At 41.2% G+C, this 72,089-nt stretch overlaps 2 protein-coding genes across 2 annotated transcripts; one reads left to right on the top strand and one right to left on the bottom strand.

Moving 5' to 3' along the window:
- Nucleotides 1-28,413: 28,413 nt before the first annotated feature.
- Nucleotides 28,414-48,266, bottom strand: LOC134633482 (alpha-N-acetylgalactosaminide alpha-2,6-sialyltransferase 1-like). Its single transcript, XM_063482317.1, has 8 exons — nt 48,162-48,266; nt 47,552-47,714; nt 44,677-44,839; nt 44,099-44,237; nt 43,908-44,011; nt 32,551-32,634; nt 31,746-31,845; nt 28,414-28,605 (listed from the first exon to the last, which is right to left on the bottom strand). Exons 1-8 carry the CDS (start codon nt 48,264-48,266, stop codon nt 28,414-28,416), a joined length of 1,050 nt encoding a protein of 349 aa, XP_063338387.1.
- A 10,098-nt stretch (nt 48,267-58,364) lies between these two features.
- LOC134633481 (alpha-N-acetylgalactosaminide alpha-2,6-sialyltransferase 1-like) lies at nt 58,365-68,881 on the top strand. The gene is made up of 9 exons (XM_063482316.1): nt 58,365-58,387; nt 59,991-60,261; nt 60,482-60,644; nt 61,509-61,671; nt 63,915-64,044; nt 64,134-64,237; nt 65,310-65,393; nt 66,810-66,909; nt 68,678-68,881. Exons 1-9 carry the CDS (start codon nt 58,365-58,367, stop codon nt 68,879-68,881), a joined length of 1,242 nt encoding a protein of 413 aa, XP_063338386.1.
- The last annotated feature ends 3,208 nt before the right edge of the window (nt 68,882-72,089 follow it).

Here is a 72,089-nt window from a genome sequence, read left to right as displayed (position 1 = left end):
ATCCCTTCCCCTGGCTTTAGACTGGAGCCCCTGTCTATTAAGCTTTTCAACCTTATTGTCACACCCCTCTTCCGGTCGGGCGATTCTCTGCGATCCTCCGCTTCTTTCTTCAGCCTTCTAGATGGACTACTAGTCGGCCCGTAGCATGGGTAAAAGGATTATTATGCCTTTTTGCTGGTACCCGTGTTAGGTGGAGATAAGCTTTTTTCCACCAAGCTCTCGTCTGCTGCTGCACACTGTGACCAGTGGTACCCGTCCACCTGGGCAGTTTCCACTTTCGCTTGATGACCCTCAGCCACACCGCTTTTGCGTCTCGGACCAACCTGTCCACAGCGTGTGCTCCAGCTGCAACCTGTTGTGTGAAACCTGAGACAAGAGCTTTTAGTTCTTTCCAATATTCTGAATGAATTCTGTTACTCTTTGTGCTTCTTTCTGCCGGGACCGCTGTCCAGGGCGCTGGAAACTGTCTTCCCGTCAGCAGCTCGTATGGCGTGAAACCTGTGGATTGGTTAACAGAACGTCTTATGATCATTAACCCTTTAAAGCCGGTCGGAGCGGGCACGCTCCGTTTTGCATAACTATTTTTAAATCCCTGTAGAACCGGAACCAGGTAAGCTAGCGCAATAATTTTTTTTGCATATTAAACCGGAGGAGTTGTACTTACATCTTATGGCATCAGCTTGTCCTAGGTCACGGTTTCCTTCCAGATATAGCTTTGCAAAAATTGCATAAAAAGCGCTTGCAGGAACAAAAACATAATATTCCAGAAACAGGCTTTGCCGATCTGATCAGCTGTTCGTAACACTTCCTACATTGAAATAGACGTCAGTGCGAACTATCGCATGTCCGCCATTATCTCCCTGAAACCGGAAGTGATGTCATTTTCGCAGAAAATGTAGTTTTTACTTGTAGGCCTTATAAGCCTTTACTGGTGTTTTTAAAAGTCATGTTTGACTTTATGATCTTCTGAATAGTTTCTAGGATGCTTAGCACTCAAATTGCACTGCTTTAAATAGTTTATTTTTATGCACATGCTGTTTTCTCTGCAAATTTGCATTATAGGATTGTTTTTCGTTTTTTCTGCAGTATATAAAAATTCGTGTATCTCAAAAATAAAACTATGAAGACACTCAAACTAAATTTCCCGGTGTTGTAAACTATTTTTTGCAACTTTTTTGTATTTAAAGTTTTGAGGGATAAACCTCTTAAATTTCTCTAAGTAGAAATATATGTAAAAATAAAAACAAAAACGATTTTTAATTTTTTTTTAGTTTATTGCACTTTTTTCAATTTATGTAGTTACTATGGACTTAATGCATACATATTATTAAAATTTGGGCTATAACAGTTGTATTGATGTATAGTGTTGCAAAATCAGTTTTACCCTGGTTCTTTTGATTCCTCGGGCATCCAGAGACGGCACCGGAACTCAGTAGTTATTTCACAAAACTTTTATTCATCTTTATTCATCTTCATTTAAGCATGCATTCTTCTAGAAGGGAAGACGTGCAAGGCCGGTGTCCCTCTGCAGATCTTCACTCCTTTGTTAGTTACAGCCAGCTTTATAGAAGTGACCCCATCATAAAACCCCCATGGTGTGCTGCAAACTCTGTGTCTGTGTGTATGCACGAGCATGAGGTCCTGTGTGTGCGTGTACCCGTGTGTCTATGTGAGTGCACGTGAGTGAGTGTGCATCTAAGTGTGGGTGTGTCGTAACAGTCAAAGCAGTGTCTCTGTGTACGTGACTTCCTGGGGGTCATAAAAGTAATCTCCTCACCCAAGCTACACCAAATTCTTCTACACAACATAGAAACAGAGTTAACATATTACATCTTGTTGTTTTACATTTACAGATAAGGTGGAGAGTCTCCTGCAAACCTACTTCTAAGTTATGGCAATTATGAGTTTTTATTAAAGGTACAAGCATCAGCATCAGCAACCCCCCGACTGTAGCTTCCTGTCTCCTTTTATGACACCAGACCATAAATTCCTTTCTCTCTACACAATTACACACACTCTCAGGCCTACAGCTAAGCCACACTGAAGCACAGAGTCAAATCCTTTCCTATTTATCTGATCTAAACAAATTTAACACATCATATCATAATAATTATTTTCTTGTACTCACAATAGCAACTTGAAATGCTCCCAAAAATGGCTCCACAGCATGTAAAAATATAAAGTAAGCTCTGGCGTTCTTGGGTCTATGGTAGGTCTTAGAGGGTTAAAGCAAGTGGCAGGGCTGCGACCCAATTTAGCCCCGTCTGTGCACAGATTTTAGCTAATTTGTTTTTCAAATTTTGGTTCATTCTTTCTACTTTTCCTTGGGACTGAGGACCAACCTATGTTGGACTCCCAACATCTGCTCGACTTCTGCCAAGTCTTTGTTTTTAAAGTGTGTCCCATTATCTGACTGGATTCGTTTGGGAAACCCATATCTGGGCATGTAATGATTGATCAGACACTTAATAACACCTTTGGCATCTTCCCTCTTAGTGATCCATGCCTCTGACCAGCCGGTCAGAGAATCTACACAAACCAACAAATACCTAACTCCTCCTCGACCCACGTCAATCAATGACAATCTCTTCTCCCGGTCTCTCTGGGATGGGAAACCTATCTGCTTCCGGCTTAATCACTGGCTTTGGATTGTGCATCCCGCAAATCAGGCACGTCCTGGCTTTCTCCTTAATTATGTCTCTCAAAAACAGGTGCCACAAGTGGCACAGATTTCTCTGCATCTGGGCCACTCCCACATGGCCGAGCCCGTGCGCCTCTGTTATCTTTTGATTTGCCATTTTTGCCGTCAGCACCGGTCGCCCGTCAGGTCCTCTCCACAAACCCCCTTCTCTCCAGGCTCCTCAGTCTTGCCAAACCCCATTTTCCTCCGGGAATGCCTCCTCCTGTGCCTTTCAGGCCTCCTCCACCATATTGATTTCTGATTCCTCCTCTGCACTTACCTGCACCATTTGCCTTCGCCCTTTGTATCCTGCTGCTTCCTTTAGGCACCATATTCGTCCCTTTAGTGTCCTTTACATTTTTTGATACTTACCTCTTCCGGGTCTTCCAGGGCCTGTTCCAGTTCCTCCATTTCTTTTTTGTGGCAAATTGGTGCATTTCCTGCCGTCCTGAATCCCACCCTTCTCCATTGGGCGAGCTCCACATGGGCTGCTCCAAATGCGTAGGCTGAAGCCGTGTAAATGTTCACTCTCTTCCCCTTAGCGAGTCTCAGGGCCCGACTTAGTGCAATTACTTCTGCTCTCTGGGCCGACTGCTGACTTTCAATCCTCTTGGGCTACATTCACACTGCAGGTGTTAATGCTCAATTCCGATTTTTTGATCAAATCCGATTTTTTGTCTGCTTGTTCACACTACAAATAAAATGCGATAGCAAATGCTCTCTAGTGTGAACGCTCAAAGCGGCCCGCATGCGCAAAAGAAGATGTCACACACAACGCGCTCTGTTTAGACCCAGAGCAAACAGTATTGGTTGACTGATGGCCCTTAATATAAAGACTTCGGACTTTATGTTTCCCAATTTTTGCTCTAAGTTATTTTGTTATTTACATAATAATGTAAATAACCTAATAATTATCCTTATTGCTGTTTTAGAGAGGAGCGGTGCTTCAAAGGATAGTTGCAGATTTCTGTCAGAATCTGCAGATTATACAGTACAAATGTTCACGTTGTCTTCCCAACAGTTTCACTAACATCTACACAGGATGGCCAGGAAGCGTTCGCGATGTCTTCTTGGGCGCTTCTCCGGTGCTGATAATTGGCTTCTGTCTTGTGTCAGTGACGTAAAACACGGATTTAATGCGACATGACCATTCACACAGCAGTCGCTTTCTAAAACATCCGATATGTATCGGATTCAGTACCACATACGAAAGTGACCCAGATCGGATTTGAAAATATCGGATTTGATGCGCTTTCGCCTGCAGTGTGAACGTAGCCTTGGCCTCTTTGACCTCGAATTCAGTTCCTTTTCTGCAAACTACAGCGTAGCCTGCTTTCAGTCCTTCTTCATCTCAATGGCAGCATCCATCTGTGAACCAGTCCTCAGCTCCAGGGATGGGCTCTGCCTTCAGGTCTGCTCTGATCTTTTCTTCAACTTCTGCTCTCTTGGCGCAGTCGTGCGGTTCCCCTGACCCCATTAAATCTGCCATATTGATTCCTTCATGTGTGAATGTCAGATTTGGAGCATCTAGAACTTTACTCAGTCTCTGCTGTGTTAATGGTGTCATGGTGAATGCTTGTGAGTTCACATATGCCACTACACTGTGTGTGGTCAGTACTCTCAATGGGTGCTCCCTCACTATGTGTGCTGTTTTCTGCATTATTTTTGCTATCCCAGCTGCATGTTGTGTGCATGTAGGATGTCTTGTCTCTGTTGGATTCAATCTTATGCTGACGTACATAAGTACATCTCTCCCTCCCCCTTTTTTCTGAAACAACACCCCATTTACCACCCCGTGTGTTTCAGAAAAATCCAGATAGAATGGTTCATTGTAGTTCGGAGTGGCTAGGTCAGTTGCCCTTGACAGATCTTGTTTAAGTGAAATGAACGCGGATTCAGTGGCGGAAGTCCAGGGCAGTTCAGCCTTAAGGTTCCGGACACCCAGTTTTTTGATCAGGTCTCTCAAAGGAGCCGTCTTACCCACGTAATTTGGAATGAACTGCCTGCTGTACCCTGTCAGACCTAAAAAGGAAAGAAGTTCCTTTACCGTTCGCGGTTTTGGGTGTGTCAAAATTTGATCTCTGTGTGTATTCAGCAAGCCCACTGACTTGCGTGCGATTACCCGGCCCATAAACGTTACTTCTGGTCGGACCAACTGCAGCTTTTCTTTACTGACTTTAAACCCACACTCAGCAAGTCTGTTTAGTATTGTGAGGGAGGCCGCCGTACATGCTGAGGCTGACGGGGCTGCAATGAATAGGTCATCAATGTACTGGACCATCGTGCACCCCACTGGTAAGTGACAGGGTGACAGAGCGTCTTTCAGCACTTGGTTAAAAATGCCTGGAGACAGCGCAAACTCTTGTGGTAAGCGCGTGTGTATGAATTGCTGCTCCTTATACGTAAATGAAAAAATGTCCCTCAGGGACTTGTAGAGCTGGGCGATAGAACGATAACGATATGTATTGCGAAATAACTTTTTCTCGATAGAAAAATTAAACTATTGCGATAGGCCTGATCTCTCTTGTCCTCTTAAAAAAAAAAGAACAGCCAATCCAAATTAAGTAGCGCAGAGCCGAACCAATCACAGTCGCAGCGTCACGTCACGTGACTTGTTACATACAGCACAAGTGCCAAGGCGCACATGTGTATTTGTTTGGGAAGCAGCCAGCCGGGCTGCCCAGGTAATGGAGGAAATGAGTTTGCCGACTAGAGAAAAATCAACCGAGAGCGTGAGCGAAGGTTACCGAAGAAAAAACAGATGCTGGTTCCAATGCCGGAGAGATTGTCGAACGGAAGGGCCATAGAAGTTCCGTAGTGTGAAGGTATTTCGGCTATTTCAAGTCTGACAAAAAACAGAGTAGCGCGCACTGTAAATTGTGCCGAAAGCAAGTCTGGAAATACAATAAACCGGTGCATGCTCAATCTCTGACTGAAAGCGCTAATTCGTCATTCGGCTTTTGTCAGACTAAAGTAACTGTTAAAACTGTTTGAAAAGCTAAGCTATACAACAAGGAGAGATTGAGAACTTCCTTTTAGTTCTCATTTTATTTGATATTGACAAAAGTTAGTCAATTTTGTCTGTTCTTCTGTAAAACAAACTAAGATTTATTTTTAGAATTAATATTTTGTTTCTAAGTGGAATTGACAATTTAGTAGTCTGTTTTGTTTGTTCTATTTTGAAACTTAAACGCTTTAGCGGCTGCGTTTTGTGTAGTTTGCAATATTTGCCTTTATTTATCTGAAACTGAAGTCTCATGTTCCTTAAGTACATCTACCCTGTTGAACTTATTATGGGAAATAAATATTTAAATTAAAACAAGCTGCTGATTATTTCACATTTTACTTGTGAGCAACGGCACATTTAAATTTTACAAATATAGTTATTTGGCTTATATCGTGATATATATCGTTATCGTGATATGAAAAAATCTTATATCGCCCAGCTCTAGGGACTCGTGTAAAAGGAGACAGAAAAACGCGTTAGCTAGGTCGATACACGTGAACCACTTCTGGTCTGGTGTTATGGCCGTCAGTGCTGTGTAAGGATTTGGAACGGGCATAGTGTCAGTACGGAGAATGGCGTTGATGGCCCTCAGGTCATTTGCCATTCTGTACTTTCCTGTCCCATGCTTCTCCACCGGCAAAATGGGTGTGTTGTGCCCTCAAAATGATTGTGAGGGCTCAAGCACTCCCACTCTCATTAGCCCCTCAATGGTTTCTGCAATCCCCTCCTCTGCTTCTGGCTTGTGTCTGTACTGTGGTTTCCAGGTTGGTGCTTCAGACTTCAGCTGGAACGGCACGGGCGAACAGGTCGTCAGGCCCTCCATTGTTTTTCTTGTGACAATACCAATAAGTTTGATGTGTCACATGGCCCTCTTCCTATTGAAAAAACAAAAGTTGTATCCAAGATGGCCGAATTCTAAATGGTCACCATGGTCACCACCCATCTTGAGGAGTTTGCCCCCTCACATATACTAATGTGCCACAAACAGGACTTTAATATCACCAACCATTCCCATGTTATTATGGTGTATCCATATAAATGGCCCACCCTGTAGAAGCATTCAACGCCTGAAGCCCGGCTTCTGTCAACCAAAAAGTGCATAAATCGTCCCGGACGAAAAAGTGATCCTTGATCGAAGGCCCCAAGTCTTCGTGGTGACCAGCCAGGATTTGACCGGTCGACGCCGGCTCTCGCCACGCGTCCGTGACAAGGAGGAGGTTCCCACCTCTGAGCTTGTGCACTCTTAGAAGTCTTACTTCCATCCTAACTTAATTTAAATAAATCTAAAAACACCACACAAAACTCCAAAAACAGTTTTGGTCGATGTCCAGGCCCGGCCTATTAACCAATGGGGACTTAAATCCCAGAAACAAGTGACCAATTACCTATTCTAATCTCTTTTCTCCTGACACCTACATAACACTTCTATTTCACCGTGAAACACAATATTACCTTTAAAATTTACCTCAATAATGTCATTAATAAAGGTTCATTAAATATTGACCCAAATTTAACTTTTATTGTAAATAATTAAACAATATTACCCCGGACATTCACCTGAAATCTACTGAGTAGACTTTTAATTTTGTTTCTTTTCCAATTCAGCACACTTCGGACACATTGATCAACAGGCTCTGCTTACCTTTTTTTCAAATATCTGCTCAGTCTATCAAAGACATCACATATTTGCAAAAGTGCTCAGACGTTTTTGGAGATGTGTTATCCACCAGCTTGATAGCTGACCGGGTGGTCAAGGCTCACCAGAGCCAGTGAGAACACCAAACTCCCGGCACATCGTTTTCAGACCTCATGCGGTCTTTCACTACTCAGGCTAAACATGATATATAACTCCATTAGATAACTTAAAAATGTTATTGTTTGAGTTCCCATTTCACAGCCTCGCACTCCCAGCCTTCTCAATCTTTCCTTCAAAGGACCCTGCCTTCACAGTCTACGTGGGCTGGGTCCTTTGAAGGATGGAGCCCCTGAATTGAGACACAGCCCATTTCATGTCTGTGTGTCTTTGTATGCGTGTTTCCTGTTTTATTTTGACAGTCTTGTGTTCCATATGGGTGATATTGTTTTCTGTAGTGACGTAATTTAAGTTGCCCAACAAGCACACTAAAGGGGAAGTTGGAATGTTACATTTCAGACACTTTGATAAGTCTTCACATATCTGGCGCCATAACTTCTGAACTGGTGGACAGGACCAAAGAGTGTGGATGTAATTGTCCGGTGTATTGGCTTGACAGTGTGCGCAGTTGTTGGAGGACATAAAGCCCATCTTGAACATCCGATCACCTGTATAGTGTACTCTATGTAGTATTTTGTATTGAATTAATTGAAGAATTGAAGACTGGGATTTCTAGTAAAAGGTTTTTACGCATACCTGAGACCAGAAGTTTTTTATTCTAAGCTGACTGATAAATCTGCTTCCCATTTTGAAATAGGAAGTGATATTGATTCATCTGTTTTTAAGAAAGCATTCTGTATATTTTGTAAAGTAATTTTGGGGTTTTAAGAGTAAAAAATTGTACCACACTTGGTGGGGTTTGTAATTCAGCTTGACCGATAAATAGTAGGTCTGAAAAAGAATTATGACACACAAACTAAAATGAGCTGATTTTAGTTCCTAACAATTCTAAGGAATTGGACAACTGAGAACCGGCTCGCTACAAGAACCAGTTCTTGATTCCCATCCCTAGCTTTGAGTTATTTGCTCATCATTTCTAGTTAGTAAGTCTCAGATCAACACTAATATTAACACTAACCCCTAAATCTAACCTTAATTTATGTTAGTATATAAAAATCTACCTACTTGACTGAAATTTTTAAGATTATATTACATTATGCGCACATGGCATTTTTTACTTTTCTCAGTGGCAGAACATGCTTCATCATTGATAACTCTTGGCTCAGTATTTTGAGTTGTGGTTCTAGACTTGTTATTCGTTGCTTTGAAAGTATAAGATGATTTACATTCTAGTTCCTGAATATGTTATTTTGTAGTGTTCTGGAGTTTGTTATTTATAGTCCTTGATTTTTACATGCTTGTTCCCCTTCATGTCGAGTCTGTCTGTGTCTTGTGGTTAGTCAGTTTATCACAATTGTTAAAGTGAATTGTTAAATGTTGTCATTTTTATGCTTACCATAGTAGTGTTTTATTGCAGATACATCCTATCTGGAAGATCTGTTTCTTGTGATGTTGCTTCCTGGGTCATTTTGTGGTAGATACCAGCGAGGCCTCCCTTGCAAGTAAATCGATCGATCGCTGACTGTCTTGTTTTCTTCATGATGAATAAGTCTCTAAACCAGCGGGGCTTGTGGAAACACAGACCCAACAACAATCTTTTCTGGTTGCTACTTTTGCTTTTGTTTTTCTGTTATGCGAGCATTAATGGAGCTGTGTGGAAAGGATTGCGTACCAACACGTTATATTTGCATATGCAGATTTTTTTTATTGATTTCACAAGCACACGTATCCGGGCTTAGGCACAGATGTCAGCCAAATTTCCAGCTGGCTGCAAACACTTCTCTCTCTTCTGGTCTCTTACCTCCCAAGAAAAAGAAAAAAATATTGTCATCAGAACAATTACCTTCACCTGTGCCGCCAACTGCCCTGACACTGCCCATAGAGCTCACTGCACTACTCCTCCCCTGTAGCTGAGCCAGGGACCACACCTCTGCCACACACCCTCACCGCCCCCTTTGAGGGCTGATTAAATCAGCAACAGCCATCTGTGCCCCATGGCCTTTGGATCACATTAAATTCAAAGGTCTGCAAAGCCAGATGCCACCGGGTGATCTGGGCATTGGCATCCTTCATGCGGTGGAGCCACTGCAGCGGGGCGTCGTCCAAGCAGAGAGTGAATGATGTCCCAGGAGGTAATAGCGAAGGGAATCGACCACCCACCAGATAGCCAGACACTGCTTTTTTCACCGTGCTGCATCTCCTTTCACATTCTGTTACCTTGTGGCTGATTTATAGGATTGGGTGGCCGACCCCACTTACCTGCTGAGACAAAATGGCCCCCAGCCCTCTGTTCGAGGTGTTAGTCTGCAGGACAAATGGGAACGAAAAGTTAAGCTGCAAATGCTCTGCCCAGGTGTCCCTATGGATGACAACATCATCTAAGGCAGGTGGCGGCATATGCAGTGTGTGGCTGTAGCACCCAGTCCATGAGGCAGGGGAAGGTGGCTGGGGCTCTAAACAACCCGAATGGGAGTGTGACAAACTGGTACAAACCATACATGATTTTGTTTAAACAATTATTGCACACTTTCTGTAAATCCAATAAACTTCATTTCACTTCTCAAATATCACTGTGTGTGTCTCTTATATATTTAACTGACATTTTTTATTGTGACAACCAAGGATTTATACAGGAAAATAATGATTATTAACAAGGTTGCCCAAACTTTTGCGTCCCACTGTATAAATGTGAAGAGAGGGAGTATGCATAGTATGCAAACGGCTAACAAACAGCCATCATAATTCGTCATACAATAACAATAGGAGAAATCAACAACCAACAATGACTAATTAATATTGTGCTGAACACAGTCCAAAAGATTCAAAAGGCTAAAAAACGTAATCAGAGGTTTTCACTATCCCCAGTGTTGGGAGGGTTACTTTAAAAATGTATTCCACTACAGATTGCAGAATACATGCCCCAAAATGTATTTTGTAACGTATTCTATTACATTATTCAATGAGTGTAACATATTCTCAATACATTGAATTACTCAATATATTATCATGCTTTTTACAACTACATTAATGTATTGCTGTGTGACTTTTTACTTTTACTGAAGGTTATTCGCCATACCAATACCAATACCAACTAGACTTTTAAATCTTAATACAAAATGAGCAACAGTAGATTGATATTAGGTAAGGCTGCACTTTTTGCAGTGATGTCGTATAGAAAACTATTCTGTGCGTATATAAAACAGGTCCGTGGCTCCAAATGGTGTAAATCCATAAAGGAACCTCTTGCTAATACGTCGGATTCCATCTCGGTCTCCATGTCGGGCTCGTAGCCGAAAACTAGCTTTACTTTGTTGTCTGGGTCAACTTTGCTAGCGAGAGACAGAGAGAAGCATTGAAAGGCTGCTCCAACAGAACTTATTGTTTCAGAGGAAAACAAGAACACAGTGTACAGTCGAGTCTTAATAGCTTACTTACAACTGGGCTTGACAGGCACTGTAGTGGTTATTATTATATTTGCATGCTTCCATCTCTCGTTTCTAGGGATGGGAATGGCACCGGTTCTGACATAAACGGTAGTAACCAGACCGAAAAGCAGCGGACATTTCGGTGCTTTATTTTAGTGCTTTTTTTTCCCCTGAGATGTCATACACTTTGGATTCTAGCCAGTCATTTTACCTTTCCGAGGATAGTAGGCGGGCCCAGGTACGTACGTTCTTTTAGAGCAGAGCTACAGATTAAAAATGCCCAAGGCGAAGCGATCAAAAGTCTGGCTGTACTTCACAGCAAAAGATGCAAACTCAGCAACCTGCAACAATTGCTTTAAGGTGATACTGTGTAAAGGAGGTAACACCTCGAATCTGATGAAACACCTGGTGATGCATAGCGTTTTTTTAAAAGCCGAGAAATGCACCGTATTTGATAGCTTGCTGCAAGACCTGACACCGAGTGCGGGTGTGGTGCCTGTTATCGGACCCCGGAGTTAGCAACATCCCCCAAAAACCCGAAGAGTAGAGTCCTGGCCCCTAGCCCTGCCAGTGTAGCAGAACTCATGATGGATGATGATGGCAGCAGCAGCCGTTCTTCTCTGCGTGAGTAGCTTAATGTTGTTTGTATGTATTTTACGTTGAGTAGGCTAACCACGTTATTAAATTAATGCACGTAAGGTGAACTAACAAACACCGTCGTAGTTACATGCAGCTGTCTTCTTGTTTGATGACAGATACTCCCTTCACCCTGGCCAAAAAGGCTAAAATGACCAAAGAAAAAGTGGAAAACAGCTAAACATGAGAGGTTTTTGGACAAAGTTTGTGTTTTTTTCCATTGATTAAGCACTGCTTCCAGCCAAGAGTGATACCATATATGCCCTATAGCTGCAGAAAAGGCTAACATTGTTATCTTTTTATCCATTCTCTCTGTAGCACGGACTACACTTCCCATGAGGCTACATTCTTTAGGGCTATGCCTGTAACACTCTGCCTATTGCCTTCTTATTAAACAATTTTTGTGAATAATTTTGTTAAAACATATTTCTTCACGTCATTTTGCGGGCCACAAATACAGGTGACATGGGCCACGAGACTGACACACAGGCATTAGAGCCTCTTAATGCGTGTTTTGTTTAGGTTTCTTCTGGTGTGAAATTACCAAAAATAGAGAAAGCATAGCCTAATATATGAAACAGGAAAAGATCGCCGTGTAATCCATTTATTTCAACAAAGTAACTGTATTCTGAATACCACCCTTTTAAACGGTGACTGTAATGGAATACAGTTACTCATATTTTGTATTTTAAATATGTAACGGCGGTACATGTATTCCATTACTCCCCAACACTGACTATCCCTACTAAATAATGTCATCTTGTTGTATCTCTGTTGTGGTCAGTGCCATCCTCTGTGCTGTTGCATGCTGGGGCAGCAGGTTGAAGGTCACAGATGCCAAGAGACTAAATAAACTGATCCACAAGGCCAGCAATGCTGTGGGGCTGGAGCTGGACTCCGTTAGGGTGGTGTCTGAGAGGCAGTTGTTGTCCAAGATAAGGATAATCATGGATAATACCTCCCACCCACTCCATGACGTGCTGGCTAGTCACAGGAGCACGTTCAGTGAGAGACTGAAGCTGTGTCCCAAAATGTAGGCTGCATCCTTCTGAGGCCGCATTTGTAGACTGATTACGTCACAGCGACGCGACGAAAGCTGTCCCAATTCGTAGACTCCTCCAAATCCGGCTGACAAATGCATCCTCTTTCTCCCCAGATTTGAAGGATGGGTCGAGTGTATCCTTCGTGGCTCACCATATCCCAGAATTCATAGCACGGCCCAATTCCAGTTTCCAACAGTGGCGGCCACTACTAAGTTTTAATATTACTCTTATTAATCTTTCTGGGTCACAAAATAAACTTTTAATGTATTTTCAGGTGAGAACGTAGCCCTGTAAACTTCAAATATCTGCTTGGTTTATCAAGACATCGCATCTTTGCAAAAGTGCTCTGACATTTTCGGAGACACCTGTTACCTACCAGCTCGATAGCTAGCCAGGGGGTTCAATGGTCACTCGAGCCGGCAAGAGCATCTGACTCCTGGCTTCATTGTTTTTAGACCTCTGCGGTCTTTCGCTACTCAGGTTAGACATAGCTTAAAAATGTAATTGTTTGGCTTTTTTTGGTGTTTTATTTGTTTCTGAGTAAATCGGTTTGGCTGAGATCAGAGTTATTAGAATAGATTTAAAAAAACTATATTAATCCATTGGGTGGGTTCCTCTGCGGTTTCACACAACTAAATAAACGTCAACCAGAAAACTGATTAAACAGAAGTGTGAGACGGTTGAGAACTTATGCCAGCGTCCTGTTATATTTTAGATAGCAAGGAGCAGGCGGCTGAGTCCACTGAACTCCACCAAGACAGCGGTGACACAAATATGAAGGCTAGACTGTCCCATTTCACAGCCTTGCACTTCCGGCCTTCTCGGTCTTCGAAGGACCCGGTCCACATAGACCGCGAAGGCCGGGTCCTCCGAAGGATGGGGCCTATGTATTGGGACACAGCTTAAGATTACCCATGATGCACCACTGAACGACACACAGGAAATCATTCCTGCCCGTGGCCATCTCCCTGTACAACTCCTCCATCTAAAACACTGTAAACATTGCAATAGTTACACCCTTTTTACACACGCTCTTTTCTACTCTGTAATATTCTTGTCAATTTTCTTGATACAGTGGAACCCCGACTTACAAATACCCCGTTCCACGAAAAATTCAAGTTACGAAGGCACTGAACGGCAATATTTCTGCCCGTGATACGGCAAAATGCCCGAGTAACGAAATCTGCTGGCTCTGATTGGCTGAGCCTACCTACAATGCCCACAATGCCTTCCGAATCATGTGACAACCCCTTGGCTTCCGTACTTGTGCTTCGCTGTTCCACTTGAACGACGTATTGTTGTTCTAGTTAGCAATTAGCCTATAGCCTATCGTTCAGCATCGCCTCACTCAAAACGCGCAATGGCTGATTCAACTTACGAAAATTTTTGACTTACGAAAGACCCTCGGTAACGAATTAATTTCGTAAGTCGGGGTTCCACTGTATTTATTTATAATCACCTCTGTTAATCCTTGATATTTATAACTGACTGATCTGTATATATTAGTGGTATTTCTTAAATGTGTAAAATCTGTAACATAATGTGTTGTTTGGAGTTTAGTCTGTTACTATTACTATTTTTACAATTTTTTCTTGGAGCTACTGTCATGAACACGCTGTGTGGAGGCAGATGAGGACCCAAACGCAAAACTCTCAGAGACAGAAGTGGAACTCAAAAACGCTGCTTTATTGCAGGACTTACAAAGTAACAAAACTAAACTGGGAGAACTAAACTGAGGACCGAGGGAACACAGAGAGACACACAGGTTCGGGAGGAGACATTGACGACGCGACACTGAACAGAGAGAGACATGCACATAAATACACAGAGGGTTAACGAGGGAAGTGGGGACACACGGGGAACACAGGTGACACAGATAATCATAACGAGACATGGCAGGAGTGAACACAACGTGACGCATACTGACGAGGGACTGTCAAAGTAAAACAGGAAGTGCACAGAGGTTCAGACATAACGGGCTGGGGAAACATGGAATAAAACACAAGGAGGGGACACGGGGGTTCACAGATACAGAGGGGCACACAGAGGGTAACCAAATAAGGAACATCTTAACTGAACGACCCAGGAACCAATGCCTAAATAAAGAGCAAAATACAAAATGCACAAAAACTAAGAATACTGGGCCAATGTGGCCCAGGACCATGACAGCTACTGTAACCCACACACTTTCCTTAGGGATTAATAAAGTATTCTGATTCTGATTTTTTCGGGATTCATGACCTGCAATTATCCAATGGAACATCTGCATATGTGTATCTTTTGCTCGTTTCTCCTCCTTTTCTCTTTTTTCTAAACTGAGCACCTGATGGCTTTGAACTTTTCTTGTCCATCTTCCATTGGTTTTAATTTTGAACTCCAGTATGAACACACATCCCCAAACCCGAGGATCCCCACAACATAACCTAATACCTACACCTTAGCTCACAGATTCACTTTGTCTAGGGTTTATTTCTGGGATTTCGCACAACCCAAGTCAATCATGAATACATAATGGGCTTAGATTTACAACATTATGAATGAAATGTGCTCTATTTGGAAGCAGCTGCCCCCCTCCCCTTTCGACAGGTTGTGTGTGAGACTTAAATCATCAAACTGTAAATTTTAAACTGTTATTGATCCCTTTACCCCTAGTCCTAAAGTGTATATTTATTTTCTTACTCTTCTTATATTTATTGTTTGTTTACTTGCACTGCTGTAACTGAAGCCTCGTCGTCTCGTCTCTCTATATACTGGACTGTATATAGCGGAGATGACACTAAAGTTTACTTTGACTTCAGCACAGCAGCAAGCAGGCGCACCGAGGGCTGTCGCGCTCACTCTTCGCGTATAGAATTTTGAAAAAACATCGGCACAAATTATAAATCTGTATCATTATGTCTCGTGTTTGTTGGTTTGTTTTTATTTTGTTTTATTTTGTGGGCTGGTTATTAGATGCTGCTCCAGCCTTACTTCCAGCAAATGGTCGATAACCATTTGCTGGGAGTAAGGGCACCGATCGGTGCCTATGCGATCCCCAAAATGCGCCAGCATGATGTCGGGGCAGCATGGGTACAAGCAACTTTTTTTACCAATGCCCGTGATGCCGCCCCCACCACGATGCTGCCCTGGGCAACCGCCCATGTCGCCCATATCAAAAACCGCTACTGCGATGAGGCAGAGGAAGATTAAATTAATGTGGTAAGAAATTAGATTAAGAAGGAAGTGATTCAAAGATTCAGCTAAAATGAATGTCTACTTTGGCCATGAGCTTTTGCTAATAGCTAAAGTGTAGCTTTTAATTATTGTCATATGAAAATCCGGATTTCTGCATGAATTTTCAGTTTGATTTGATTTAGTTCGTTTGTATATTATTTAGCTGGGCTGTGTTTGTAATCAGATATGATGAGGTGTGTCAGAAAAACTGCAGTATTTCAATCTATAGGTTTTTGCAGCTGGGCTGTGCTGGGGGGAATTTTTTTTAAATTTTATTGGTGGTGGTATGACCAGCATCTACCTAAGGAGGAGTTTTTCGAGGGGCTGGGTTGTTCATTTCTAGATGTGTTACTGGTGAGCATGACAAACATCTGTACCTGAAAAGAAAGAATATATTCAAAGCTTTGAGAAACGACTGAAGGCTCATGTGGTTGTTTTTTCCCATCTGGTCCCTTTCAGATTGCCTTGTGACCGCTACAGCAACTAAGAAATAACGACAACTTTACCAATCTGATCAAAACCCGTTTCAATATCTATAATCAAACAATAATAAATAATAAATATATACATAATGACAGAATATACCAATGACAGAAATTCATTTTTTTCATGAGTCATTATAATATCATTAGCTGAAATCTCTTACAGCTGATTTCCTGTACTAATACATCATTGAAATGTTGGTAAAAACAACCAAGACTGTTCATAAGAATTAGAATTGGTGAGCATAAAACTAAGTTTAATTGGTTCCATAGTTAAGTTCATACACCCAAGGGATGGAGCATCAATCTAAAGCAGTGGTTCTTAACCTGGGTTCGATCGAACCCTAGGGGTTCGGTGAGTAGGTCTCAGGGGTTCGGCAGAGCCTCCACCACGGAGGTCACAGAGGTCCAGACACACCCGAATTATCGTGTAAATTTGTGATGACACGCCCCCTTCTGGCCATCACTGGCTGCAGACTGTCATGCTACACTGCTTGGCCAATCAGGGCTGCGGGGAATGTAGCGCGCACAGTAGTCAACATGTGAATGTCGTGGTAGTACTTCGTGTGATTTATTTTAACATTTTAATCCATACTAACTATGTCGGGCAAAAGAAGAAAGTGGTCGGACGAATATGTACTGTATGGATTCAAATGTATCACGGAATGTGATGGGAGTGAGCGTCCTATCTGCATGATTTGCAGCGCCAAGTTGAGCAACTCTAGTCTCGCACCGGCAAAACTAAAGGAACACTTCTTGAAGCTGCATGGAGACGGGGAATACAAGAACACAACGCTTGCTGAATTCAAGGTGAAGAGAGCCAGATTCGGTGAAAGGCCCACTCTGCCTGCTCTTGGATTTGTACCCGTTAACAAACCGATCCTCACAGCATCGTACGAAGTTGCTTACCTGATCGCAAAGCAGGGCAAGCCACACACCATTGGTGAAACACTCGTGAAACCAGCTGCGTTAAAGATGGCAAATCTGATACTCGGAACAGCGGCCGAAGGTAAATTATCCCAAATTCCTCTTTCAAATGACACCGTCAGCGACAGAATAGAAGACATGAGTAAAGACATCTTGGCTCAAGTAGTCGCCGATCTGATTTCAAGCCCGGCAAAATTCAGCCTTCAGCTCGATGAGAGCACAGACGTTGCTAATCTAAGCCAGCTTACTGTTTTTGTGCGCTATGTGAAAGATGACATGATAAAAGAAGATTTTTTATTTTGTAAGCCTCTTACAACAACTAAGGCAGCCGATGTGAAGAAGCTTGTGGATGACTTCTTCAGAGACAACAATCTTTCATGGGACATGGTTTCTGCAGTTTGTACGGACGGAGCTCCAGTCATGCTGGGAAGAAACTCTGGCTTTGGTGCGCTAGTAAAAGCCGATGCACCACACATCATTGTGACTCATTGTATTTTGCACAGGCATGCATTGGCAACAAAAACCTTGCCTCCAAAAATGGCAGAAGTATTAAAAACTGTGGTGGAATGTGTGAACTATGTGCGAAATAGTGCTCTGAGGCACCGCATCTTCAGTGAGCTGTGTAAAGAAATGGGCTCTGAATTCGAGGTACTTCTGTACCATTCTAATGTTCGGTGGTTATCCCGGGGACAGGTGCTGAATCGTGTTTTTTGCCATGCGTGTGGAATTAGCCCTGTTTTTGCAAGAGCACCAACACTGTCATGCAGATTGCTTCAAAAATCCTGAGTTCCTTCTCATTTTAGCGTACATGGCTGATATATTCGCAGCTCTCAATCATCTCAATCAGCAGATGCAGGGTGGTGGAGTCAATATCATAGAAGCGGAAGAACACCTGAAGGCTTTTCAAAAAAAGCTAACGTTATGGAAACGACGAACAGAGAACAACAACTTTGCAAACTTCCCCCTTCTGGACAACTGTGTAAGTAAGGTCGAAGATGTGTCTGGAATCGGAGATATTTCTGTATCCACGGAACTGAAGCAAACAATTGCAACGCACTTAGATGAGCTTGCAAAGTCTCTCGACAGATATTTCCCTACAAGAGAGTCATATCCAGCATGGGTGAGACAGCCGTTCACGTTTGCTGTTGAGACAGCAGATGTCAATGATGAATACCTTGACGAAATCATTGAAATTCAGCAGAGCCAGGTTCAACAGCAACTCTTCAGAACAACAACGCTCTCAACGTTTTGGTGTCAACAAATGGACAAGTATCCAATTATTGCTAAGAAAGCCCTGGATTTTTTTATACCATTTGTTACAACATATCTTTGCGAGCAATCCTTTTCGACGATGCTGGACATAAAAACGAAGAAAAGGAACAGACTTTTCTGTGAAAATGACATGAGACTGGCACTTGCCAAGGTGAAGCCACGCATATCTGAACTGGTCTCTCAAAGGCAACAGCAGAAGTCACACTGATTTGCAGGTATGTAATTTGTTGTAAGTTCATGCATTGTGTTGGTTTTGTTCTTTGAACAAGGTGATATTTATGCACGGCTCATTTTGTGCACCAGTAAAAAACATATCTATGTCTTGAATTTGAAAAAAAAAAAAAAAATTTCACTAAAGAGGGGTTCGGTGAATGGGCATATGAAACTGGTGGGGTTCGGTACCTCCAACAAGGTTAAGAACCACTGATCTAAAGATATTTCCTCATTTGGTGTTTTCATTATGTGTTCCAAATGATCTGCAAACTTAACAGTGGTGTTCATGTAATGGAAAAATTGGCAGTTGTGTGTACAGAGCATACAAAAGAGGGTATTGACTCTACAATGGAGAATATTTGCTTGCACAGTCTGATAGCTTGAGGGCAATCGGTGAGAAACTTTAGTACCCAGTAACGTATGTCAGTCAATGCATTTTTGTCCATGAGTTTATTTGAAATGATGGTGTTACGTGGAGCTGAGGTTCAGGTAGAGTATCCGGACCTGTTGCATTTGTCTTCGGGAGTAAGGGCTGTATCAAGAACCAAAATGTTAGTCTGTTTAACCATTCATGAAAACACAAAAATCCTCCCAAGCATTTCAAAAAACTAAATTATATATATATTATAGCTGTCGAAATTAACGCGTTAATTGCGATAATTAAATTTTGGAATTAATTACGTTAGAATATTTAACTATTTAGCGCAACACGCAGAAAAGTCGCTCCCATAATTCCACTTGATTTGTTTACCGCGCCACTGAAAATGGAGAAGCAGGAACAGGATGGCCTTCTGGATGGGGAATTTAAATACAAGAAGAACATAGATGGGACAATAAACAAACGCGTTGTAATTTGCACTCACTGTAGTAAAGAGTTTCATTTCACCGTTCAAATTCGACCTTAAAATACCACCTTAATGCCAAACACGCGTTTGTCGGGGCAGCAGCTTCACCCGGCCTGCGTCAGACCACTCTTAGTGAACGCAGGCCACTCGGTAAGTCTTCTTTGGACAAACTGACCGACAATATAGCCAAATGGATAGCAAAGGACTGTAGACCGCTAAGCATTGTGGAGGACAAGGGCTTTGCGGATGTTTTAAAGGTTGCATCTCAGGACGCGTCCTACAAGCCCCCAGCGAGAAGCACAATAACAATTCGAATCCACGAACTGTATGAAACGGAGAAAAAGAAAAAAGAAGAGGCTTTAGTTCACACAGAATGCGTGGCTCTGACAGGAGACCACTGGACATCATTGAGTAATGACAATTACCTGGGAGTTACTGCGCATTTAATCACTGAAGCCTGGGGTCTGACATCCTTTGCGCTGACTATAATGAAAACGGAAGAGCGGCACTTTGCGGAGGCTTGTGCAGAGCAGTTCCAGACTGTTGCTCGCAGGTGGAGAATTGAGGAGAAGGTGACAACAGTAGGCACGGACAGTGCGCGCAATATGATCGCCGCGGCTCGCATCATGCCATTCAATCACATGCCGTGTACCGCGCACATTCTACAGAGATGCATCACAGTGAGTCTCGCAGACAGTGGCTTTGTCACTGCGCTGGCCAAATGCCGCAAAATTGTTGGCCATTTTAAGCACAGCCCAGCAAACACAGCAGAGCTGAACGCAGAGCAGGTGTCACTGGGGCGCAAGCAGGAGCCGTTGGCCCAGGACGTGCCTACGCGCTGGAACTCCACGCTGGAGATGGTGAAGCGCTTGATCCGCAACCAAACTGCAGTAATCGCGACTCTGGATAAACAAAAGCATAAACTTGTCCTCCTGACGCCTCCAGAGTGGGACAAACTCCAGAGACTGGAGACACTTCTAGAGCCCTGCAGGTGAGCCTGTCATTGTGACCATAATTGTAGGTTTAGATTAAATGTATCAAACATACATCTTAAATCAGTTTTGTTATTATGAAAATGTCTTATTTAAAAAATAAATGAAATCAAATATTTTATTAATATTACCTAGTATTAAAAAGCTTTTTTTAATTTGCTGTCTTATCTGTGTGTGTGTGTGTGTGTGTGTGTGTGTGTGTGTATTCCACTGCAGATATGTGACTGAACTGCTGGGAGGAGAGGCCTACGTCTCCTGCTCTGTAGTTCTACCAGCCTTCTGCCACCTGCGCCGTGTCATGGAAGTAACTGATGAGGACCCTGCATATGTGGTGAGGTTTAAAGAGAAGTTTAAGGAAGACCTTGCTTCCCGCCAGGAACATACCAACTATGCATGGCTCCAGATCGCAACTGCACTGGACCCACGTTTTAAAGACCTACGCAGTGTGCCCAAGACCGACAGAGAAGCAGTGTGGACCACACTGGCAGGCATGCTGCATGAAGACTCTCCTAGAAGATCACACACTGCAGAAGAAGGTCCAGCCAAGAAGAGGCTGAGCCTGCTGCAGATGGACTCTGACTCTGAGTCAGAGGAGGAGGTACACCAGGACAGAGCCATACAGCGCTACAGAGCAGAGCCCTGCACTGCCTTAGAGGACTGTCCCTTACAGTGGTGGGCAGCTCATGCAGGAGCCCACAGCCAGCTGGCCCGCCTTGCTCGCAGATACCTGGCCACTCCTGCCTCCACAGTGCCCTGTGAGAGGCTGTTCTCTGTAGCAGGGCACATTGTGAACAAGAAGAGGTCTGCTCTGCACTCAGAGAACGTGGACAAGTTGGTTTGTCTCAGCAACTGGCTGAAGGATGAGTAGACCAGAGGACCGTGTGTTTATCAATCAATCAATCAATCTTTATTTATAAAGCACTTTTCATACAAACTGTAGCACAAAGTGCTTTACATGGTTAAAAGCAGCCCACCTCACCCTCCCACTCATTCCCCGCACTGTCATTAACAGAAGCGGTCATGATACACACATCCCCCCACCCCCCCACCCCCCCACACACACATACACACACACACACCTAAAGAGTAAAATTGGGCTGGGTACGTATTAGCCAAGTGAGGAAACACTATCACAGGGAGCTGTCTGCACCGGGAGCCGGTCACAGACCGCAGCCTCCAGGCTGGGCACACAGCAGGAGGGAGGCTAAGAAGCCCCCCAGCCAGGCTCAGAGGACCCACAGGGCCCCAGCAGCCACGGTCGATCACAGCCCCGGTGCAGAGAACCCCCTCCGAGGAAACACTGGAGATATGACCTAATAAGAATATAAACAGGATAAAAAGATAAAATAAATAAGAGTGGGATATAATATAAATATAAGTATAAACAGAGTAAGAAGATAAAAAATGAATAAGAATAAAATCAGTAAATATTAGGTAAAACTAAATGAATAATATAAATAGAATAACAGGATAGAATAAATAAGCATTAAATAAATAAGCGTTAGTTAAAAGCTAAATTAAAAAGGTGGGTCTTGAGCCTGTTTTTAAAAACATGAACGTTCTCTGCGGCCCTGAGCTCCTCCGGCAGGCTGTTCCACAGTCGAGGACCATACGACTGAAAAGCTGCCTCTCCGTGAGTATGTGTCCTGACTTTAGGGACAATCAAAAGGCCAGTACCAGAGGACCTCAGGGTCCGCGAGGGTTCGTATGGTAAAAGCAGATCTGAAAGATAAGAAGGCCCAAGACCATTAAGACATTTAAAAACCAATAAAAGAACTTTAAAATCGATCCTGAAACACACGGGGAGCCAATGCAGCGATTGTAAAACCGGTGTAATGTGGGCCCGCCCTCTGGTCTTCGTCAGCACACGAGCTGCAGAGTTTTGCAAAAGTTGCAAAGGTGAAATATTCTTTTTGGGGAGACCAGAGAGCAGCGCATTACAATAATCAATGCGACTGGTAATAAAAGCATGCATCAGCATCTCCGTGTTGGCCCGAGAGAGAATAGGGCGGACTCTGGCTATATTTTTTAGATGATAAAATCCAATTTTGGTTACATGTTTAATATGTGGGATAAAACCAAGCTCAGAGTCAAAAATAACACCCAGGTTTTTCACTTGTAGTGAAGGACATAGTGAAAATGCCTGTAATTTAGACAAGAGTTTCTCTCTCTGAGCCTCAGGACCGAAGATTAAAACTTCAGTTTTGTCCTGGTTAAGCTGTAAAAAGTTTTCTGCCATCCAAGATTTTATATCTACAATACAGTTAAAAAGGGCATCCATTGGTCTGGTGTCATCAGGAGACACGGAGATATACAGCTGAGTATCATCAGCGTAACTGTGGAAGTTCACTCCATGCCTCCTGATGACGCCGCCAAGAGGGAGCATATATAAATTAAAAAGTACAGGGCCTAAAACCGACCCTTGAGGCACACCACATGTCATTTTATGGATCTTAGAGGAGCATGTATCCATACTCACCATAAAAGTTCTGTCTGAGAGATAGGAAGTGAACCAGTTGTGTACAGTACCAGAGAGGCCCACCATGTGTTTCAGTCTGTTTAAAAGTATAGCGTGGTCTACTGTATCAAAGGCTGCGCTTAGATCCAGTAGCACCAGGACTGAGAGCTTTTGGGAGTCCCAGTTACATCTAATATCATTTAAAACCTTTAGGAGAGCCGTCTCTGTGCTGTGGTTCACCCGAAATCCAGACTGAAATATTTCTAGGATCTGTTTATCATTCAGAAAATCATTAATCTGAATAAAAACAAGTTTTTCTAAAATTTTACTTAAAAATGGTAAGTTGGATACAGGTCTGTAGTTATTAAAATTATTGCAATCCAAATTGCTCTTCTTCAGAAGGGGCCTCACCACCGCCGTTTTAAAGGCAGCAGGGAAGACACCCGACTGAAGAGAGCAATTCATCATGTATAAAAGCTCAGCTTCAAAAAATCCATAAAGTGTTTTAAAAAGTGGAGAGGGGATTGGATCTAAAAGACATGTGGTGGGTCTCACTGTGGAGAAAACTTTCTTAAGGTTCTCAGCATTAACCAGGACAAAGCTGTCCAGTGTCTCCTCAGGTACAGTCGAGCCCTCAGATGTGTTTAAAATCATATCACGAGAAGATAAAATATCACATCTGATGGTGTTGATTTTTCCCCTGAAGTGGTCTGCAAACTGCTCACAGAGCTTGTTCTATGGTTGAATGTGATTTAAACAATACTTTTCACTGTTGTTCATATTTTTTTGCACTAATCTACCTTACCCAAAAGGATGATTGGAGATTTTTTTCTATTTTGCCTGTTGAATTAGGCCTATGTTCTGTGAACTTGAAGATGTATATGGATAAAACAATGTGCTAGATTTAAACGGGTGGAAAACATTCAGTAAAAATCCCTCACAATTATTTGAAGCCCTGTTCTGCTTGTACTGCTTGTACTCACAATTAATAATAAATAAAACAAACAAGTGTGTTAAAAACCACTATCTGTCCCGATTTTTACACATATATACACATATACACATATATTTCGAGTTGCGATTAATCAATTTTTAGGCTGTGATTAATTCGCTTCCAGCACAACACCCAGCCTACGTCAGACCACGCTGAGTGAGCGCAGGCCACTCAGTGTGGTCTTAGCATTAAATAACACTAACAAGTGTGTAAAAATCCGCTATCTGTCCGTATGTTTGCACACATTTTGGTCATATTTCGAGTTGCGATTAATCATGATTAATTAATTTTTAGGCTGTGATTAATCTGATTAAAAATTTTAATCATTTGACAGCCCTAATATATATATATATATATATATATATATATATATATATATATTAGGGGTGCAACGATACACAAAATTCACGGTTCGGTTCGGTTCGATACTTTGGTGTCACGGTTCGATATTTTTTCGATACAAAAAAAATGTTAATGCCTTTTTAATTTGTCATTTATTAAACTTATAAATATATATTTTAACTCAAAAGTACAGTTTTTAAATTTAATGCTGCTGAAACAACAGAGTAATAAAAAAATAAATCTATCTGATGGAGAAATCACTCATCTTTCTAAAAGAGAGTTTATTACAGAGAAATGGCTCTTTCCAAAGTAAAAGCTATACTACACGCTTCTTCTGGGGTATATTCTCAGCAGCATATTAAACATATCAGGTCCCCATAAGGAGAATCATGTGCTAACGGCTGTCTAAATGACTCGGGTAAAGTTTGTAGCATGCGTGCTTGTTGTTTTTGTCTGCTTCCACTTCTCTTTGCACTAGGATGATGTCGGAGTAAATGTGCAGTCATATTCATTGTGTTCCCACTAGTGCTGTCAGCATTAATCTCGTTAAAATGACGTTAACGAGCTACCGCGGATCGCCCCGTGCATGGGGCTGGACGGGGTCAACACGTTAACAAGCTAACTGCGCTAACGCACTAGTTCCCACCCATGTAATTGAGCATTGCGTGGCACATCCGACATATTGTTTTACTTTTGTCCATGACGCGCTTACCATCAGGGTCATCCTTCACATCAAGACCAAAATAGTTCCAAACGCCAGATCTGAATTAGAGTGGGAGAGGTTCAATTTGCCATGTTGCAAGCTTAGCTTCTGTCTTGCTAGCTTGCGCTGCGCTCAGTGGATCTGCGCTCGACAGTGCAGCCTAGACGGAGTAGTCGAACGCAGATCCACTGAGCGCTCAACACGGACAGCATCGTCAGAAGAAAAGTTGATAAAATAAATTAAAAATTTTGTATTGTTAGATACATATGCGTACCGAACCGAAAGCACTGTATCGAACGGTTCAATATCCATACGAGTATCGTTGCACCCCTAATATATATATATATATATATATATATATATATATATATATATATATATATATATATATATATGTATTAGTGCTGCCAGCATGAATCTAGTTAAAGTGACGTTAATGCTATAACCGCATCAATGCGGAAAATCTCCGTTAGCGAGATGCATGGCGTCAATGTGTTAGCGTGGTTAGCTCGTTAACGTGCAAAGAACAAATACGGTACGGCCTTCTCTTCTTTGCTGAAGGGCAGTCCACATAGAGATGTTGGAGGATATGACGACCGATGCTTTCATCAATGCCTTGCGCTGCTTTATCGCTCTTTGTGGAGCTGTTTGGCACATTAGGTCTGATCAGGAACTAACTTCATGGGGGTAAAAAATGAAATGGCAGAGGCTCTGAAAGAACTTGACAAGGAAAGATTGGCTGCATACCTAGCAGGAAGTCAGTGCGACTTCCAGATGAATACACCACACTCTAGTCATGCTGGAGGCGCATGGGAGCGTCAAATCCGGACAGTGAGAAGTGTACTGAGCACAGTCCTTGCCTGCAGTGCAGGAAAGTTGGATGATGCCTCTTTAAGGACATTTTTTTACGAAGCTATGTGCATGTGCATCGTGAATAAATGCCCACTCACTGTCGATAACATCAGCGACCCCAAAAGCTTGGAGCCACTCACACCGAATCACTTGATCACCATGAAATCCTCAGTTCCACTTCCTCCTCCAGGTAAATTTATCAAGGAGGACCTGTATGCTAAGAATCCGTGGAGAAGGGTCCAGTATCTGACGAAGCAGTTTTGGCGCAATGGAGGAAGGAAGATGTAATGTTCCTCACAACGAATGGAAACTTGCTAGAGTTTTTGAAGCACATGAGGATAATGACGGACTTGTATGGAATGTGACAATGCAGATTGGTGATCGGAAGTTAGGAAAAATGGGGGGGACACCTCGTCCAACCCTCCATCATTCAAAGACCCATTCAGAAATTAGTGGTCCCAATGAAAAACAGCTAAAATTGAGAAAATGCCAGTCATTAATTAGATTTTCCTTCTAAAAAGGAGGTCGTTATTATACCGTAGTTCATGCACATTTGGTGTGGAGATATAAATTCTACTGTTCATATTCTTGAATTTATTTGCTGAGAAAGAAATATGGTTTACATCAATGCCGGAGTGTTTAAGAAACAAGAACATGGTGCTTGGGAATTACCATTGATTATTTAATGAAGAATGCAAGTTTATTTACTTTTCCTATTGTGCTAATCAAAGGTAATTATTGGGAATGTAGCTGAAGCTGAAATGTTTGTGTGGGTGCCATGACAACACCAGAAGCGGGTCTGAGGTTGTTATATTGTGTTTTATGTTTCTTTGATTCAGTATTCTTGTTTGTGTACACTTACAGTGGAAAGAGACAATCTTATGAGTCCAGTGATACCTTTTTCTTAGAAAGAATTTTTCTTCTAAAATGTCCCAGGAACCAGAAGTTGTGAGCAGAAGAGACAAGGCAGAACAATAACACAGCAGACTTTTAGCATCTACAACTTTTCTACTGCTGGTTTACAAGGCATACATGGTAAAGCATTATGCTGGTTAATTTGTTAAGCACTTGTGCACTTTGTTAAAAGAAATAAGTATCTGAGATGGATGTCATATGTACTATTGATATTTTGTTTCTAGTTTTCACGGTGCTCCATGATTGTGAGAGGAATAAAAAGGAATTGTGGACATCAGTACGAAGCGTGGATTCTTTTGACCAGAGTAGATACACTAACACAGAATCCTGCAACAGAGCTAACACAGAACAGCATTTAACCATTCACACTCACACCTATTGGTAATTCAGAATAACAAATTAATCAAACTCTACTAAGTGCATGTCTTAGGACGGAGTATCCAGAGAGAACCCACACAGACACAGGGAGAACATGCAAACTCCACAAAGAAAGGCTCCAGTTATATGGTGGATGTGAACACAGGACTTTCTTGTTGTGCTAACCACTGCACTACCACGTTGCCTGACATGGCTCTTGAATATCATCAGTAGTGTAGGTTTCATCCTTACGGGTGGACTCAGTGTTACTTTGGCTTTTCAGTAGGGCTGCCACCATTAGTCGACTAGTCACGATTACTTCGACTATTAAAATCGTCGACGACTAATTTAATAGTCGACGCATCGTTTGAAGCTTTGTAAGGAATGAGTAGTAGTATTTAAGAGTGTAATAACGGACTGAAACAGAAGATGGCAGCACTGCATGTACAAGGATGCCAGCTGCCGTTAAACCCCGAAGAAGAAGAAGCTGTGTCCCATAATTCATAGCGCAGCCCAGCGCAGTTGTCAACAATGGCGGCAGCTAGTTAGTTTTAATATTACTCTTATTCCTCTTTCTGGGTCACAAAATAAACGTTTAACATATTTTCAGGCGAGAATGTAGCTGTGTAAACCTCAAATATCTGCTCAGTCTATCAAGACACCACATATTTTCAAAAGCGCTCCGACGTTTTTGGAGACGTCTGTTACCCACCAGCTCGATAGTTAGCCGGGGTTCAAGGCTCACTAGAGCCCGTGAGAACACCGGACTCCTGGCAAATCGTTTTCAAACCTTTTTTCAAATCTTTCGCTACTCAGGTTAAACATGTAATATAAGTCACTTAGATAACTTTAAAATGTTATTGTTTGGCTTTTTTTTAGTATTTTATTTGTTCCTGAGTAAATCGGTTTGGCTGAGATTAAAGTAATAGTTTTTACACAGCTGAACAAACGTCAAGCAGACAACTGATTATCAGAAGTGTGAGATGCTCGAGAATATACTCCGGTGTCCTGTTATATTTTAGATAGCAAGGAGCAGACAGCTGGGTTTATTAAACTCCACCGAAACAATCTGCAAATGTCATTAAAATTTAATAAACTATCATCTTGTCTTTATTTTTAGTTAGCACATACCTTAAACACTTCAAGCTGTAAGCTAATGATAGTTATATAAGAGCAGATCCATGCTGATGCAATAAGCTGTACGTTTTACGTCCAACGGATGCATGATCCGATTAGTCGACTAATTGCAAAAATAATCGGTTGCTAGTCGACTAGCAAAATAATCGTTTGTGGCAGCCCTACTTTTAAGTCCCTGATTCTGGCTCCATTCTTTGATACAGCTTTATTACTTTTCTGTTGTGAAGGTCTTTCCATGTATTCTTCTCCAAATTGTAGTCATGGTTGCCATAGAAAATTACTTTAGTTTTAATGTACTTCTGAATATAGTAGTTGGAGTATTTCATGTAGTCATCAGTCATGAATCCATATGCATCCACCTGAAGAGACAGTAAAAGAGGGAGAAGAAATCTTTTAGTACAGCACTTTTTAAGACATAGTTTACACATACATACAGTTCCGACAAAAACAACACCAACAATAATAGGTCATAATAATAATAAATAAATAAATTAATAAAATAATAATTAATACAAGTTATTGACAGCACAGTTCCAGCAGACTGATGGTTGCTTCTTCTCTCTAAAAAGACCATAGCAGCACACTTTAATTTACAATTGGATGTCAACGACCCACAAGACTTCAGAAACACTGTCCTTTTTGGCAGAAAAGTCCAGAATGGAGATTTTTTTCCTCTGTACCAAAGTAATTAATGGTCAGTTGTGAGGTCATCTGTCCAACATCTAAAGCTTGGCTGTATTTTGATCAGCAACAGGACAATAGCAGAAAATATACAACAGAATGGCTTAAAAATCAAGGTGTTGCAATGGCCCAGTCAACGTCCAGACCTAAACCTGATTGAAGTACTATCGTGGGATCAGTAGCGGTTTTTGATATGGTGGCATCGTGGTGGGGGCGGCATCACTGGCATCTGCAAAAAAAAATTTGCTCGTACTCATGCTGCCCCGAGGTCATGCCAGCGCATTTTGGGAATGGCATAGGCACTGATCGGCTTTCTATTGCCCATTTGCTGGGAGTAAGGGCGCCCTCCATTTGCGAGGTGCGCCTCCTGCTTGCGGCACAGGGAGAAGCGGGCGGGGCAGCGGGGGATTCTCTGGCTGGCTGGAGTGGCATCAAATGACCAACTCACAAAATAAAACAAAATAAAAACAAACCAACAAACACGAAAACACCAGACATGATGCAGACTTATAATTTGCACCGATGTTTTTTCGAAATTCTATTCGAAAAGGGAGCGTGAGAGTCCTCGGTGCGCCTGCTTGCTGCTGTGCTGAAGTCAAAGTAAACTTTAGTGTCATCTCCGCTACATACAGTCCAGTATATAGAGAGACGAGACGACGAGGCTTCAGTTACAGCAGTGCAAGTAAACAAACAATAAATATAAGAAGAGTAAGAAAATTAATATACACTTTAAGACTAGGGGTAAAGGGATCAATAACAGTTTAAAATTTACAGTTTAATGATTTAAAGTCTCAGACACAACCTGTCATAAGGGTAGGGGGGCAGCTGCTTCCAAATAGAGCACATTTCATTCATAATGCTGTAAATCTAAGCCCATTATGTATTCATGATTGTTCCTGGGTTGTGCGAAATCCCAGAAATAAACCCTAGACAAAGCGAATCTGTGCAAAATTAAAACCAATGGAAGATGGACAAGAAAAGTTCAAAGCCATCAGGGGTTCAGTTTAGAAAAGAAGAGGAGGAGAAACGAGCAAAAGATACAGGTAAGCAGATGTTCCATTGGATAATGGCAGGTCATGTATCCTGAAACAATCAGACTCACAATACTTTATTAATCCCTAAGGAAATTATGTGGGTTACAGTTGCTTCAAGAAGAAATGGTAAAAATAGTAACAATAACAGACTAAACTCCAAACAATACATTATGTTACAGATTTTACACATTTAAGAAATACCACTAATATATACAGATCACCCAGTTATAAAAATCAAGGATTAACAAAAGTGATGATAAATAAATATCAAGAAAATTGACAAGAATATTACAGAGTAGAAAAGAGTGTGTGTAAAAAGGATGTAACTATTGCAGTGTTTACACTGTGTTAGATGGAGGAGTTGTACAGGGAGATGGCCACAGGCAGGAATGATTTCCTGTGTTGTTCAGTGATGCTTTTTGGTAATCTCAGTCTCTCACTGAACATACTCCTGTGAATAGCCAGCAAGTCATGGAGGGGGTGGGAGGTATTATCCAACATTGTCTTTATCTTGGACAACATCTGTCTCTCAGACACCACCCTAATGGAGTCCAGCTCCATCCCCACAACATCACTGGCCTCGTGGATTAGTTTATTTAGTCTGTTGGTGTCTGTGACTCTCAACCTGCTGCCCCAGCATGCAACAGCATAGAGGATAGCACTGACCACAACAGAGATACAACAAGACAACATTATTTAGTAGGGATAGTGAAAACGTCTGTTTATGTTTGTTAGCCACTTGGCTATGATAGTAAACAGTAGACACTGATGTAGCTTACTGAATCTTTTGGACTGTGTTCAGCACAATATTAATTAGTTATTGTCAGTTGTTGAGTTGTCCTATTCTCACTGTGTGACAAATTATGATGGCTGTTTGTTAGCCGTTTGCATACTATGCATACTCTCTCTCTCTCCCTCTTCATATAAGCGTGCGTGCGTGTGTGTGTGTGTGTGTGGGGGGGGGGGGGGGGGGGGGGGGGCGACAGGCTAGGACCGTGAGATACATAAAGAAGTGCTCGCAAAAGATGAGTGGGACAAAATTTTTCAACAACAATGTGAGAAACTTTAAGTTGCTGCTGCTAAAGATGATACTACAAATCATTTTGAATAAATAATTACATGGTCTAATCTGTTATGTGGTGTTGCTCATATGAGTTTTTATGAATGTAATTTTAAAATCTTGTACAGTCAAGATAATTTTCTATTGTATCTCGATGTATTAAAAATTGACAGTCATGATACTGTCATGAATTTTATGGACAGAATTTCTAGAGCCAGCTATCAGGCAAAGAATGTTGAAATTTTCCATTTGATTCTACAAGTTATTGATCATTGACTGATATTGTGCCATACACATTTCAAAATATGCAATTCTCTTGGTTTGTGAATGCTTGTATTGATGCTGTTCAAGGAAACAAATGGAAAGACACCACAACTACAACTGGACATGAATTATATTAATAATTTTAAACTGATTTCTTAAAGAGCTGGTGTAAAGAATTTCTTTACAGACATTGGTGTATCGGGTTGTAAAGCAAAGTGAACAATGTAAAGCTTTCTGCAACGCAAACAGAGTAGCATTTGCACAGAAATATTTCCACTGTGACATTCTGATTTTATCCAGTTTGCAGAAAAGGTGTGTTAAATATTTTATTTTCATGAGAGAGTTGATTTGAGGTTTTCTCATGTTTACACAGTCAGTCTTTGGTATTATGTGCTTTTTAATGTATAGGTGTGGAAACCAAGACCTCTCACACTGAAATGTAAAGGTAATATTAACTCACTGTGTCACAAGTATGCAAAGCAAGGAAGAGAGTGAATGCTCCATTGGTTGGTCTGACCATTGCCCAGGATTTTCTATTCAGTTTAGGTGACTTTAGGAACCTGTGGATAAAAAACATGCTTTAAGAGAAAACAAACCAAAACAAAACATATTAAAAGAATCTATCTAAAACCTGAACACTGACTATTTAGCTAAAACAGCTTTATGAAAGGCTGTAAATTATTCAAATATCCAGGGGCATATGCACACCTACAGAATTTTATGCTGTCAGCAAATATTGATTACTTGAAAAATATGGCAAAAAAGAGAGAAAAGCATTAGGCCTAGTTAATTTCCTACTATTAAAGTTGATATCACTGAAAATATGCAGATATAAAAACCAAATAAGAGGGTGGAGGGTGGCCAGTGCCCCCTGGCGCCTCTGTAAATATCTGATTGTTGCATTTATTACAGTTTAATTATTAATTTCAGTATCATATTTTTTGGTGAATTTATGGCCAGAAATCTGATAAATATAATTCTCTGTTTTAATCCCTAATATTTTTTTATCCATGCAGGGAACTCTAATTTACCTACAAATACAAGCATCTGTTTTTCAGTCCCATATTTAAATAAAGTAACTGCTAATTTTTCCCATAAGGTATCTGTTCAGTCTTTATTTCAGGATAACATCTGATGTTTTAATATTGATGTTTTGTTTTTGTTTTTACTTCAGTGACAATGCATTTATTTCTGTTTTGTAATGCACTGTGTTGAATGATTTTAAACCACAAATACTCTGCACAGGATGGTTATAGGAGTCTGACCTGTTCTTCACATATCGGAGGAACTCCTGGTGTAGAGCGTAGAAGCGACTCTCATTGTACTGCCCTGAATAGTAGGTCCTTGGCCTGGTGAGGTTAAAACACAAAAGACAGGAGGGATAATTTATAGTTTTTGAAATTAAAACCAATACAGTTGCTGTCAGGTTTATATTGTTGGTTTGTGATTTATGCTTAGAATGCTTACTCATATATGCTTAGAGTTATATAATCAATTGCATATTGATAGAATGTCTGATCCTTAGTAGTCTGCAAAGACTCTGTGTGCATTCCAGAGCACTCTGGCATACCACACTCATCCAAAGGTCATGAGAGAGGTCGTACCTTCTCTTTCTGATTTATACTATCCGGTCTTTAAGTGATGACATGACGAATCCTGCTTCTGGGCCCAAACTACCCTGCTTTTAATAAGACTTTTGTGTTTTCAACATGTTTTAATGCTTTGTATCTTGTTCTATTTAATCTCAAAAAGCCCCTAAACACAGTCAGTGATCACTGTCAGCCTCTCGTGATTTTTATTACCGCTATTCATTTTAAAGCTCAGTTTTTAAAACCTTACGATGTAACTACAGCTCAGCCCGTGCAGCAGTATATTAATGACTAACCTCGTATTGTGGATGGATTATCTTTGTTTTTCTCCTGACTGAAGTTTGGTCCATTTACAGCATCCTGCCATGCGATTGCTTTTGTCCCTGACCACCAAGAATCCTCACGTTAACTTTTATCGAGTGGAAAAAAGTTAGCGTTCATCCTCCAGCTTCACTGTGTTTATATTATGCTAACGTAGCTGTGTTGCTGGTGATCACATAGCACATTGTTATATACCAGGTAGCCAAACTTCAGTGACCCTACAAATGTCACTGTTTTTTAGTTTTCTGTCTGCATTTATGTCAGAAGTGATAGCAGAGCTGTACGTCTTAATTTGTTTTCGAAATCCCTCAGTCAGGACATGCTATATCGTATTTAGATGCAAGCTGCCGAGCTAACTCCCCGCTAACTTCTAAATCCGAGAAATGTCATAAATTCCGTTTTCATGGATGCCTGGATGTTAAACTTAATTGTTACACCTGGTAGAGCAGCAACACTGATCATTATATTAAAGATGAAAGGATTTAGACAGTTTTTAACTCTCAGTGACGCCACAGTGATCGCTTGACTTATGGGCCTGCAGCGGAGTTTGGGCCCAGACACGGCTAATGACGTCAGAATTAAAGACCGGATAGGAGGACACCAACTCTATATCTGTTTAAGTATAAGTGCCTGTCATGGTCCCTGTGCCTCTCTGGCTGCTCATGTTGGCCACAAGTTTGTTCTGTTCTTTCTCCTGCTTGCCTGGTTGGAGCTCACTGTGGGCTCTCACCCTTGGCCCACGCACCAGCAGTGATTACTACACCTGTTGCTGATCAGGCAGCGTCCATCTGGCCTATTTAACGCTGCGGCAGAGAATTCGGCACTGGAGCGTTGAACCTCCCGTGTTCGTGCTCTCAGCTCTCTTTCTGAAAGAAACTCTGTCGGTGCTGTGTGACGTTTTGATCTAATCGGTCTCTCTGTGTTTAGATCTCCCTGGAACTTGTGGCGGACCCAGACCTGTGATCCCCATGTGTGTGTGTTAACATAAGTGGAAATTGGAGCGAGAGTGGCCTTGGAGAAGCGAGCGAGCGTGAGGAGTTTGGGCTGAGTGGAGAGCAAGTGTGGATTCCCTCCCCTGGAGCCCTGAACCCCTGCCCCATTCACTGTATATACACATCACTGTGGTTTTCCCTCTGTGTTAATAAATTGTCAACCTTTTGCTTGCCAGCACGTAGTCTGCACTTGGATCCATCTGTTAGCCGTGACAGTGCCTTTTGGCAGCAGATCATTCACTGGGTCACATCTTGACACACACACCTACACACACACACACACACACACACTGGTACTCTTTGTTCACATACATGCCTGTTTAAGATGTCCTATGTTAATGAACCTATGCATATTCATGTAACCACAATAAAGAGCAGTGCTACGGGGGAGCTGACTGAGAGTGACTGGGGTTCGAGCGGCAGGAACAACGCTCGTCTCGGTCATCTCCCTCGTTCACAAGATCCAACAAAGAGTTTGGCCTGGTGTTCCATGCTTTTCTAGCTGCAGTAGAATTGTCTCTGATTGTTTCAGCAATAGGTTTGTGCCCAGACAGACCCAGATCAGTTGTCCATTAAATCGTAAAAGAAAAAGTGGATAGCAACTCAAGTTGTTGTTGTTTTAGTTGTTTCCAGAGTGCATTTGTAGTATACATCTGCTAACAGCGAGGCACCTGTGTCTTCTCACTTGTGGGTGCACTCAGCAGTGACATGTAGGAGCCACGAGGAAGGCCATGGATTTTAACCAGTTAGACAAAACCACAGCTGGCAATTTTTCTCTAGTTCTTCTCCACTCTTACCTCTGAGTTGAGAAAGCTTCTTTTAAAAAGTTGTCTTAGGACACTACAAACCAGTTACAAAAGTTGAGATTTGTTAAAGCAGGAGAAAAAATAGCTATTAAATAACTACTCATTTAGATGCAGCTGATGATTACCATTTCTTGCGGAAAGGACCACCAGAGACCTGCTGTCCTTTAAGGAGACCCTCGAGCCATTGGAAATCTCTCATGCCCTCGGGAATCATCACATATTTTATTCCCTGCCAAGAGAAAAATTAAGGAGTGAAATAATCTTTGATTTGTGGAGAGTATAAACAATATCACACTGTAGTCTTGTAAGTTACCTCATCATGAGGGGCAGATTTGTATCCATACTTCCTAAAAATATAATTTGATGGAGTGCGCTGTGTGAACGTACACTGATGTTCTATTTCCTACATCTTCCTCAAAACCTTTGGTAACGGCACCGTTCATCCTGCCAAACAGACACGTCAGAAAGTTGATCTCTTCAAAATCAGTCAGCAACAGCATTCAAATTGAAGGCAGTGTGATATACCTTTTATCTTATCGTGCTTTTCCTTAGTTTCTGTCATATAGCAGCATATATAGTTTCTGTCATATAGCAGCCTATGTGCAAGTAGTTTTTTTATCGTGTAATAAACCCCCCCCCCCCCAAAAAAAAAAAAAAATAATGTCTACGCTGCAGACTGCACCACTATTTTCCTCCTCTGACACACAAACTAAAATGAGCTGATTTTTTTTCCTAACAATTCCAAGGAATTGGGCTACTGGAAGCCGGATCTCTACATGAACTAGCTCCTGGTTCCCAACCGTAACTGAAGTTAAGGTAAGTTTCTCAGAATTTGAATTAGTAAATCTCAGACCAACACTAATATTAACACTAACCCCTAAATCTAACCTTAATTTTATGTTAGTAAATCAAAATGTACCTACTTATCTGAAATCTTTAAGTTAGTAATATATTTGGCATAGATTGCACTTTTTTCCCCTTTTCTCAGTGGCAGAAACAAATGGTAAATGGCCTGCATTTGTATAGCGCTTTACTCAGTCCCTAAGGACCCCAAAGTGCTTCACACTACATTCAGTCATTCACCCTGCCCTGGGGCGCACTGACAGAGGCGAGGCTGCCGGACACTGGCGCCACCGGGCCCTCTGACCACCAGCAGGCAAACATGGGGTTAGTATCTTACCCAAGGATATTTGGCATGCAGCCAGGAGGCAGCCTGGGATCGAACCACCGACCTTCTGATTAGTGGCTGACCTGCTCTGCCACCTGAGCTACAGCAACCCCAACCCCAAACAAGCTTCCATCATTGTTAAACTCTTGGCTCAGTATTTTGAGTTGTGGTTCTAGAGTTGTTATTTGTTGCTTTGAAAGTATAAGATGATTTACATTCTAGTTCCTGAATATGTTATTTTGTAGTGTTCTGGAGTTTGTTATTTATAGTCCTTGATTTTTTTTATGCTTGTTCCCCTTAATGTCCAGTCTGCCTCTGTCTCCTGGTTTGTCAATTTAATCACAATCAGACTCAACAGTAGCATTTCATTATGATCATATAATATATGGAGAGGATATTTCCTATCAGCTTGAAACTTCTCTTCTCTTCTCTTCCAAGGGGATAATTGAAAGTTTTTAAGGGTAAATATGACTACAAAGTTACATTTATATTTTTAATACATGATATTTAAGTTGCGGGTGCAGTGCACTGACATTTAGACAACATCCTGGTTCATCCTGGTTCCTCTTCTCCTGTTTGTCAGTCATGCATCCAATGACTTGGATGAACTGCAAACTTACATTATGGAATTTACATCACGTGGACAGTTGTGTGTACAGAGCATACAGAAGGGGGTATTGACTCTACAATGGAGGATGTTTTCTTGCCCAGTCTGTAGTACCCAGTGACATATGTCAGTTAGTGCATGAAGTTTGTCCACCAGTTTATTTGAAATGATGGTGTTATGTGGAGCTGTATATATATATTTCCCCCTGCGGGCGGTCAATCCTTCAAGCTCGGGTCCTCTACCAGAGGCCTGGGAGCTTGAGGGTCCTGCGCAGTATCTTAGCTGTTCCTAGGACTGCACTCTTCTGGACAGAGATCTCCGATGTTGTTTCTGGGATCTGCTGGAGCCACTCGCCTAGTTTGGGAGTCACCGCACCTATTGCTCTGATTACCACGGGGACCACCGTTACCTTCACCCTCCACATCCTCTCAAGCTCTTCTCTGAGCCCTTGGTATTTCGCGAGCTTCTCGTGTTCCTTCTTCCTGATGCTGCTGTCATTGGGAACCGCTACATCGATCACTACGGCCGTCTTCTTCTGTTTATCTACCACCACTATATCCAGTTGGTTAGCCACCACCATTTTGTCCGTCTGTATCTGGAAGTCCCACAGGATCTTAGCTCAGTCATTCTCAACCACCCTTGGGGGCATCTCCCATTTTGACCTCGGGACTTCCAGGTTAAACTCGGCACAGATGTTTCTGTATACTATGCTGGCCACTTGGTTATGGCGTTCCATGTATGCCCTGCCTGCTAGCATCTTGCACCCTGCTGTTATGTATTGGATTGTCTCAGGGGCATCTTTACACAGCCTGCACCTGGGGTCTTGTCTGGTGTGATAGACCCCATCGTCTATGGATCTTGTGCTAAGAGCTTGTTCCTGTGCTGCCATAATTAGTGCCTCTGTGCTGTCTTTCAGTCCAGCTTTGTCCAGCCACTGGTAGAATTTCTGGATATCAGTCACCTCTGCTATCTGCCGGTGGTACATACCGTGCGGGGGCCTGTCCTTCCATGATCGTTCCTCGCCTTCCTCCTCTTTCTTGGCTTTCTGCTGCCTGAGGTATTCACTGAGCACGCTGTCAGTTGGGGCCATCTTCGTGATGTATTTGTTTGTTGTCTCATCTTGGTGCTGACACTCACCAGTCCCCGGCCTCCTTCCTTCTGCTTAGCGTACAGCCTCAGGGTGCTGGACTTGGGGTGAAACCCTCCATGCATGGTCAGGAGCTTTCTTGTTTTGATGTCAGTGACTTCTATCTCCTCCTTTGGCCAGCTTATTATCCAGCCGGGTACCTGATCACGGGCAGGGCCTAGCTGTTGATAGCCCGGATCTTGTTCTTACTGTTCAGCTGACTCCTCAGGACTTCCCTGACCCTCTGCAGGTACTTGGTGGTTGCAGCTTCATGGTTCCCATTTGCCTGTGGGATCCCCAGGTACTTGAAACTGTCCTCTATGTCTGCAATGTTGCCTTCTGGTAGTTTGATCCCCCCAGTTTTGACTACCTTCTCTCTCTTTGTTATCATCACTTCTCTAGTCCAAATGACATTCCGATATCAGGTACTAAAATCTGCTAATCTGGTACCAGGAACTATGATCTAATGGAAAACCTTGAAAACCGTGGCAAATTGATCCGAGTAGGTACTAATGGAAAAGGGGGTAAAAATTTTTACCCCATTCCTACAAGACTGCTCAAAGAAGTCCTACCATTAAGAATGCTTCAATCTTAAATATGACCAACCTATCTCTATTAGTGGACTACAAACCACAGACCTTCAAGCTGGTGGTTTAATAATTAAACCACTACTTAAAAAGTCACTTGACCTAGCTGTCTTAGCTAATTATTGGCCAATCCCCAACCTCCTTTTATCTAAAACAGTCTTGAAAGGGTTGTTGTCAAACAGCTAACAGATCATCTGCAGAGGAATGATTTATTTGAAGAGATTCTGTCAGGTTTCAGAGCTCATCACAGTACAGAAACAGCTTTAGTGAAGGTTACAAATGATCTTTTTATGGCCTCTGACAGTGGACTGTGCTTGTCCTGCTAGACCTCAGCGCATCGTTCAACACTGTGTTTTATTACGGAGATTAAAGCATGCTGTAGATATTAAAGGTACTGTGCTGCAGTGGTGTGAGCATATCTACCTAACAGTTCCACAGCGTTCTGTGCTATAACAAGGAAATTAGAATTGGTCTTACATTATACATGCTTCCGTTAGGGAGTATTATGATAATAGATAGTATGTATTTTCACTGCTATGCAGATGATACCAAATTTTATCTATCCATGAAGCCAGATAACACACACAGGTTAGTTAAACTGCAGGAATGTCGTAAAGATATAAAGATCTGGATGACCTCTAATTTTCTGCTTCTAAATTCAGATTAAGCTAAGTTATGGTACTCAGCCATAAAAATCTTAGAAATATGGTATCTAACCAGATGCTTACTCTGGATGTCATTACCTTGGCCTCCAGTAACACTGTGAGGAATTGAGGACTTGTTTTCACCAGAATATGTCCTTTGTATTAAACAAATATGTAGGACTGATTTCTTCCATTTGTACAGTATCTCTAAAATCAGAGACATTCTGTCTTAGAGTGATTCTGAAAAACTAGTTCATGCATTTATTATTTCTGGATGGACTACTTTAATTCACTATTATCAAAATGGCATCCAGAAACTCTTAAAAGAGAATGACCAGCCAAAAGTTTGAGTCCTGAAACTCATGCACTTGAGTTATGCAGGAGGTCCACCCATGAATAACTGAAAAAAACAGGTTTGTTGAGCTGCCTAGAAAAATGCGGAACTGCTTTGACATGACCTTAAACAACCTTGAAGGGCCAAAACTCTCCAGCATGATTGAATTAAAACAATTCTACAAAGGAGAGTGGGGCCAAATTCCTGTTGCCACAAACATGTGAGTGCAATTCTTGCTGTCAAGAGTTGCTTGCGGGGGGCAGTTACTTTTTCACATAGAGTCACTTTTAGATATTGGATATTTTTCCAGGGTGTGTTTGATAGATCACTATAGAGCTGTCAAAACTTGATGAGCTCAACCCTGCCACCAATTATTCCAGCATACACACGCCTTGACATCTTGGCAGATGTTGAGCTGTTTAATTAACACACAGAAAACAAAAACCATAGTCCCTGGAGAGTGTATGTTAAGCTGTTCCAAAGTAGAAACACACACTCTGTGTGATACTTTGAACATCTTTATTTAACTTGATCATAAAGGAGTATAATATATAATATGTGGTATTTTTGTATATGTTAGATATCCCTAGAGATTACATCAAACCTAAGTGATCGCTGTGCTCTGCATCAAACTGCAATGAGATAGGAATATTTGATCATTAAAATATCCTTAAGTTCAGAGAACATTAACTACAGGTATGTTTTGTAGCTCTTTCTTACCGAAAAACGTAATCATGAGCATCGATCTCTGCACCCACTTTTGAGTATGGAAGAAATATAGTATCATCAGAACGTGCACCTGCTAGTTAGATGGCATGTATGTGTATGTATATAGATGTGAGCGTGTATGTGGAAATATGTGTGTGTATGCATATACGGATGCAAATATGTATATATACATATATGTATGTATGTGCGTGTATGTTTGCAGGTGTATGTATAACTTGTACATATCTTTCTTGTGTAAATGTAAATTTGTCTGTTATTGTGTAAATACTTACGCTATTGTGTACTCCACACACATGGAGAGATGCCAAACTGCCTTTCACTGTTCTTGTAATAGTGACAATAAAAAGTTATTCTATTCTATTCTATTTTTCCATCTGTAACAAAGTATTGGGTAATTGTCTTAAAATTTTGATGGATTGGTCTGAGACTTACAAAATCCCCCCCTCTCTCTCTCTCACACACACACACACAAATATGAAGTTATTCCGTTTCAATTTCACATAATAACATGATCTTTGACTTACTGATGGCAAAAAAAATCGTTTTTATTTTTACCATGTGCATATGTCTAAATGCATTGAGTTGCTGCCTGTGATTGGATGACTAGATATTTGCATTAAAGAGCAGTCTAAGAAGTGTCCCTAATGAAGTGATCAGTAAGTGTATCTTAATTTAGTGCTGTATGAATAATTTCATGTCTCTCAATACAAGTTCAAACTTCACTTTCTTTAACTCAGCAGTTCCTCATTTTATTTTTGCTAGGCCCCCCTTTACAGCCGATACGGGATACATACGTTGGCACTGCCATTGTGCAGGTGAAGCCAAAGGCAAGCTATGCTTCATCATATTTTCTAGTCTTTGGCTTGGAAGGAAGTTGGTTTGGAAGCATATTTGGCATTCCTTCATCCTCTGCTTTGCGTTTGTGTGGGAGCCCTGTCAAAAACCTGTCCATCATGCTAGCTGTGTCCAAGAATTCTTTTTTGTTGTTTGTTTGTTTTTTTGGCTTCACCAGAACGTTTGTCTCTGTGGTGTTAGAATTAGTGTATTTCTACTATGGAAAACTGTGTCTGGTGCAAAAAACACTGCTTAAAGGTGCCATCATATATATATTTTTTACCACTAAGGTCTTTCATTGTTGTGTGTCTTTGCCTTTTTATTATTATACTGGGAGTCAGAAATTGGAAGGGAAAAAAAATATTACTTCTTGCTGCTTAGCCTCACACATATACTGATATTTAATCTAGATTCAGTTTCACAAACACCTACCATCATATTTGAACTCCATGAACCCAAAAGGATTGTTAAAATGTGAAAGGCGATTCCACTCGCTCATGTTAATGTTGTCCTTGTGCAGAAACAAACGTATGTTGGGAAGAAAAGCCTTCTTGAAGTTCTCATCCTGAGAGTTTCGCAGTGATTGGGCACATGTCTGATAATCACAGAAGTATTAAATCATGAAATTGGTTAAAATGTGAAAGCTTTATACACCCAAGGAAACAACAAACACAACAGTTACAGAAATTTGATGAACAATTAAGAATTATGTATTTTAATTAAAGGAATGAAACCATTAAGCCAAACAGAAAATACAGGACAGTTACAGCAGAGGCAACAGACTGACTGCATGGCTGAGCACACTTCAGCGTTGCCAGCCCACAGCCATCAAGTTAATTACTACATTTGTACTGTTTCTGTCATATTGTGTCTTAGCATGCTTACTGTTGGTCTAGGTGGGGCATCCTGGTTATAGACATCATCAAAATCCCACTGAGGAGCCTTTGTGAAATTTCCTCTGTAGAGGAGAGGTATTGGAGTCTCAACCACGGCTCCATGGGTAGAGTATTTCAGCTCTGTCACTGGGTTTGTTTGTGTTAAATCAAGTTTTGCCTGGCTGGCTGTGGTAGACACAGAAGGTGGCACAGCTGGTTTTTCTTTCTGTCCCGGGAGTTTAATATCAAACGAAAAACTTTCCAATCCAAGTTCATGTTTTCCAGAGAAAGTTGTCCAACTGAATCTGAAATTAGGCAGAAAAGCATCAATGGTAACAGGACATAAGTCAGCAAAAAGAAAAGTTCAGAATTAGCAAATTAATACACAATTCCTTTTTTAATGTCTGTTTTTATGAATAAAAAATATTAACGTTTTGATAAAGATTCCTGAGATGGAATGAAATGAATGAAAACCACCAAACTAACTGTCATTACAAGGAGCAATAAAATTATCCTGGAGATTTGGGATGCCATCATTGTCAAGTGAAGGCTTGCTGTTCAATTAAACACACATGTATGCACTTCCTTCTGAATTTGACACTTTTTCACTGATGTGAATGGGCTGGGCTACAGCACAGTTTGCAGACAGATAAGGAGTTAAATGTATTCACCCACACAGATCTTACGTGGTCAGGACGTAAGATCCTCAGCAGCACCTCTTCTTTCTCAGGAGACTGAAAAGACTAGGCAATGAGCCCCCGCATCCTCAGGACCTTCTATCGCGCTGCCATTGAGAGCATCCTCACTGGATGCATCACCACCTGGTATGGCAACAGCACCGCTTACAACCGCAAAGCTCTCCAGAGAGTAGTGCTGTGTTCTGAATGGATAATTGGAGTTGAGCTTCCCTCCCTCCAGGACATCTACAGGAAGCGGTGCCTGAGGAAAGCGGGGAGGATCATCAAGGACAGTCACCCCAGCCATAAACTGTTCAGACTACTTCCATCAGGAAGGAGGTTCTGCAGTATCCGGTCCCGTACCAGTAGACTGAGAGACAATAGGAGTAATGCTATTAAATTTATTTGCTGGAGGGAATAGCTGAAAACATATGCTTATGTGCCAAGACCAAAATCTTTTACCTGAATATCAGTCTGAATGTGCATGTATGACACAAAATGTAGATGGTCTGCAGAACAGCCGTGTAGTTATTAAAAAAAAAAAAGAAGTGTGCATTTACTTAAGTGAAAGAAAAGCTTACACTTCTCAGTAGTAAACTATCACAATTAATTGTCTGTAAATGAAATTTTATCAATTGACATAAATTCTGCTTTAAAGAGTCTTTTAAATTAAAGTGGCAATACACAAGTCTTACGGTTTGAATAATCAGTATAAAGTAAATGCTGATCATTCTTCTAAAAGCTCACTTTCATTAAAATGAAGGCTTGATTTGCACAAATGGAAAGCAGATGGTTTCTCAACAGTAACTGAACTGGCAAAATAGGGATAATCACCTTAACTTAAAAAGTAAAAAAGCAAAGCAAAAAAAGCAAACAAAATAGAAATGAAGTGGCTTGTGGTGCTTTTCTTATCTGACCATCACTCAAACCCTTTCCGCAAATGTTTATATAGCACTTTACATGCAAGTCTGTCTCACCTACAATAAGACTAATTTAGAATCACCATTAACAGAATGCATGTTTGTTTTTGGACTGAGGGAATAGCAAGGGAATAACCACATGAGCACACAGAGAACACGGAAACGCCACAAAGGATGTCCAAGAAAGTTGTTTGTGAGCAAGAGATAAATGATTTGTAAAATTATTAGTAAATTTAAGGCAAAAATACTTATTGCAAAGTTCTATTTTTTAATTTACAGTTTTAATAGACACTTAATAAAATGTATGTTATAGCATTTAAATAAAAATGTTCTAGTTTCTCAATTTATTTTAAATTAACACCACAAAAAGCCATAAATACTGCAGTAGCACATAACATTTAGTTGATACTCACAGTCTGTTCCGGTATGGACCAGCAGAGACCTTTTCTCCTTTGAGAAGGCCCTCAAGCCATTGGTAATCCCTCATCCCCTCAGGAATGAACACATATTTTATACCCTGCCAAAAGGAAAAGGAGGACAAAGAAGCCATCTTTACTCTAGTGAAATAAAACAAAAATCAAGGGCCAATAAAAAGCTTCATTACCTCATCATGAGGAGCAGCTTTGTATCCGTGTTTTTTAAGGATGTAAAGAGATGAAGTGATGGAGTGGGCTGTGTGGACATACACCGATGTTTTGTTTCCTACATCTTCTTCAAAGCCCTTGGTGATGGCACCATTCATCCTGCCACACAGTCGAAACAAGCAGGTGTTGCAGATGTTAAACTTGGCTTCAAATGCTTAAGCTTAGTAATTTGTTCAGATCAATTGAGAAGCAATCGTGGCTTTCATTTTGGGAGAATTGTTTCTTTGTGGAAGCAACCACCTTCAGCAATACCACTGAAGTGTTGGCCCAAAACATTTCAGAACATACTCTTACTGAAAGTTAATTTACTTAACACGCTTTCCATTCTGACTCTATGACGACACTGATGTTTGAAAGAATACATTGGAGTTTCTACACTTCAAGCAGGTGAGCTATCAGATCCAGTGCCACATTTTTACTGTCAAAAAAATTTGCTAATCAGCAGCCGTTCTCACGTTTTTCTTTTTTAGCGTTCTTATGTTTTAAACCTAACTTTTAGTAAAAGATACACCTTAATAGTTGATAATTTCTTTCCTACCGAAAAACATAATCATGCGCATCAATCTCTACACCCATTCTGGAGTTGTTCAAGATTCCTGCAGTACCAACCACTGCACAGTGCACACAACCATCACCACCGGATTTTGGGAGGAGGAACGGCTCTTTTGGCTTTGGAATCAACTTTACTGACTTCATCACATCTGCAAACAAGAAAAATTCAAATATGTGTTTACTCTGAGTGCTGTAGTTCCAGCATAGTAATGTATCATGTATATGTGAAAACAGAGAAGCAAGATGAAGGCCATAACTCTTATTCATGCATTAACAGTTGTTTCTTCAGCTTCACCTGACTCACCCACTCATGTTTACTAAAAAGAGAAGGGAGCTTTCAGTGAGCGGAACAAGAGCAAACTTGTCATGGTCTGTGTGGAGGGAGGCATGAAAGGGCGCAAATTGCAGACTAAAATGCGGAGACCAAGCTAAAACTCAAAATGGTTTTCTCCAGTGTTTGCTGAACACTGGAGAAAATAAACTAAACTTGGCGATACAAAATAAACTTGGCAGGTTTGGCAAAGTCATGTGTGACTTAAATACACACATGAGGTGATCAGGAGAAGTGGCAACCCATGGGGAAACAGCTGACACACATGAACATAACGACATCAGAGGAAACTTAAAACTAAACACAGTGAACACAGGACCTCTTTCAAAATAAAACAGGAAACATAATGAAATGCAGAGCTAGAACAAAAGTGCAACAAGAAAACCTGGAGCTCCTGAAATAGTCCAAAACAAAAGTCTATGAAAGGCACTCAAGCTTAGAAGATAGTCCGTAAACCTTTCAGGGGGCCGACCCAGAGGGTGACGGCACAGGAGTCCATGATCGAACAGTTCAGGAGGCTGACCGCGGAGCCAGCAGTGGCGACGAAGCAGGTCCAAAGGTTGCCTGCACCGGCGAAGAAGTCCACAACGTGGTTGTGGAGGCTGGCGCCGCTATGGCTGAGGTGAATGTGGCTCTGGAAGTAGCCACCGGTTGTGGCGAGGAAAATGCAGCACTTGTCTGCTGCGGTCGCGACATGGACATGGAGACAGGCAGGAGACTGAACACGCCAACTTTTACTCCTGTAGCTGGTGAACGGAGAGCTGCTTCACAGGGGGGCTGGAGTGATTCAGTCTGCACGCTAGGGGGGCTGCTGCTGCTTTGGCAGTGAATGTGAAACTCCTCCCATTGTAGGCAAAACAAAGTTCTTGTGATGATCCGATAAACGCTCCACAAAAAACGGGTTGGCAGCAATAATCCGACCCAGCTGGACCATAATAGATTCCTTCTCCACCTCCTGTCCTCGTGCAGAGAAGATAATCCAAAAACCATGGAGCTGTGTAATGTGGACACTAAACTCAAAAAAAGTCTGAAATTAATGTCTGCCTGGTCCCACATGGTCAGGTCGTTCTGTCACAGTGTGCGGCAGCAGATTGTATGACTTTGCCTAAAATCCAAAAGCGAGCCGTTTAATATGGCTGACAAAAAGGTACAAAAACAAAAGGCAGATGCACACAGGAGAGAAACTAACTAGAACTAAACTGGGAAAATTAAATGCTGAACAAAAACAAAGAACAAAAGCTTGAACGTGGAAAAATCCTGGAGGCATGGAAACATGATGTGGAACAACAGACGACCAAGAATAAACAGAAACACACAGACTAAATACACACAAGGGTGATTAGGGTAAATGGCAACACATGGGGAAACAGCTGATACACATGAACATAACGACATCACAGGGGAAACGTAAAACTAAACACAATGAACACAGGAACAGAGGACCTCTTTCAAAATAAAACAGGAAACATAATGAAACACAGACATGACAACATTAACTTAACAAAAGACATGCAGATATGAAACACATGAAGAGCAAGGGAGACTTAACACAGGGGTAGGAAGACACAAGGGGAATCTAATAACAAAGAACTGCAATGAAAACCTAGGCATAATAGGAATGAACTTAGAAAACACAAAGGACTTAAACATAAAAATAAACTAAAACTCAAAACGCTGGGTCAAAGGACCCAGGATTGTGACAAAACTGGGATTGTCTTCAATATTTAATTAAGTTTAACAACAATGAATGAAGGAAGGAATAACTGCTAACATGCTCTATTAAAGTAGTTCATTTAAACAATGAACTAATTGCTAATTTTATTCTGCTTGCCCAGTTCAGGGATGTGGTTGGAGCCTCATCATCATTTTCCCTGTAAAAAAACAAATCAAAAAACAACCTCAAACAAACAAACTTAAGATCTTTTAATTTTTTTTATAACTGCTCCCCTCATTGCTGGTGAACTCTGCTGTTGCCAACTTCCTTGTTTTAGCCACTTGTCAGCCAATCAGCATTCAACTAATACACGGGGTCATCTATGTAGAGCATCACGCAGCCAGGATGTTGGAGGACTGAAAGTGCTGGTTTGAAACCACTCTCAGAAAGCAAATACACACAACTGGACACAAGCTCGGTACCATAAATTCACAGCAAGCCTGGGTTTGAATTCAGCCCGGGTCTTTCTGCGTGGAGTCTACATATTGCAGGTGGTACGTTATAGCAACACCATGTGACCTTGAATTGGATAAACATAAGAAAATGGATAGGGGAGCATTGATTTGAGAAGTAGCCTCAAGTGGCTGCTAAAGAAACTGCAGTTTTTGTCAAATTCTTGTTGGCTTCATTCTTTACCTAGGAGGTTCCTGCTTTGTGTTGACAATTGGAACAGTTGTGGAAATAAAGCCATCAAATTAGAGCTTACATTTACAGCATTAGCATCATAAACATTATTATGCTTAGCATTATGTGCCAAAAAGTTGCTTGAGGATGTGGCATAACAAAAGAAAATAGGTGTGTCACTTAAAGACCTACCGTTGTACCTGAACTCCATAAAACCAAAAGGATTATTAAAATGTGAAAGCCGATTCCACTCGCTCATGTTGATGTTGTCCTTGTGCAGAAACAAACGTATGTTTGGAAGAAAAGCCTTCTTAAAGTTTTCATCGTTAGAGTTTCGCAGAGACTGGGCACATGCCTGAAAATCATAAAACTATTAAATACAGGAAATGAGCCTAAGACAGAATTTGCTCTGATGTAATGATCCAACTCTATTAAATAACAGCCTTGAATAATTCAAAACGGGGAGAACCAAATGACAGAAAAAATGTAATAAAGCAAGAGTAATTAGCCATGTGCCAGATAGTTATTTTTAAACATCTGTATTGGTTTCAGCAGAGAATTTCATAATTGGTGCATCACTGCAGGAAAGAGTGAGTGCAGACATATGAGAAGCCACAAAGGTAGAAAAACAGCTCCACAAAATGAAAATAATGAAATTAAAGGGGGAAACAAGGTACATGTATAGGTCACAAGGAAAACGATCGACTGCTTGGCTGAGCAGAATTCAGCGCTGCCTATACCCAAACACAGAAAAGTTAGGAACTGCATTTATATTACTTCTCTCATATCTTAGCATGCTTACTGTCGGTCTAGGTGGTGCATCCTGGTTATAAACATCATCAAAATCCCACTGAGGAAGCTTTGTGAAATTTATTTTGTAGAGGATAGGCATAGGAGTCTCAGCCATGGCTCCACGTGTAGCGGTTTTAGATTTTGTCACTGGGTTAATTTTTGTTGAAATAACTTTTGGTTTGCCAGCTGTGGTATACACAAAAGGTGATGCAGATGTCTTTTTTATTTTTCCCAAAAATGTAATGACACTGTCAAAAGAAAAGTTTTCCCATTTGTGTCCATTTTTTCCTGAGAAAGTTGTCCACCTGAATCGGGAATTAGACAGAAATGCAGTAGAGGTAACAAACAACAAACAAATAGCAAAGTACAAATAATAGAACTAGCAAATCAGTTCACAGTTCTTTTTTTAATGATTCCTTATTTAAACACAAAATAAAAAAAAAACAAAGAAAAACAACCCCAACTGACCTTTTGGATAAATGTTCCTGCGATAGAATAAACACCAGAAAACCAAGTGTTACTAAAAGGAGCAAAGAAAAAATCCTGAACTTTTGGACCGGCATCACTGCTGAGTGAAGGCTTTGCTGTTGAATTAAAAAGAAAAGTATTTTCTCTTTCTTTTGAGATTTGCTCAGAGGTCGAAAAACCACCTGGAGTATTTACAACTTGATGGGACTGCTGAGATAAACCCACAGAGATCAGCAATAAAATAAATTCACAAAGACACACATACACCTACACACAGATACATAGACCTAAACACACAGAGATCAGCAATAAAACAAACACACACACACTGCTTCAGAAGAATGTTTATTTTACATAAAGGGGAAGGTATGGCAAAATGACTAACGACTACAGGGTTCATACCTGTAATTGTTCTATTTTAAAACAGGAAACATCATTCCTTTAATTAATTTTAGGTCTGATTTGTAAATTAACCTCTGTGTGAGAACAGATACAGGACTGTTTTGGTTTCCTCTGGATGGCAGATGGACACAGCAGTAAAACATGCGAATCAACTGGGAGTGTTTGTTCAGTCTACTGTATTGCTGTGATACTGTAAGCAAGTTCATGTAATGAGAAGCCCCACTCTTCAAATGTTGAGAAAAAAAACTGTTAGGAAAGGTGCTCTGTGAAAATTAACAATGCAAAGTTATAAGAGTGTCTCTTACCATTTGAGGAAATAACATGTAAACAAACGAGCTTCTCTACTGTGTTGCTCTTTCTCTTTTAAGTCTTTGTTTCATAGGTTTTAACATTCCTTTTATTCTGTGTGTGTCGCGGCAACTGTGTAGCAGGCAGGAGAGGACCCAAACGCAGCACTCCAAAAACACCACATAAACTCAAAAGCAGCTTTATTGCTGAAACTGAAAATAAAATATAGCCAGGAATGAAGAAACTGACACAAGGAATCTCACTTTGATCATATGGAAAAACTGCACAAGGACTAGAGAGAAGAGAGAGAGAGGGGGAGACTACGGACATAAATACACACAAAGGATCACGAGGGAACAGGCCACAGGTGGGAACACAGCTGACACTACACCAGACTAATAACACAACATGATACACATGAGGCAGGAGACTCTCAAAAAAAAAAGAAAAGAAAAGAAAGTAACACACTGAGATTCAGACACAGGGACTGGAAAGAAAAACACATGACTGACTGGGGAGACAAAGAAATGAAACACAGAGAAAACACTGAAGCCTGAAGCTCAATCACAAAACCCAAGATAACCTAGAAAATAACTTTTGGTAACCAGACATCATTATCTTACTCTTTGAAAAAGTCCAGACAAAAACCCAAAACATGACAGTGTGTCTGAGGGAAATAGTATGGCATTATTTACACAAGGACTACTAATGGCACTGACAGGAACAAGACTTGAGGTTTATGACAGTTAATTTTGCAGACCTGATCCCTGTCTTCAAAGTGACCATTTCAAAGGCAACAAGATCACAAGCGCAATAAATTTGGTTATGCTGGAGTCGCCAACCGTTGTTTTTGTTTCCACTACAGATTTCGCTTGGACTTGCAGTCGTCATCTCTCTCTGCCTGATCAGCTCTTTACCCTTAAGTGGCCTTAAAGCAATTGATGTAACTAGTTGAGGAGCCTAGTGTAGAGTTGACCAATGTCTGTAAGCCCTGTCACCCATTTAAAAAGCCTGATAGTTATTATATATACAGTAACAGAAATTTGAATGAGGTTTCCTTACAGCTGCTGTGCTCACTGTTTACGTTCTGTTAATAAAAAGTATATCTTTAGATTTTAGTAATAACATTTGAATTTAAAAAAGACATTAAAAGCAGCAAAAGTAGTGAGGATTCTGTTCCTCCATCTGCCCCACAGCACATACTGATTTTATCTGCAGTATAAATCCATTGAGGACCTTCCTCTGGTTCGCCACAAGGTGGACTCAGTGTACTGTAACACAGGGACTTGTTAAATCCTGAAATTTTCAGTCTCACAACATAATCACCAATAATTACTACAGAAGGGCAATTTGTTTGATGCATGTACAAAAATAATCAGACCAACAAAGTTGTCTATTGTTTAATGTCAAACTGATATTTAACTTTTCATGATATTGCTTGTAAAAAATATTGACAACTGAGTCAGGTGAACTGATGCAGCAGCATCGCTGTGTGCCTTAGTGGAAGAAAGTTTCTTAAAACAATGACATCAAAGAAAAGGGAAAAAAGCCTCTTAAGATGACTCTTACAAACAGGAATAGAAAATACACTATATTGCCAAAATTGTAAATTTGCCTGCCTTCATATGCATATAAACTTGAGTGACATCTGGTTCTTAATCCATAGATTTAAATATGCATCCAGAACAGCTTCAACTCTTCTGGGAAAGCTTCCCACAAAGTATAAGAGAGTGTTTATGGGTATTTTTGGATCATTCTTCCAGAAGTGCATTTGTGAGGTCAGGCACTGATGTTGCATGATAAGTTCTGGCTCACAGTCTCCGCTCTAATTTATCCCAGAAGTGTTTTACTGCTTTGGGGGCAGGACTGTGTCAAGTTCTTCCAGTCCAAACTTGCTCATCCATGTCTTTATGGATCTTGCTTGTGGTAGGCATAGGAGTCTCAGCCATAGCTGCACTGGTGTGCAGTCATGTTGGAACAGGAAGGGGCCATCCGCAGACTATTCCCACAAAGTTGTTCAAAATGTCTTAATATGCTGAAGCATTAAGAGTTCATTTCACTGGAACTAAGGGCTGAGCCCACCCTCCATCAAACTTTACACTTGGGACAGTACAATCAGAGAAGTACCATTCTCTTTGCAAACACCAAACCCAGACTCATCCATTGAATTGCTATATGGAGAAGTGTGATTCAAAACTCCATGGAACACATCTTCACTCTACAGTCCAGTGGTGTCGTGCTTTACACTACTGTATCTGACACATTACATTGCGGTTGGTGATTAAGGCTTGGATGCAGTTGCTTGGCCATGGAAACCCATTTCATGAAGCTCTCTGTGCACTGTTCCTGATCCCATCTGAAGGCCACATGAAGTCACACACTGCATGTAAGTGTAAAAATAGTTATTTCTTAATTTATGGAAAGTGCTATAACCCACATAGCAGACAGGTCTGGCCTGGATCTGGTGTCAAGCCGGCACTGCTGGCTGACTTCTGGCATGGGTAAGTGGTATGTCATCCAGATATTGGCCAGGCAGGGCGTAGATGGCACTATTTATGTGATGGCATGCCATATCTGGCCCGATTGTGGTTTGGTTTATGTGGCCCAGGCTCATAGAAAACAGGTCTTCCCCGGATCCGGCATCAAGCTGGTACTTTTGACTGACTGGTGTCATGGCAGGGTGTATGTCAACCAGATGTGGGCCAGGTCTGGCAATGATGGCACTATTTATGTTCCTATTTTCCTATTTTAGTTAGAAGACCCAAATGCCATGTTGCAATACTATACTGCTATGGTAGCCAACATTTCAAATGCAGGTTTGACAGGTTTGTGAGTGTTGTTAAATACCCCAATTCATTCATCTTTGGGCTGAAGGAAGAACAACACTTGGTGCATAAATGCTCAATCAACAATCTCTTTATTCCATACAACACTTTGAACATTAAAAACGTATGGACAGGAGATATGCACAGGAGGGTGTCTGGCAACATCTCGAAGTGTCTAACAGTTACACAGACTCTTATAGCTTGTTCCCCCTCCCTTCAGGGCCATAAAGCCTAAACCCTCACATTTTTTCTACCTTACGGCGCCTACGTGATGGCCTTGGCTTCCTGTTTTATCTCCTCTTGATGAGATGGGGCAGAAAAACTCCACGGTATGTTCTGTTCTCTTTGTGATCAGAGAAGGAAGGCCATGATTCTACACAAACAGCATTTCTTATAACTCAGCAGTGTAATGCATCATAAAACAGTGTAATGATTTCACAATCTTTAATCCAAGGCATAATGTGGCCTATAGCCGTATAATGATTCAGCAATTCTTTGATTAGAAGTATAAGGTGGCATAAAAATAGTATAATAATCTTACAGTGTATACTTTATCCAAAACTTAGTGACGGTTTACTCATATTTACCGCTGGGTGGCTGTAGCTCAGGAGGTAGAGCAGGTCACCAATTGATCGGAAAGTTAGTGGTTCGATCCCTGGCTCCTCCAGTCTGCATGTCAAGAGTGTGAATGTGTATGAGTGTAGTTAGGAAGCACCCAGTTTAGAGAAATTGTGTGAATGTGGCATGTTGTATGGAGCACTTTGAGTAATCCAAGAGAGTACAAAAGCGCTATATAAGAATCCAGTCCATTCACTGTCTGCAAAGAGTTTTGTTATGTGACTTTTGCACTATTATGTTCCGGCACATGTTGTTATTACATGGCTTGATTAAGGTTCACATTAGGCTGACATCTGGGGCCAGAGCTGAAACTGTTCTGGGGCAGCACAGGACCACCAGTGTGTCTGCAACTGGTCTTGTGCTGGCCCATGTGTGGGCCACCTCTGGCAAATCAGATCTGGGCCACCAAAGGGCCGTCATTCTTTGTGGTATGTGGGCCATGTCTAAGCACATTGTGTGGGCCAGATCTGGGCCATACTAATTTTGCTATGTGGGAAGTGATATAAACATAGTACAATACAACTTTATTTGTATAGCACATTTAAAAAACAACAACAACAGCGGTACACCAAAGTGCTTTACAATAAAAACAGGAAAATGAAGACATGATTAAATAAAAGACTATTAACAAAGTACCACGTATGTCATCAGGTTCAGGGCACCAATTATACAGCAATAAAAGAGAATATAAGAACAAAGTTACTAAGAACAGATATAGCTAAAAGATAAAGTACATAAATAAAAAATTGAACCAAATATAAAATAGGGACACTAACTAGATGGAAAAGCTATGTTGAATAAGTGAGTTTTTAAACGGGATTTAAAAGATAAAATGGAGTCTGACGCACGGATAGCGATGGGAAGGTTGTCCCACAGATTAGGTGCAACCAGGGCAAAAGGACAGTCGTGTAGTAAAGCTATACTACATATTCTGCAGCTCGGGGAGTGAGCTGTAGAATAATGGAAATTTATAACCACAAAAAGGTAAATAAATATTCTGTATTTAGAAATGTTCAATATTTTTAAAATGGTATACCAAATTAAAATTCATTTGTTGTAGTTTTAAGGTTTTGGACTGTGTTATGTGGTTTAAAGATATAAGTTCGGTTAAGATTCTCTGGGTTGTCTATTGTTGATTGTTCGGTGTCTATGTACATTAGTGCCCAGTTCCATCTACACGTGGAAACAAGAGATGCTACAGTATGTACATTCCCAAAATAACCAGCTGACAGAAACACTTTCACCTTACAAGCAGGAGAACTGACTGTGTTCATTGTACAACGATCCTGTGCAGACCGCCACTCAGCTATTCTCTTAAGTGCTCACTTGGTGAGGCTGATCAGCAACAGGTGAGTGTGATGACTCCAGGTGTGGCTGGCTCCAAGGCGGGAAACTCTCCAGGCCTGGTGTAGCAGAAAAACGTGAACACCACAGTGCGCTGAGGGTGGGTGGCCATGGGTCCGGCAGCAGCGGCGAAACAGTTCCGGCGGCCTGCCACGGGTCCGGCAGCAGCGGCGAAACAGTTCCGGCGGCCTGCCACGGGTCCAGTGGCATAACGTGCTGGCCGTGGACGCGCTGGGCGCGGCGGCCGAGCTGGGCGCGCCGTAGCAGCAGGTGGCGGAGAAGATGGCAGAGTGGTGGCTGCAGACGAAACGATGGTGGCACAGCCGCTGCAGATGGTGAAGCAGCGAGAGGTGGGAGGCTCCTGACTGAGGTGATGTTACCTGTGCTAACGGCTGGCTTACAGCAGCGTCAGTGGTGCCACCGTCCACGGCAAACACAAAAACAGATGGTGTGGGAAAAGAAAAAATGTCCTTACTACTCACCACAGCCGGCTGTTGAGATGTCCGGGAATTCGGCTGCGGTGAGGAGCGCCGGTGGCGCGAACGTAGTTTCCGTGTAGATGACGGGGCCGGTGTGTCAGGCTGTGAATCCACCGGCTGTCCGGGCCAGTGAGCAACCTGAGTGGGAGAGTGGAGGTGGAGGTTTGAGAGCAGGAAGTCCATGACGACTGGGTTGAGAGATTCCACCAGCCAGGGAAATTTAAAAAGCGTTTCCTGCAGCCGCCTCTCCACGGCGGCTGCAGGAAACGCTTTTGTCACGGTTGACGCTGGCCAACCGTGGGGATGTGAGGAAGGAGGACCCAGGCGCAGAGCTCTGAATGCAAACAGTGCGTTTATTTACAGTGAAATGGAAAATAACAATAAATCCTCAGTGCGTTCCCGACTCCCGTGACATGTCCTCTTCACAGTGTCAGTTTTCCCTTGTCCCCGCTCCTCAGTGTATGAGCACCCCGTGCTCGCTGCCCTCTCGTCTCCACGCTTTTCCTGGGGAGATGATAAAACCACCCAACAGGCAGCCGTAACACACACACAATGTGGCAGACTAACCATACTGACTGGCCGAGAGACTAACGTGAAGTCACGCAATGATCCAGCGTCGGAGAGAGCTCCACCGCACTCTTAAGTAGCTTCTCCGACGAGGCTTGATCAGCTGTGTGATGGTCTTCAGGTGTGGCCAACCACCTGGCAGGGCCACACCCACCAGGCCTGAAGGCCTGCTCTCAGAAACACACACACACACACACACACACACACACACACACACACACACACACACACACACACACACACACACACACACACACACACACACATATGTCTGGTTTGCTATCCTCGTGGGGACATCCCAGTGACATAATGCTTTCCCTAGCCCCTACCCTAACCCTAACCATTAAAAATGAATGCCTAACTCTAACCCTTACCCTAAACCAGGCGTGTCCAAAGTCCGGCCCGCGGGCCAATTGCGGCCCGCGGTCCAGTTTCAATTGGCCCGCAAGTAATTTTATAAATAGAATAGAATATGGCCCGCACTTCAACTTTTTCTTGAATGCATTGCACTTCTTAGTTTTAACACCAGGGGGAGCTGCTGTTGATCAAGGCAGTTGCTCCACCAAAAAGGACAATCACAGAAGAAATTTACCCCCAAGTTACTAAACATGGCCAAAACCAAAGAAACGAAAGATAGAAAGTGAATGCAGAAAATTTCAGACAAGGTGGGAGAGTGAATATTTCTTCAAAGAATTCAAGGGGAAGTGTGTCTGTTTGATCTGCAATGAAACTGTGGCCGTTATGAAAGAGTATAATGCACGACGTCATTATTAAACCAAACATCAGGCCTATGCATCCTACACTGGTGCTGAGCCAGAGCAGAAATTAAAGCAAATGCTAGCTCTCCTGCGGGGTCAGCAACAGTATTTTTTTTCGTGCTCAAATTGTCCAGGAAAAGGCTCCAATAGCAGCTATGAGGTCGCCCAACTCATCGCAAGACATGGCGAGCCTTTTTCAGATGGAGACCTCATAAAACACGGTCTCGTTAAAGTCACCGAAATAATGTGCCCGGAAACAGTGCAGGACTTCAACAACGTCAGCATGTCCAGAAGTACAGTTGTGCGACGCATTGAAGACTCGTCAGCCAACATTAAACTGCAGCTGTCTGATAAAGCTGTGCTTTTGATTTTTACTCCATCGCATGCGATGAGAGCACCGATGCCACAGACACCGCACAGCTGCTAATTTCTTTGCGGGGAGTGGACGAGCGCACGAGCACTTTAGGTGAGTAAAGAAATATATTCCACAGTACCCGTGTGTTAATGTGCAGGTACACATGCTTCAAATATCAATAATGCGCATCAATTCTGTCACTACCCTGCTTTTGCGCACCGCTTTCTTATATGCGTTTTTCTTGTTAACACACAGAGTACACACCGCTGTGCACAGCGCACGCACACGCAAAGTCAGCTGATCTCATCTGATGCAGATCTGCTCCTTGATCAAGTGACATTTGTCCGGATTTTTGGCACGAGTGGCGTACGATCAGCACCGCAGCTGGATGGCCCGATTTACATACCCAGCGCAGCTGATACTCACCAGAATAATTTACTAAAATTATATGGACTCCTGTTATTAAGTCCAGTGCAGTCTGTTAATGTTGATAACGGTTTCAAGCTAACGTGTGATAGGTGTGTTGCTAAGCCTAATAACTTAAATAACAAACTTGAAATTTACCCGTCCCATTTTCCCCTTTATTGTTTTTTCTCTGTGCTGTAAATCTTCTGTCTAAGAAGAAATCCGAGGCTGCTGTTCTGAGAATGAGCTACCAAAGCTTTTTCTGAATAAACCAATAAAGATCCATTTATGGAAAACTGTGATGAAGGCAGTTTTGTCTTTAATTATATTCAACAATATAACACATTTGACCATGCACTTTTAAGTGATTTTTAATACAGTAAAGTTAAGGTTATATACCTAATTTCTAGTAAGTGGCCCGGCCCCTCCTATATTTTTATGTATGTGGCCCTCAGCGAAAAAAGTTTGGACACCCCTGGCCTAAACCATGGCATCTCCCCATCAATAGCAATATTTCCTATTTTCATGAGTCTAATGCATGCTCTGAGTATGTTTTAGAGGCTGTAGTATTCCACTTTTACTTGAGTAAAGAAGTTGAATCAGTACTTCAACTTTTACTGGAGTATTTCTCAACTAGTATCAGTACTTCAAGTGCAGAATGTGTGGGACTTAGTGGGGAAAGAAGCTGTGATGTTATTGTGGCTGTTTGCCTTGAGGTTAGATCCTTTTTTTGTCTGACATTTTTTGTTCTTTATCGTTTACAAAGTTGTACCTTCCAGAAAATATGTCAGTCTTAATGTTAAGCTCCGAGTTTGTAATAGCTTTATACTTAATGATATGAGAGTGATATCATTCAACACAAAATGTCATCTCTTTTGTGTAAGAGTTTTTGTTAGCATACACCAGTGGCAGCATCAGAAAACAAGACAACACCCAACCAGACAATCTCTCACCTGACCAGACTGTTCAGTATCACGCACTATCCTGCTCAGTAACCTATGAAGCACTGGAGGAACTGGTAACATTTAATTGTGTCACACCCAGTGGTGGTTTTTGATATAAGGGAGACTTCAATGCTCACGTGGGTAACGGCAGCGAGACCTGGAGGAGCGTGATTGGGAGGAACGGCCTCCCTGATCTGAACCCGAGCGGTGTTTGTTATTGGACTTCTGTGCAAACCACAGTTTGGCCATAACGAGCACCTTGTTTGAACATAAGAGTGTCCATAAGTGCACGTGGCACCAGGACGCTCTAGGCTGCAGGTCGATGATCGATTTTGTAATCGTATCACCAGACCTGCGGCCATATCTTCTAAACACTCGGGTAAAGAGAGGGGCTGAGCTGTCAACTGATCACCACCTGGTGGTGAGTTGGATCAGGTGGCGGGGGAGGACGCTGGACAGACCCGGTGCACCTAAACGCGTAGTGAGGGTGTGCTGGGAACGCCTAGCAGAGGCCCCAGTCCGTGAGATCTTCAACGCACACCTCCGGCAGAGCTTCAACAGCATTCCGAGGGAGACTGGGGACATTGAGTCCGAATGGACCATGTTCAGCATCTCCATTGCCGAAGCTGCTGCATTGAGCTGCGGCCGCAAGGTGGTTGGTGCCTGTCGTGGTGGTAACCCCCGAACCAAATGGTGGACACCAGAGGTGAAGGGAGCCACCAGGCTGAAGAAGGAGTCCTATAGGGCTTGGTTAGCCTGGATGACTTTGGAGGCAGCTGACAGGTACCGACAGGCCAAGTGGAATGCGGCTCGGGCAGTGGCTGAAGCAAAAACTCGGGTGTGGGAGGAGTTCGGAGAGGCCATGGAAAAAGACTTTCGGACTGCCTCGAAGAGATTCTGGCAAACCGTCAGGCGTCTCAGGAGGGGAAAGCGGTGCTCTACCTGCACTGTGTATAGTGCTGCTGACTTCGACTGAGAAAATTGTCGGGCGGTGGAAGTAATACTTCGAGGACCTCCTTAATCCCACTGACACGTCTTCTGAGGAGGAAGCAGAGTCTGGGGATGAGGGGAATGACCCGCCAATTTCCGGGGGCGAGGTCACTGAGGCAGTTAAACAACTCCTTGGTGGCAGAGTCCCTGGCTAGTCCAACTTCAGTAACCCTACAAACATCACTGCTGTTTAGTTTTCTCTCTTCATTTATGTTGGAAGTGATAGCAGAGCTGTACGTTTTTATTTTTTCAGAAACCTCTCAGTCAGAACATGGCATATCATGTTAAGGTGGAAACTAGCGAGCGAACTTCCTGTTAACTTCTAACTCCGTTGAATTTAATAAATTCTGTTTTCATGGATGCCTGGATGTTAAACTTAATTGTTACACCTGGTAAAGCAGCAACGCTGATCATTTTATTAAAAATGAAATAATTTGGACAGTTTTTAACTCTCAGTGATGCCGCAGTGTTTGTTTGACTTTGGGACCTGAAGCAGACGGAGTTTTGGACCCAGATTACTCCGCGAGGCTCCTGACGGCAGCCGTAATGCTCCAGCAATCCATCAAGCCTTCATAGCTTACCAAAGTCGGAAACGAGCCGTGTACTACATAAAATCTGTTCGAGGCCAGTAAGCACAACCAGAATTCATACATAAGGCACACTGTCGATTTTTGAATAAATTAAAGGATTTTAAGTGTGCTTTATAGTGTGTAAAATACGTTATACAGAAGAAAAGAATATATTGCGATATATATCGTTACCGCACATGCTTCAAATTATACTGTGATACGGATTTTAGGCCATATCGCCCAGCCCTACATGCAAGGATTTTTTTTATGCTTAAGTCTTTTCTATCTAACATTCACACATTCATAGAAAGCAACTTGTGGTTAGTAGTTTGCCAGGGTGTTTGGAATGCAGGCTGGCGTAACCAGGGAATCAATCCAAATATTCTTGTGCATGACTTTCCCTGGTGTGATAAAGGCACAAACGTCTGATGACGTTTTGTGCTATAGCCCTGCCCTGCCACATCAGTGCCAAGGTGTCAGGTGGCTCTTCCACCTGTGAGCAGCTCTCAGGAGGGAGAGCAGATAGTTTTTGAGCTTAACTGAACAGCAACAACTCCACAAACCAGAGATGGCAGAGTTAATTTTAAAGTTTTTTTCTTTGCTTTTTTTGTCATCATTTATCTTGATTATTTTAAATTTATTAGACAACAGAATAAAAAGTATCAGGTGGGTAGTGTTTTTTTTATGTTGACTCATGAAAAACCTATGATTGATTTAATCTGTTTACTGGTAAATTATTTTTTTCTTTCTGTAAAGTTTTTCAAAGAAACACACACTACTTGTCTCACTAATTATTTTATGTTGCTTCTGTTTCCCTTTTGATTCAGCTGGTCAACCTTCATAGATGACACTGAATCGGAAGACTTTGTGCTTGAGAGGTACAGGGCATACTGGAAAAGAAAATTAAAATCAGGACCACCACATCCTGACTTTAGCAGAAGACTTGAAGCAAAAATAGCAGATTCAGCAAAAAACAACACAACACAACGCATTGTAGCTGAGACCCCCATGGCTCTCCTCTACAGAAAAGACTTCAAGAAGCTTCCTCAGTGGGATTTTGAAGATGTTTACAGCGAAGATACTCAACATAGACGACCAGTAAGCATGTTAAGACAAGATATAGTAAAAACAGTCAAATGTATTAACTTTATGGATGTGAGCCAGCATAGCTGGAGTCATGTCAGCCATCTGCATGATGACTGACATTTTAGATTCTGCCTTTTTGGCTTCTTGACGTATTGCTTTTGCTGTTTCCTGATTTGTTTCAAGTCATTCATTTTAACTTGTTTCATGATTTCATATTTTTTATGATTTTCAGACATGTGCACAGTCTCTACGAAACTCTCAGGATGAGAAATTCAAGAAGGCTTTTCTTCCTGACATACATTTGTTTCTGCACAAAGACAACATTAACATGAGCGAGTGGAATCGACTTTCACATTTCAACAATCCTTTTGGGTTTATGGACTACAAATATGATGGTAGGTCTTTATGAAGCTGATATTGGGCCAGTATTGTGTGCCAGACTGAAGAATAACAGAGTAATATACATCTATTCTCTGACTGGATTTTTAAACACCTATGTAGTTTCACCAGATGAGTTTTATGAAATGAGATATGTTTAAACAGCCAATGAAATAACAGCAAGTCAATGCATTTAGGAATGGATGAATAGAAAAGATGGTGTGCTGATATAAACCTAACTTCATAAAAAAATCATGAAGCAATTAAAGCAATTAAAGTAAAATACAATTACAATATATTAATTCAAACGTTTATTTATTCAAGTAATTAATCATTAAGGAAAATGTGCTTGGTATAAACTGAACATATACCAATCAAACAAAAGCTTACATTGAAAATCTACATGTAAACAAATTCATTAAAGTATGCATTTTAGGCATTTTTTTGTTATTTTGAGTGTATGAAGACTAACACAAGCCTGATTATGAGAGACATTAGAGTGACTGTTTTGGTAGTCGCTCTAATGTAATTTAACAGAGAACTATTTTGGCTGGAAATTTTCAAATGCCGGATTTAATGTGGTTCAATATGAAAGTTTACACATTATGAGATCAGACTAATGTTGGGATGAATCATGCTATTTTTTCAGGTGATTAATTATATTTTCTGATGGTGGATATAAAGATTTAGTTGTTAATATCCATAGATTTAAACTATATGCTACCTGCATCATATTGTCTTGTTTGAGACATCATTATAAAGACATCCATCATAAATATGAAAGATTAGTTTAAAGCAAACTAGCAAACCTCTTCTCTACTCATACAGCAACCATAAAACAATCACAGAATGTGTATTCATGTGTTTCTTTTCATTTGCAGATGTGCTGGATTTAGTGAAGCTGATTTCAAAGCCAAAACAGCCACTGCTTCTCCCAAAACCAGGTGGTGATGGCTGTGTGCGCTGTGCTGTGGTAGGTACTGGAGGAATCCTGAACGGTTCAAAGAAGGGGGTGGAGATCGATAGCCATGATTACGTTTTTCGGTAAGAAAAAACAACCCAAACCTTGGTTGGTTTTGTTTGACAGACACTACTTCTGACATCAGTAAAGTGGTGAAGATTTACTGCCATTCATGTCAAAGTTATTCTTATAGCTTTTATCTTGATGGTAGCGTGAAAATGTAAAAATACTACTACAGACTACCTTACTAATTTTCCAAGTTATTTATTTACATTTTTCTGTTGTTAAGAAGTAATAAGTATCTTTTTCTGTTCTGGTAGGCGGTCTAATGTTATTTAACAGAGAACTATTTTGGCTGGAAAAATGACCATGGGTAAGAAGACTCCAGACTTCAAAAAGGTTAACGAAGGATGTCATCCTTTTAGTATTTATCACCCATACCTAATTTCTTGAAGCAAAGAACAAGTATTGTGAAAAATACTTGACTTTGACGGAGAAACCTAGGGACACTTCAGGGTCATATGGCAGGCCCAGTGTAACGAAAGATAAAGTAGTGTTAAATATACCCTGCTTTATCTGTCTTTGCGACTCTCATAATTTACAAAATGAACTTCATTTTGTATTCAATAAGACTTTAAACTAGTGAGAGGTAGAAATTAGAGAGCAAGAGAACCTAAGGGTTGTTTTATCATAGACTTCTGAACAACTTCCGTACAAAGAATACAGGCTTAAATTACTTCCATATTGGCTTTACTCTTTAGATGTCCAACCTTCATATACAGTCTATGATATATCTCATTCTAGAGAAATTCATTTCATTCATTTTTTGTATACTGCCAAATAACAACAACAGTCACCTCAAGGCAGGAAAAACTGTTCTGCAGTCATAAAAATTGAATTTTTTTTAGCAGTGCATTAAGGAATGCCTTGTATATTTCAGTAAGACATACTATTACGTCAATGCTTACTATTACATCTATTACAACAGCAGTTCTCCACCTGCTAAACTGGCCTGCCTTCAGTCCACACCCTACAAAACCTGAAATAACTTTCAGTTCAGGTCAAGTCAAGTGGCTTTATTGTCATTTCAACCATGTGCAGTGGTACAGTACACGGTGACGTGAGATAATATTCCTCCAATAGAAAACTGCAACAATGACAGTGGGATGTGGAAAAAGACTGAGCATTGCGCAAAAAGTAAAAGTGTAAAGGTGTGTTCTTGTCTAGCTATCTTTGTGAGGACCGAAATCTGCATTCTACTATACTTGTGAGAACCAGCAGTCACTTGTGAGGACACACAACCCGGTCCTCACATTTTTGAAGGCATTTAAAGCCATTTTTGAGGCTCAAAACGTGGTTTTAGTGTCAGGGTTACAATTAGGTTATGGTTAGGTTTGGGGTAAGGGTTAGGGTTAGGCATTAATTTTTAATGGTTAGGGTTAGGGTAAGGGGCTAGGGAAACCATTATGTCAATGAGGGTCCTCACTAAGATAGCTGAACGGGGTTGTGTGTGTTTGTGTGTGTGTGTGTGTGCGTGAGATTGTGCAGATAAGTGATTGAGGTAGTGATGTGTATGAAGGTATGTGTGTGTGTCAGTCCAGTCACTGAGTGTTCAGGAGTCTGACGTCTTGGGGGAAGAAACTGTTGCCCCAGTCTGGCAGTGAGGGCACGAATGCTCTGGTACCTCTTGCCAGAAAGCAGCAGGGTGAAGAGTTTGTTTGAGGGATGTATGGGGTCCTCCACAACGCTGGTGGCTTTGCAGATGCAGTGGGTGGGATAGGTGTCTGTGATGGAGGGAAGAGAGGCTCCAATGATCTTCTCAGCTGTTCTCACTATCCGTTGTAGGGTATTGTGATCCGATACAGTGCAGTTTCCATACCAGACAGCAATGCAGCTGCTTAGGACGCTCTCAATAGTCCCTCTGTAGAAGGTGGTGAGAATGGGTGGTGGAAGATGGGCTTTTCTCAGCTTCTGCAGGAAGTAGAGATGCTGTTGGGCCTTCTTAACTATGGAGCTGGTGTTAAGGGAGCAGGTGAACACCAAGGAATCTGGTGTACTTAATGACCTCCACAGAGGATCCATCGATGTTAAGTGGACAGTGACCTCTCCATGCTCTCCTGAAGTCAACAATCATCTCTTTTGTTTTAGGTTAACTGTCTTTGAATGTGAGTTTATAGATGCCAGATATTTTGAGTCAACACCTAGACAGTTGTATTGCCCTTTCAGCTACTTTCACACTGGTGAGAAGTGATGAAATGTATTCTTGATCTGAACCTGTTAATAAACATAAATTCCTGAAACCACTATGTGTTAATCTGTCTGGCAGGATCAATGGTGCCGTCAGCAAGGGTTATGAGGAGGATTTAGGAAACAAAACATCAGTGTACGTTCACACAGCCCACTCCATCACTACATCACTCAAGAAGTACGGGTATAAATCTGCCCTTCATGATGAGGTACTTAAACTTAAAAGACAACAGTGTCATATTATATTTACTTCCCCTGCTCAGAAAAAACATGGGTTCTCTCCTTTTCCTTTTGGCAGGGTATAAAATATGTGATGATTCCTGAGGGGATGCGGGATTTCCAGTGGCTCAAGGGTCTTCTCAGAGGAGAAAAGGTCTCTGCTGGCCCATACCGCAATAAGCTGTGAGTAAATTAAAATTAAAATTAATCAAGAAATGTATTGGCCATTTTCAAAAAGCTGCTATTATCTCATTAAGAATATAACCATTTGAAATCAAAATCAGAAATTTTTCAGACACCATGCAGTCAACATTTACTTTATCATAAGACCCCAACTCTATTTGTTTACTTTTTATTTCTGAATAACCTGTCCTGCCCGGCAGTTTTTGGAAGCAGAATAATGCTCTGAATGCTTTCCAGTTAGTAAAGGAACAGTACAACCTTCTATGGTGCCCTCTGTGGAACACATAATTACACCACTGAGGAGAAAATTATTAAAATTAGTTGTACTATCGTAAAGTCTCCTTTACAATATTTATACTACAATGGGACAAAACAATATATCAATAAATATTTATATATATATTTCTTTTTAAATTAATTGATTTATTCAAAGTTTGTTAGCTCGGGGCAACACTATAACATAATTTAATGCAGAAAAAAGAAATAAAGAAAACACGAAATAAACAGTAATCTCAAGTCTTCAGCAAACACATACAAATAGAGAAAATGCAATATGGATGCAGCACGTGTTAAAAATAATATCTGCTCATATCTGCATTCAGATATGAGCGGCAAAGACGGAGCAAAAAAAAGAAAAAAAAAAAGAATCAAATAAAAAAAGTTCCAATCAAAAAACAGCATTACTTTATTTATTTATTTTTATTTATTTATTTTTTTCAACCAATTACCAGTTGCCATTTGTTTCACAAATGCAGTTTGCAGATTTCTAGTTTACATACAAGCCTTATTTGCATACATATAAAACATTAGTGACATGTAATCAAGATGTATTTTTATAATAACATAAATATTATGTTAATTATACATAATTATAATAATTTAGCCATTCAGCTACATGATGGACACCTTTAACACATGTTCATTTAACACATTCTATTTTAATCCAGGACTTCTCTAACAGGATATTCTACACAAATTAAAATACACCTTTTGTTCTCCAAATCAAAATGTCTTCTGTGGCATATATATGTGACTAACAAGTGTGGTATCTTTTGTGTTTTAACCTCTCCAGGCCAAGGGACTACTATTCAAGGCAGTACAACGAGAGTCATTTCTACGTTCTGCACCAGGACTTCCTCCGATATGTGCGGAACAGGTCAGCCTGCAGTTAACACCCTTTCCACAGTATTTTGATTTCAAATGATTCAGCTATTATAATTTCATTTGTCTAGCACTGCTTATTTTGTGAGGAAATCTGGCCAATCAAACCCAGACTGCCTTTCAAAAAAGAACAAAGAGAAATGCTAATAGTCAGTAAAAAACTAAAACATGGCACTTTAGAAAGAAAAAAACAAACATTAAAGGAAAATATTTTTTATGTTAAAATAATTATGAGTAGTTAGAAGAAAGTTTGAATGATCTCAAAACTGGAGTTGAATTAACTGATCTACTGGTGACTGAACAAACAGTGATCATCATACCTGGAATTTAACTTTAGGCCACTCAAAATTGAACTCGACAGACATTTAAAAAAGTATTGCAATGAACTCAGTTAGAATAAGGAGGAAGAGATCTCAATTTGTTCTTGCAGTTTCTGTATGTTGTTTATAACTCAACCCCAGGAATGTAGCTTTATTAGCATGAACCACATCCATTCAGAAACAGTAACCAAAAGTCATTAACTACCACAGCATTGTCAGTCATGGCGGCCCATTTCTAGTTACATCCAATACTGTGATACAGCTGTAATTCACATCATAAATGAACAACAGGAATAAGAAACAAACACAAGATCACTGAAAAAACTATTTTATTATTATATTAAAACGTGTGCAAACATACATAGAACTACAGTGTATTAGACAAACATACAGTGTACAATTCTAACCAGGTTGAAAATCAATACTTGCTATGACAATCTTTATTTTTCAACATGGTCTGAACTCTCTTAGGCAAACTTGTAATTTCTTTAAGTGCTCTTCAGGAGTAGTTCTCCAGGCTTCTTGAAGTATATCCAATTTTCTTTGGCTATTGGGGGTCTTCCCTTCCATTCATTGTCACGATAATCCCACATTGCTTCAGTAATGTTGAGAATTGGGCTCTGGGTAGGCCAATCCATGATTTCTATTGTTCCACTGAGTATTTTTCTATGCAGGTGTTCTTTTACACTGTGTTTGGAATCAAAATAGTATTTTTCTATCACTAAAAACTTACAATGTGTCTGTGTTTTGATGGTTTATGATTTTTCAATCAGAAAGAGACCAGATCTGTACAGCCACATATAAACTCTCATTGCTCTTGTTTTTCAATGAAATGGTGCTTTTTTTGGCAAAACAGGTATACAGTCGTGGATCAACAATATTAAAAAAATATAATTTAGGCAGACATGATAATGATGACTTCAACTGTAACAAAACACCCCAGAGAATGAATACTCAGGACATGTACAACTTTAATAAAGCAAGTTTAATTGAATTTCCAATTTTGAGGTTGCCTATCGTGCTGTCATAGCAATGTGGCTCATTTTTTAAAATATGTGCATGCTTATTTGATGCTTCTTCATTCCCCACAGGTTCTTACTGTCACCTAATTTGAATAAAACATTCCAGCCTTTAGTCAGACCAACAAATGGGGCATTGACTCTCTTCTTGGCCCTGCACACCTGTGACACAGTGAGTTAAAATAACTTGAATTTCTTGTGCTGAATGTTGGTAACCACAACTTTAGAATCACTGACCTCTCAATTAACTTTAGAATGAATAAGTCAACTTAAATCTCTCAAAAATAATAAGAAGAGTCAAAGACATCTTTCATGAAAAAGTATATTTTTACTCTGCAAGTTGAACAAAAGTTTTGAACCATAGTAATTAATGTAGTGCCTCCCAATGCATGAAAAGTCCTTCATAAAACATGAAGATGAGGGTTTTCACTGTTCCAGGCGTGACCAGAGCGGGATGGATCTGACTGTTAAACTGCACACTCACTTATTGTACATTATTAATATTATTATTATTATTGCACCTTGTTATAGATATAAATAGTATTATTGTTATTATTGTTACCGCCCCCAAAAAGTCCAGGGAGGTAGCCAGTCAGGTCAGCTGTTAGCATTGATAAGGGCTATTGCCCTGTTGTAAAAGCTGTCCTTGAGTCTGTTTGTCCAGGACCTCAGCAGCCTGAATCTCCTGCCCGACAGTAGCAGCTTAAACACCCGGTGTCCCGGGTGTGTACAGTCCAGTAGGATGCTGCGTGCCCTCTTGAGACAGCGAGCGCTGTACAGGTCCCTCGGGGTGGGAAGAGGAAGGCCAATGATTTTTTGGGCTATATTATTGACCCTCTGAAGTGCCTTTTTGTGTGCCGTGGTGCAGCTGGAGAACCATACAGAGATGCAGTATGTCAGCACACTTTCAATGGAGCAGCGGTAGAAGACAGTCAGCAGTTCCTTCTTCAGGTCCATCTTTCTGAGGATTCTCAGAAAATGGAGACGCTGTTGGGCCTTCTTCAAAATCGCCACGGTGTTTGAGCTTCATTGGAGGTCTGTGTCTATGTGGACACTCAGGAACTTGAAACTGGACACCCTTTCCACGTATTCCCCATTGATGCTGACAGGGTGCAGCTCAGACTACCTCCTGAAGTCGACTACCAGCTCCTTTGTCTTGGTGATATTGAGGTCCAGGTTGTTGTCTGCACACCAATCTGACAACCTCTGAACCTCAACTCTGTAAGCCGTCTCGTCTCCTCCAGAGATGAGCCCCACCACAGTGATATCATCCGCGAACTTGATGACTGTGTTGGCTGGGTGGGAAGTAACACAGTCATGTGTGCAGAGTGTACAGTGGGGGACTTAGTACACAGCCTTGTGGAGAGTTGCAGTTAAGGCTGAGGAAAGATGAGGCCCCACTCGAACTCTCTGTACACGATCTGGAGGAAGTCTCTGATCCAGCACCAAGTGGCAGAAGGAAGTCTGATATCCAGCAGTTTTACTATTAGTCTGTCCAAGAGTATTGTATTGAAAGCAGAGCTAAAGCCTCTCTAACTTTGCTTTCAACCGGAGCTGTCCCTCTGATGTATTCATTGCTTGTTCACTGATTGCAGTTCATGTTTTGTACAATGTTGCAAAGTGAAATGCTAATACAATAACGCTGCTGAACCATAATTTCAGCTTAATGCCTTGGAGTTGTAATTCCTGTTATACTTAGTAGTCTGCTGCCTATCTTTTGAGAGCATTATTCTATTATTAGAATCTGTTATTTCGCATTTATATGTGAGTTTTTTCTTCTCAAACATGCCTAAGAAATTCTTTTAATAGATTACATTAAGTTTGACAAGATACTCAATAAACTATTTTTACTAGCACTAATTTTTCTTTTTCAGAAAGACAGCCTTGCTCTTAAAAAAAAACCACACACCTGTTCTACCCTTTTTGTCTCTTTCTCTCAGGTGGATGCATATGGATTTACGACTGACGACTACATAAAATACCCTAGCTACTATGTTGAGAAACACATGAGCAAAGTCATGTTCTACCGCAACCATGATTACATTCTGGAGGAGAATACATGGAAAGACCTTCATACCAGGGAAATAATGAGGCTGTATCAAAGAATTGAGAAGGAAAGAGAAGGAAAAGCAACACTGACATGATCTTAACAACAGTAATTATATAGATTACTGTTGCTAGACCATCCAGAGCAAAGCTGATTTGATTAATATTACTCTTCTCGGGAAGTTACTGTTATCTTAAAGTCCATCTCTGTGGGAAAATTTCCGCAAAATAAAATCAAGCATTTTCCATAGTGGCAAACACTACACATGGTTTTACTCATAATGATATCTGTGGATTTTTTCCTCTCCAAGTCCATTTGTGGCATTATCGAAAGCAAAAGATGACTGAGCAGTCATAGCACACTAAACAGGCAAACTAAACCATTCGGAGTAAAGCTGATTTGCCCCTGACAATCACATTACCTCAACCATGTTTGGCTGTTAGTATGTTGTTGTTTTCATGAAATGCTGTATTAGTTTTACTCTAGATGTAATGGGACTCAAACTTTCCAGAAAGTTCTAATTTTCTCTCATCAGTCCACAGAATGTTTTTATAAAAGTCTTGTGGATCATCAAGGCTTTTTTTTGGGAAATGTGAGATGAGTTTTTGTGTTCTCTTTTTCTGGATTCAGTAGGCAGTAATCAGGCCTGGGTGTGGTTTATGATTTTGAACTCCAAAAAAAATATGGTTAATCACAGTTAGTCACGAGTTAACGAGCAGGGGCAATTCCTTTTTCACTTATGACCACATAGGTTTGGATAGTTTTATTTTCCTTTAACAAATGTAAATTAAAAACTGTATAGCTGTGAGACCAGTTTTCCCGTGCTTCACTTATTCCATAACTTGCAAATCTTCTTACAGGAGAAATGTTTAACTTATCCTCAACAAAAAACTTTCTACGGTAGGAAAACCCTACATAGCAAAATTGGTATGGCCCAGATCTGGCCCACACAATGTGCTTACACATGGCCCACATACCGCAAAGAATGACGGCCCTTTGGTGGCCCAGATCTGATTTGCCAGAGGTGGCCCACACATGGGCCCGCACAAGGCCAGTTGCAGACACACTGATGGTCCTGTGCTGGCCCATGTGTGGATTATCTCTGGCAAACCAGATCTGGGCCACCAAAGGGCCGTCATTCTTTGCGGTATGTGGGCCATGTGTAAGTTGTGTGCAGCCACGGGCCAGTTGCAGACACACTGGTGGTCCTGTGCTGGCCCATGTGTGGATTATCTCTGGCAAACTTGGTCTGGGCCACCAAAGGGCCGTCATTCTTTGCGGTATGTGGGCCATGTGTAAGTTGTGTGCAGCCACGGGCCAGTTGCAGACACACTGGTGGTCCTGTGCTGGCCCAGAACAGTTTCAGCTCTGGCCCCAGATGTCAGCTTAATGTGTACCTTAATTAAGCCATGCAATACCAGCATGTGCATAATAGTGCAAAAGTAACATGGCAAAACTCTGTTTAGACAGTGAATGGACTAACTCTTACATAGCATTTTTCTACTCTCCCAGATTACTCAAAGCGCTCTATACAACATGCCACAATCACCCAATCACACACTTTCTCTTAACTGAGTGCTTCCTAACTACACTCATACACATTCACACTCTTGACATGCAGACTGGAGGAACCAGGGATCAAACCACTAACCTTCTGATCAATAGGTGACCTGGTCTACTGCCTGAGCTACAGCCACCCACTGCAAACAATGAGTAAACCATCACTAGGTTTTGGATAAAGTGTACACTCACAAACCTGTCAAACCTGCATTTGAAACGTTGGCTACCATAGCAGTACAGTATTGCAACATGGCATTTGGGTCTTCTAAATAAAATAGGAAAATAGGAACATGAATAGTGCATCATTGCCAGACCTGGCCCACATCTGGTTGACATACACCCTGCCATAACACCGGTCAGTCAGAAGTGCCAGCTTGTTACTGGATCCTGGTCAGACCTGTTTTCTATGGGCCTGGGCCACATAATCCAAAAAAACATGATGTTTTCAAATAAACACACGTGCAAATAAATATATAACATTACTTTACAGCAGTTAGATTTTTTTTTCTGAAGTTAAAAGTAAACATTTTGTTTGGAAAACATTTATGATGACTTAAAATACATTCATTTTACTGTCACTGCATTCCATGTTTCAGTTAGGATTTTAGTTTTTTGCAGATTTTTTTACCCTTACTACAGAATGTAGGTAAAAGGGTAAAAATGTAAGGTCAGGCAAAGATAGTCCAAGTAAATCCAAAAGTTTTTGTGGGAGCCAAGTTAATATAGTTCATATATTTTAGTATTTATATTTGTTGCTGTTAAACTTGTTTTGTGTAATTAATAATTTAACAAGTAAATGCACGGTTACAGTTGAACTAAAATTATTTTATTGCTGTGTTGTCTTGGCTAAGTAAAACCGTGAATACATTTGCCTTAAAGGCTTGGTTTATAGTTAAAATCCCTGCATCACGGATTTATGCAAATGAGTGCAAATGAGTGGGAGGGGGGAGAGAGAAAAAGGGTTAGTACGGCGTAGGCAAGACGCTGCAGCCGGGGAGAACAGAGCCACACGGTCCACATAGCAGACAGGTCTGGCCGGGATCCGGCATCAAGCTGGCACTTCTGACTGACCGGTGTCATGACAGAGTGTATGTCAACCAGATGTGCGCCAGGTCTGGCAATGATGGCACTGTTTATGCAATGGCATGCCATATCTGGCCCAATTATGGTTTGGTTTATCTTTTTGGACTTAAAGGAAATATGTCTATTCTTAAATTTTGCTATTGTTTGCACACTTTCAGTTTTATAACTATTCCTTTTCATTTTAGCTATGAAAGAAATGGTGACAAACGAGTGACTTGTAATGCGGGTATATCTTTATATTCATTTAACTCTGATTTGTTATTTAGCTGTAAGATTGGCACTGTAATACCTGTTTGTGACAGCTGTACAGTTTTTACTTGTAGCCTAAAATTTACACTGAAACCAAATACCATATTAAATCTTCCACCTGTGAAGAGGGGTAAAAACAAGATTATATAATTTCTTTTAATGTTTATTGGATTTTAGTGGTTGGGTTTGTTTTTATAGTAAACCTAAATTTCTAGAGGTTTAATGGGGAAAGAAGCTGTGATGTTTTTGTGGCTCTCTGCCTTAGTGTTAGAGCTTTCTTTGTCTTTTTATTTTTTGTTCTGAATTGTTCCCAACATTATTTTCCAAAAAATGTAGTTCTAGTGTATAGATCTATTGTAGATCGCTAGATCAAATTGCTTGACTACATCAGTGACTACTCGAATGGTCTGTAA

This window comes from Pelmatolapia mariae, linkage group LG8, assembly GCF_036321145.2.
Source record: "Pelmatolapia mariae isolate MD_Pm_ZW linkage group LG8, Pm_UMD_F_2, whole genome shotgun sequence".
Lineage (NCBI taxonomy): Eukaryota > Metazoa > Chordata > Actinopteri > Cichliformes > Cichlidae > Pelmatolapia > Pelmatolapia mariae.
Note: the sequence above shows the minus strand (reverse complement) of the source record. Positions and strands in the feature narration are given on the sequence as shown.

What these genes read in the sequence shown, in the direction of transcription:
- LOC134633482 (XM_063482317.1), bottom strand. Translation starts at nt 48,266, where the DNA reads ATGGCTGAGACTCCTATGCCTATCCTCTACAAAATAAATTTCACAAAG. An exon ending in TATGGAGTTCAGGTACAACG is followed by an intron (nt 44,840 to 47,551) that starts GTAGGTCTTTAA and finishes TCTTGTTTGCAG; the next exon opens with ATGTGATGAAGTCAGTAAAG. An exon ending in CTTTGCATACTTGTGACACA is followed by an intron (nt 28,606 to 31,745) that starts GTGAGTTAATAT and finishes CTGTCTCTTCAG; the next exon opens with GTGGATGCATATGGATTCAT.
- LOC134633481 (XM_063482316.1), top strand. Translation starts at nt 58,365, where the DNA reads ATGACTTTGGAGGCAGCTGACAG. An exon ending in AATCTGCCCTTCATGATGAG is followed by an intron (nt 64,045 to 64,133) that starts GTACTTAAACTT and finishes TCCTTTTGGCAG; the next exon opens with GGTATAAAATATGTGATGAT. An exon ending in CTCCGATATGTGCGGAACAG is followed by an intron (nt 65,394 to 66,809) that starts GTCAGCCTGCAG and finishes CATTCCCCACAG; the next exon opens with GTTCTTACTGTCACCTAATT.